The sequence below is a fragment of the Balaenoptera musculus genome, chromosome X (genome assembly GCF_009873245.2).
Source record: "Balaenoptera musculus isolate JJ_BM4_2016_0621 chromosome X, mBalMus1.pri.v3, whole genome shotgun sequence".
Classification (NCBI taxonomy): Eukaryota; Metazoa; Chordata; class Mammalia; order Artiodactyla; family Balaenopteridae; genus Balaenoptera; species Balaenoptera musculus.
This window is the reverse complement of record NC_045806.1, coordinates 36,966,237-37,038,325: the sequence shown is the minus strand read 5'-3', so window position 1 is coordinate 37,038,325 and position 72,089 is coordinate 36,966,237.

The following is a 72,089-nucleotide window of genomic DNA, read 5'->3' as shown; positions in this document are numbered from 1 at the left end:
AGTTCACAAAGTGTCAGTACAAATGTTATTTGAGATGTAACATGATTGGCGAGATGAGAAACACCACACACAAAATCCTTCTCAATTTTTCTTGTCCAGTTTTGATCATCTCATGTCTGTACTAGAAGATTATTCCTTGCCATATTCCTATTTCTTTTTTATTTCTTTCAAAGCTGCAGTACACGTTTCCAGAGCAATTGCTGGGTTCTGGGGTATATGCACTTTCAATTTTGCTAAATAGCCTCAAATTTATCCAACTTCTAGTCTTCCTTACTCCACAGCCTTAACTTCAAAGAAACATAGTATTCTGGAACTTTAATCAACAAAGATTTAGCTTTTGCTTACCTGCTCTAGGGCAGCCCTCTAATCCATTAAGTTCACATGGCCATATGTTTCTGTAAATTTTGCAAACATAAGGTAGTTTACCTATATTTGATCAAGACCATGGTCCAATCCAACTTTACAAAGCTCTGGACAAGTTAAGGGATTTGTCCATGGTCCCAGAGCTAATTGATGACAAAATCAAAACTGAGTCCCAGGCCTGCAGACTTCCCATATTCCTTCTTCACTCATTCTCCCTTGTAGCTAAATCCCATCTTACTATAATTTTATTTACAACTTCATCTTATTTTACATTTGAGAAGACTCAAATCATTAGAACAATACCCTCCTGATAATAACTTAATTGTCTCTTACCTTTCTCTTTTGGAATTATGAAAGATTTTGAAAGATTTAAGAAATACTAAAAGTCCAGAAAATAATATAATGAATACTCATGTACTCATGAGCCAGCCTAATTAAAGTGTATCAAATAAAGTTTACACCCTATATGTCACCTCTCCCCATTAAGTTTCCTTCCCTCTGCTACCAATCTCCAGAGTTTGATTAGCATTCTTATGAGATCTTACTTTAGTTGGTATCGCTAAACAATACATAGTATTGATTTTCACGTTTTAAAACGTCATATAGGGCTTCCCTGGTGGCGCAGTGGTTGAGAGTCTGCCTGCCAATGCAGGGGACGCGGGTTCGCGCCCTGGTCTGGGAGGATCCCACATGCCGCGGAGCAACTGGGCCCGTGAGCCACAACTACTGAGCCTGCGCGTCTGGAGCCTGTGCCCCGCAACAAGAGAGGCCGTGACAGTGAAAGGCCTGCGCACCGCGATGAAGAGTGGCCCCGCTTGCCGCAACTGGAGAAAGCCCTTGCACAGAAACAAAGACCCAACACAGCCAAAAATAAATAAATAAATAAATAAAATGCTGCCTTAACTCCAAAAAAAAAAAAAAAACTTTAAAAAAAAAAAAAACAAAAAACGTCATATAAATGGTATCATACTATATCTACTCTTCTGAAATGTACTTTTTTTCTTAACATATTTTAAAGATTCATCCAGGTTGACATAGATACCACTGATTTATTTATTTCAACTGCTGCAGGCATTACACTGCATGAATATACTACACATTATTCATTCTCTTGCTGATGACCCAAAGCTGCAATGTATATGTCTCCAGGGGGAATTTCTGGATTCTAGGTATATGCACTTTCAACTTTACTAGACAGGGCCAGTTTGCTCTCCAAAGTGGTTATACCAATTTATACTACCAAGGGTGGGTAGTATAAATCTCAGGTACTATAAATCAGGTAGTATACATCTCAGGCTCTTCAATTTTTATAAATCTAATGTTTGTAAAATGGAATCTCATTCCTCCTTGAAATTTCATTTCTCAAATTGGTAGTAAGTTGGAGCATCTTTTCATAGGTTTATTGGCCATTTGGGTTTCCTCCTCTCTGAATTGCCTGTTCATACCTTTGCCCATTTTTATTGTTTTTTTAAACTGTTTTTTGTTTTTATTCCATTTGTATATATTATCAGTTACATTCATTGCAAATATATTCTCTTAACATGACTTGTGTTTTCATTATTTATGGTAGCTTTGATGTGTACAAGTTTTAAATTTCAATGTAGTGGAATTTATCAATTATTTTCCGTTATGCCTATGCTTTTGGGGTCTTGTTTAAAAAATCATTTCCTACACAGTTCAGAATAATAGTCTACATATTTTCTTCCAAAATTAAAAATACCTTTTTCACATTTGGGTATTTTATCCACAGGGAGGTTTGGTTTGGATATAGTGTGATTTAGGAATGCAATTTTTTTTCTAGATGAATACCCAACTGCCTTAGCAACATTTATTGAACTGTCTCTCCTTTACCTGCTATAGTGTGTTGAATTGTGCCCCCCCACACACACACAAAATATGTCCAAGTTCTAACCCCTAGTACCTGTGAATGTGACCTTATTTGCAAAAGAATCTTTGCAGATGTAATTAAATGAAGGATCTGGAGATGAGATCATCCTGGACTAAGCTGGCAGGCCCTATATCTAATGAAAAGTGCCCTTATAAGAAGAGGAGAAGATACAGACACACAAGGAAAAGGCCATGTGAAGATGGAGGCAGAGACTGAAGTTATGCTACCACAAGCCAAGCACCTGGAGGCACCAGAAGCTGGAAGAGACAAGGAAGGATTCTCCCCTAGAACCTACAGAGGAAGCACAGCTCTGCCGACACCTTGATTTCAAACCCCTGGACTCCGGATCTGTGATACTGATATTCTGTTGTTTTAAGCCATTAAGTTTGTGGTAACTTTTACAGGAGCCCTAGGAAAATAATACAATGCCACTTCTGTCATGTGTCAAGTCCTCTATACATGGAAGCTGTTTCTGTACTTTCGAGTTAGTTTCACGGGTCTATGTGTATACTTCCAAGATAATACCATGTTACCTGATTACTTTAACTTTTAATAAATCATGCTATCTGATAAAGCAGGTCCTCCCAACTATTTCTTCCTAACATTGTGTTGACTATTCTTAGCCTCTTTTTTTTCTTCTATACAAATCTGACAACTAAGCTGTAAATTTTCATGAAAATCATCTATTCTATTTGAATGATACCGAATTTATCAAATAGCCTGGAAAGAATTAATATCTTTAAAATACCAAGTAGTATTATTTATAGCTCTTCATTTATTTTAGTCATCTTAATTGTTTTTCATTAAAGGTTTTATAATTTTCTCCAAAAATTTACACATTTTTGTTAGATTTTTCCCTAGATGTTTTGTATTTATCACTGCTATTTTATAGTTTGTTTATTTTTCGTGTGTAAAAATTCAATTTTTGTATAATTATCTTACTTCAAGCAACATCATCAAATTCTTTTAATTTTTCATAATTTGTAGATTCTCTTGGGTTATTTATATAGAAAAAAGTTATAGTATGCAATTTCTTTCTTTTATTTTTCTTTCCAATCCATATAAATTAATATCATGTTGAATAGAAGTAGTGATGGCTGTTTGTCTTTTCCTTGATTTCAAAGGGAATGCTTATGATTCTACACCACTAAGTTTGATGTTCAGTGTAAGCATTTTTTCTTTATCTGCTGAGATGGTCAAATCATCTTTCCTCTTTAGTCCACTAAGATGGTAAATTATTAGGTTGAGCCAGATGAAGTTGCTGATATATGACTGTTTTGTAATGATGTACAGGGCAATTTCATATGGCTTACATAATACATTAATAGATTTGCTAATGTTAAACTCTCCTTTCATTCTATCACTTCACGAGGCTAACTTAGCCAAGTTGGGTTTGTTTAACTTGGTTAGATTAATCTCATGAAAAAATTGTGGCACATGTTCCTTCTTTTCCTATATCCTAGATTCGTTTGTACAAGATAGGGATTATAAGGTTTTTGAGTATTTTGTATAAATTACTCTGTAAAATAATCTTTGGTATTTTTGTGTGTGGAGGAAAGGGGTAGATTTTACCTACTGATTCAATTCCTTTAGTTTTATAATCTTAATCAGGTTTTTAAATGTTGTCTTGAATTAGTCTTGGGAAGTTATATTCTCTTAGAAAATTCTCATGTTGTCTACGTTTTCAAAATCATTGGTGTAAAATTTTTCATAATATTCTTTTATGTTTCAGTCTCTGCTCTATTCCTGGATCTGCCCTTTTCTCATTCCTACAGTTATCTTGTGCCTGCTTTTTTCTCGACCAGCGTTGCCTGAGAGTTCTCTATTTCACCTGTCTTTTCAAAGAACCAGTTATTGGTTGATAATGCTTAGTCTTATAGCTTTGTTTTCTATTTTAAAAAGTTTTAGTCTCACCCCTTTTATTCCCTTACTTGTATTTGCTTTGGGCTTACACTGTTGTTCTTTTTAAAAACTTCTTGAGTTGGATACATGACCCATTAATCATCAATCTTTCTTTTCTAACTTGAGAATTTAAGGTTATAAATTTTCTCTTTAGTACTGCTAAAGACTGCATCTCACAATATTTGCTACTTTATCTTTCAGCTCACATTTTTTTAATTTTAATTTTGATTTTTTTCTTTGACTCATGAATTACTCACTAAGTTTTCTAATTTCCAATTATTTGATGTTTTATTAGTTATTTAATTCTACCTTATATATTGTACCTTAATTATATAGTAGCCCTCCTTGTCTGAGGCCCCATGATAAGCACATTACCTCTTTGATAACATTTATCATGTTGTATTACAACTGTGCAGGTGTCTATCTGTCTCCTAAGTAGATGGAAAGTTCCTTGAGGACCGGGCTTGTGTCTTTTATCACTCTAACTCCAGGCCTATCACATGCCAGTGCAAATAGCAGGTGCTGAATAAATTCATGCTGACTGATAAAATGAGTGCTTGAGTAAGTTGTCCCCTAAATAACGTCAACCCAATAACCCAATTTTAGGTTCTCTAACTTCTATTTTCTACCAAAGAGAAAACTATACTTCCCATTAAATTGTTTTATAGTAACCTAGAAAAAATATCTATCTAAAAAGTTATAGAAATATAGCATATTAAATAAGTTAAGCTACAGTTATTAAGCAAGAATTCAATGGCTGGGGAGAAGATAATAGTGTTTCTTACAGTTCCCCACTTACATTTTTGTCAAGTATTACCTGTACAGTCAAGTAAAATATAGTCTGAGGTATCATGCTTCTGAAAATGATAAAGCTGCTTGTGCAAGAAGTCTCAGATTATTAGATGACACTGTTGAGAGGAATGATCCAATAGTGTTGCAACATGAAAAGAGAAGCTATCAGGTCCTTAGGATATTAAAAATATATTTTTTTTCAATTAGTAGGTTGCTTTCCTATACATATATATTCATTTATTAATATATTTATAATATGTTTTATATATCCTCTATAAATATATATGTATACAAAAAGATACCCTAGTGTCTAAATAAGAATGTTCTAAATAGATAATAATTAAAGAAGCATGGAATTATCTATTTAATTTTTATAATCATAAGATTTTATACAATGAATCATCTGTCTTAGGTATTTAGCAGAAATAGGTACAAAGAAAAGCATTATTTTATTCATCAGATAAAGAAAAACAGCATGATCTTTCAAACAGAGAGATCAAATACTTTTTCACCTATAAATGTCAATCTAACATATACACGACATTTCAAAAATTTTTTATCACATGCAATCATTTCCTTCTGTATTAAAAAATTCTTCCAGGCAACAGTTTCCTCTTTTACTAAGTGTCAAAGCCTTGTGAAGTTATTATGACACAAAACTATTCCTTTCTACCGCTGCAAACAATAAACAACTGTGAGAACTGAATAAGTAATATGAGTCCCTCTAATGATCTACCTCAGTTCTAAGGCAAGAAAGATAGGATGCCAGAGACATTTGATCCTGCTTCTATTTAAATTTTTTTTTCAGTAAAATGTTCGTTTTGAAATGGGCTTAAATAAAACACTAATTATTAAAATGTTGGTGAGTGTTTGTTGGGGAGGGTGAAGTTTCATTAAGTGTGTGTGTGCGTGCGTGTGTGTGTGTGTGTGTCTGTGTTCTAACTCCCTTACTACCATTACCACCAGAAATTCCCAGACAAATATTTCATTTTGGCATTTCATCATATTCACTAGGACTATTTTCTATTATGAACCACATCTGAGCACAAAATATGCAACCTATCAACAAATACTTTGATTAATAAATGTAATGTAATTAGAATTTCCATGATGTGAATTCATAATGTATTTAGTTCACTGGGCTACTCACTACCCATCCTTGTTCCTACCCCATAGGGTCATAATCAATAATGCCAGGAAACAGAAAAAATGTGTACAGCAGTTGTTAATACTTTTATGAGTGGTGTAACAACGTGATTAACCTGGATAAATATTTTCAACAAGCATTTATTGAATACTTGTGGTGTTCCCACCGTGGTGAGAAAGTAGAGTCTCTTCCCTTAAAACATTTATGGTGCAGGTGCAGAAAAGCTCTGTGGTTGGATGTCCCATGATTTTTTGTATGTCATTCCCTTTGCCAGGAACACTTTGTCTGGAACATTCCTATTCATCCTTTAAAACAGGGATCAGATAGTAAGTATTTTAGGCTTCGTGGGCCATGCAATCTTTGTCACAACTACTCAACTCTGCCCTTGTATCTTGAAAGCTATCATAGACAATATTAAACAAATGGATGTGGCTGCATCCCAATAAAACTTTATTTACACAAACATGCAGCAAGTTATATATGGTCTGAGGACCACAGTTTACTGATCCATGGTTTAAAACCCTCTGCGTATATAGAGAAACAATAGAATTTAAAGGCTAAAACATGGGCTCTGGAGCCAGATAGCCTAGTTTCTAATTCTGCTTCTGCCACTTATAAGCTGTGTGACCCTGAGCAAGTCATATAACACTCTGTGCCTGTTACCTAATCTGTAAAATAGAGATTATAATACTTATGCATGTGTATGGAGCTTTTGTGAGTTATAAATGAGTTAGTAGACTCTAATAAGGTTAGAAAAGTGCCTGATACATAATAAGTGCTATGTGAGGATTAGCTGTTATGACTAGCTGGCACCCTTTCTATAATTTCTTGTTCCAGGAGATTTAATATATTGCTTCTTTAGGGCAGGTATGCAGGAATTAAACAAGGGCTACAGACAGAATCAACTTTAATAAAAGTGCTAAAGGACTTTGAAGTGAGAACACCAAGTTTAATTTAAACAAGGAAAAGGGTAGTCCACTAAGAGAAAGAAGGGTATAGGAACACAACAAGAAGTAACCAGATGTTTTCAGTGTGGGATGTTACAAAAAGGGGATAAAGAAGAAAAGTGTAAAAAGGAGAAAGAATGTTTAAAAAATGACTGGAGTAAGGGAAGGGAAAGAAGTAAATAACTTTAGTGTAGAATGGAGGAGAAAAGAGGGTTGAAATTATAGCCCATCTCTTGAATTCCAGGTTTTAATGGCAGGCTGCCAGCTGTTCTGGTTGCATGAAGATGCACTTGGTTTCATGGAATGAATGTTGGGTATAAAGGTCAAGACTGACAGTCAGGTCCTGGAAACCAAGATTTAATCTCTAGCAAGACAGAGATAGCTTCAGGTTCTAAGAGGAGTGCCTGGATGAGCAGAGAACTCAAAATTAGCTGGGATCAAGTCAAAATGACTAGCGTCTGCCCTGAGACTCTTATTTGCAATGGGTAAGAAGGAATAATGCTTTTTAGTATGATGCTAGGTAGTGCCTCTCATATGGTTTCTGTATCAGTTAGGCTAGGTGAGGTAATGTTTCATTAATAAATTACCCTCAAATCTCAGTGACTTAAAACAACAAAGATCTATTTCTGACTCATGCTACATGGCCATTGTAGGTGTTCAGGGGGCTCTGTTTCATGTGGCTCTCACTCTGAGACCTAGACTGACAGATGAGATACAACCTAGAATGTTAGGGAAGTCTAGAAGGTCTCACATTGGCAACTTAATGTTCCCGCCTGGAAGTGATACTCATGACTTTCAACTCAGTTTATAGGCCAGAATTAATCACTGACCCAACCACAAGTGGGCCAAAAAGACAATCCTACTAAGTGCTGAGAAATTGGAGAGCCAGAAGTATTTGAGGAACAGCAACTAATGACTCCCACAGGTTTCAACCTAATATAGAGAGCTTTCTTCAGAGAAGAGACTTTGAAAGCATTGAAAGAGTCAGCTTTGGGATTCTACTGAATGAATTGTAAACACTACCAGGAAGAAAAGCTCTCTTCCACTCAAGCAGCCATGGCAAGTTGAGCAAACACTGGAAGTATAATAGTAACTGCTATGGATGTTACCACAGGTGGACATGGCAGCTGCACTAGTGACAGACTGAGAATGAGCTAACTTACAGTTAGCAAATACCCCAGCCACCTAGAACCCACAAGGAAAAAGTAGGAATGGGGTAGAGTGGAGAAGGGGAGCTTGAGCGCGCAGTGTTTCTCTTTGTGGGAATTTGAAGCCACAGGCTGCCAAGATTACATCCATGTCCTTGAAGCTACAGAGGTCTGGGGCAATGAAGGGTTTGTTAGTGCTGCCTCCTAGTGGACACAGGGCTATTATGATTTGTTTAAAAGGCTTGCGTTTTGCCTAGAATCTGGCAGGAGACTGTAGAGAAAATATGAAGCATGTATTCTCTTCTTAAAAGTGAAGTGGGGAGAGATTTCCAGTGCTAGCCAAGATGGAGTGAGCCTATTGATTATAACTGAAAACTCTGGACATAATACAAAAATCAACTACCTGAGGACTCTGAAAAGTAAACAAAAGCAAGCAGACTGGGGAGAAGAATCAAAGACGTGACCCACATGGGGGGGGTGACTTTCCCAAGTCAGCTTCCCTCTTTTCTCTCATGGCTTTGACCCAAATATGGGCAGTGGTTGGGAGCTATGGCAATGGCTACATGGCAATAAAAACAAAATCTCCAAGAGAAACACTGTCTGTCTAGCTGTAGGACCAAGAAAAGTGATCTCTGCAAGTCCATGGTGGCGGGGGGGGGGGGGGGGCGGCAGTACACAGGGCCTAAGAATTCCAGAGAAGAGGGAACTGGAGAAGATGATTTCTGAATTCTGTATATCAACTCACACAAGACCTGGGCTCACACCTGAGCTATGGATGGCTGGGAAAGACCCAAATCAGCATAGCAAAGACTTTGAGAACTGAAGTAAAATATAAAATCACTCCCAAGCTCCAGAATAATCCCTGAGTGGTATATGCATGGGGACAGAACAAAAACAGGATAGCAAAAGCTTTGAGAACTGAAATACAATATAAACCACTTACTAATTTCCAGACTGACTCGAGTGGCACATGCATGGGACAGACCCAAAGATGCAGAGTGAAGTCTTTGAAAACAGACACTGGAACTACTGCTGACAGAAGATGAGACAGAACTTATGGTCTAAACTTAACTGGGGTGATTTTCTGCTAAAATTACGCACACAAACACACACACACAGTAACATTTTCCAGGTGACTTTAAAAGGATTCCGTTTCACAGCAAAATATTCAAAATGCCCAGGATATTTCCCCAAATTACTCAACATACAAAGAACTAGGAAAATGTCACCCATTTCTAAGGGAAAAAAAATCACAAATGTCACCTCAAGATGACTCAGATGTTGAAATTATCAAAGACTTTAAAGGGGCTATTATAACTATGCTCCCTTAGGAAAGGTAAAACATACTTGCTGTGAATGAAAGGATAGAAGTTCACAGCAGAGATATGGAAACTTTAGAGGACAAAAATACAATGTCTTTAAAAGTTCACTGTTGGGGCTCAATAATAGAATAGAGACAACAAAGAAAAAGACAGAGAACTTGAAGATGAGTCAACAGAAATTATCCAATCTGAAGAACAGAAAGAAAAAGATTTTTAAAAGTGAAGAGACTCAGGAACTATGGGACAATATCAAAAGATCTAACATTTGTGTCAATGAGTCTCAGAAGAAGATAATAAATAGACTGGTGCAGAAAAAGTTGCAGAAATAATTACCCAAAATGTCAAAAATCACATGAAATATATAAATTTACAGAATCAAGAAGTTCATCAAACCCTAAACAGGATAAAAAATACAAAGAACACCACATCAGAGAGACAATAATCAAACTTCTGAAAACCAAAAACAAAGACAAAAACCTTGAAAGCTGCCAGAAAAAAAAATGATACATGGCATATAGGACAACAATGATTTTAATTACTACAGATTTCTCATCAGAAACCACTAAGGCCATAAGACAGTGGAACATTTTAAAGTGCCGAAAGAAAAGTAGGTAAACCCAGAATTCTATATAAAACAAAGATACCCTTCAAAATGAAGGCAAATAAAAACATGCTCAAATGAAGGAAAACTAAGAGAAGTAGTTGCCAGAAGACCTGCTCTAAAAGAAATGTTAAAGGAAGTTTTTTAGACAGAAGCAAAATGATACATGAGGGAAACCTGGAACTTCAGAAATGAGGAAGAGCAACAGAAATCATAAATATCAGGGTTATTATACTATTTTTCTCTTCTTAAGTTCTTTAAAGTATGTATTACTGTGAAACAAAAATTATAACAATGTCTGGTACAGTTTTCAATGTGTGTACATGTAATATATATGACAACTATAACATAAAGAGGGAAGGGTAAAGGGACATATATGGTTGTACGGCTTCTGCATTTTACTTGAAGTAGTATATATATACACATATATATGTGTGTGTGTATATATATCCCTAGAACAACCATAAAAATTAATACAAAGAGATATAGCAAAAAAATACATAAAATAAAATGGAATACCAAAGGAAACTCAAATAATCCAAAAGTAGGCAGGTAGGAAAAGGGAAATAGGAACAAAAAACAGAAAGAACAAACAGAATACCAGATATACCATGCAAACTCTAATCAAAAGAAAGTTGGAGTATTATACTAATGTCAAAAAGAAGACTTCAGAACAAGGAAAATTACCAAGGACAAAGAGGGACATTACCTAATTACAAAAGAGTCAGTTTACCAAGAAGACATAACAATCCTAAAAATGTATGCACTACCAATAAAGCTTCAAATACATGTAGCAAAAACAGATCAGAAACGAGAAATAAACAAATTCACAATTGTAATCAGATTTTGGCACTCATCTCGCAGTAACTGATAGAATAATTAGAAAATTAGCAAGGATATTGCTATGGACTGAATTGTGTACTCCCCAAATCCATATGTTGAAGCCCTAACCTCCATTGTGACTATATTTGGAGAAAGGGATTTTAGGAGGTAATTAAGGTTAAATGAGTTCATAAGGATGGGGTCCAAATCCGATCAGATTGGAGGCCTTATAAGAAAAGGAAGAGAGAGATCTCTCTGTGCACCAAGGAAAGGCCATGTGAACACACAGTGAGAAGGGAACCACCTACAAGCCAGGAAGAGAGCCTTTCCTCAGCAGGGACCAAATTGGCCAGCACCTTGATCTTCGACTTCCCAGCCTCCAGAACTGTGAGAAATAAGTCTCTGTTGTTTAAGCCACCTAGCCCATGGTATTTTGTTACAGGAGCTCGAGCTGGCTAATACAGATGTAGAAGACCTGAACAGCACTATCATTCAACATGACCTAACTGATATTTTTAGAACACTTCATCCAACAATAGTAAAATACACACTCTTTTCAAGTGCACATGGAACACTCAAGATACACCATGTCCTGGATCCAAAAACAAAGCTTAACAAAATAAAATCAAGTGAAATTGTACAAAGCATATTATCCGACCAAAATGGAATTGAACTAGAACTTAATAACCTAATAAATGACACACTGCTAAATAACCTATGGATAGAAAACATTTTGAACTGAAAGAAAATAAAAATAAGACATAACAAAATGTGTGGCATGCAGGAAGCAGTCTTTAGAAGGAAATTTAGAGCATTAAATGCTTCTATTAGAAAAGAAGACAGGTCTCAAATCAATGATCCAAGATTCAAGCTTAAGGGCTTCCCTGGTGGCACAGTGGTTAAGAATCCACCTGCCAATGCAGGGGACACGGGTTAGAGCCCTGGTCTGGGAAGATCCCACATGCCGAGGAGCAACTAAGCCCATGCGCCACAACTACTGAGCCTGCACTCTAGAGCCCGCGAGCCACAACTGCTGAAGCCTGCATGCCTAGAGCCCATGCTCCACAACAAGAGAAGCCACTGCAACAAGAAGCCCGCGCACCGCAATGAAGAGTAGCCCCCACTCGCCGCAACCAGAGAAAGCCCGTGAGCAGCAACGAAGACCCAACGCAGCCAATTAATTAATTAATTAATTTTTTAAAAAAAGATTCAAGCTTAAGAAACAAGAAAAAGAAATCAATCCAAAGCAAACAGAAGGAAGGAAATAATAAATTTAAGATCAGAAATCAATGAATTTGAAAATAGAAAAATGATACAGAACAATCAATGTAGCCTTTGCAAGAAATGTAAAAGAAATTCTTTAGAAAGAAAATTACATATGTCAGAAACTCAGATCTACAAAAAGAAATGAAGAGTATTAAAAAATGAATAAATGAAGGGAAAAAGCAGTTGTCCATACATGTGTGGGTCCAGTTCTTGAATCTCTATTCTGTTCTATTGATCTGTCCATCTATCTTGATGCCAACACCACAGACTGGATAACTGTAGCATTATGATGTCTTAAAATTAGGTAGTGTTAATACTCCAAATTTGATCTTCTTTTTCAAAGTTGTTTGGCTATTCTAAGTCCTTTACATTTCTATTCGAATTTTAGAATCAGCTTATCAACGTCTACCCCACCAGAAAACCCTGCTAAGATTTTAATTTGGATTGCGTTGAACCTATAAATAAATTTGGAAAGAAGTGATATCTTGCCACTATTGAGCCTTCCAACCCATGAACATGGTATGTCTCTCCATGTATTTAGTTCTTGAATTTCTCACAGCAATGTTTTGAAGTTTTCAGTATACAAGTTGTGGTTGGCCGAGTTCAAAGATAGCCCCGAGATTAGCACCTCCTGTATATGTGCCCTGTATAGTTTCCTCCCTTTAAGTGTGGAATTTCACTCCTGTAATTAGATTATTAATCAGTTGATTCTGAGTTAATCAAAAGGGGAATTATTTGGGATGGGCCTGACTTAATTAGGGGAGTTTGTAAAAGAGGATGAAGCACCAGAGAGATAGTCTCCTACAGGCCTCAAAGAAGATAAAAGGTTCCATGAGTTCTACCTCTGCAAGGAACTGAATTCTGCCTGTAAACTGAATGAGCTTGTAACAGCATCAGATGAGACCACAGTTCCAGCTGACGTCTTGATTGCAAGCTTTGTGGAACCTAAGTAGAGTATTCAGCTAAGCTGTGTCCAGACTCCACAAAAACTGTGAGATAATAAATGAACTAGTGCTTTTCCAGGCTAAAAAAAAAAATCAATGAAACCAAATCTGATTCTTTAAAAAGTGAGGTGGGGATCAAGCTTACACACTAGTTTTCTTGTGGGGAGAGAAGTGGGGAGGAAGATGTAGAAAGAGCATTTCTTGACTCTGGGTTCTGCCACTAACTTTGGCAAGTCTTCTGACATCCTTGGATCAAAATTTCTTAATTTCTCAAATATTTGCTTTGCCTACCTTTTAAGATGAGATAACATCAATGTCAATGGTTTGAATACAGTAATACTTTACAAATCCAAGGCATTATTAATGTCTATTATTAATTTGCTTACACATAACAAAGAGAAGTGTGAGGAATAAGGTTATCAAAATTAACCTCTGTTTGGAGGGTGGCACAGATTTATCTCTTTAATTGCATAAATTATCACATTGAATTCAAAACTAACTCCCAAGTATGCTTTGGTGATTTTTACTCATCCATATAATAAAATTCTGAAACAAAGTCATACAGTACTATTTACCATAAAATCATGCTCCGAATTGGACACTATTGAAATCAATTCGGCAGCCACCCTGAAATAAGAAGTAAAGAGTAGAGACCCTTGTGACTATGAAGGTAAAGGTTTCAGTGAGGCCCTCGCTTCCTGGCCTCCAGAGTTTAAAATATCTTTATCTCCACAGTTCAAAGGAAAGAGAGTTTCACTTTTCTTCCTTTTCAGGAGTGGCTGGTGATATCTGAAACTGTAAACACAAACACAAAGAGTATCTCCTGGGACTGGGGGTCATGGAGTGCTAGGCTTTGTCAAGAGAGAAGCACTTCAGAAGAAACCAGGAGATTGGTAGATTCTGTTTGAGATGACAGTGAGGCAGTTGAGGAAGAGACTGCTGACGGGGACAAAGGTCCCAGGAAGGTCAGGGATAAAAGAGTAGATTTGTATGCCATCTGCACAGAAAATTTTTGCTTAGTAAAAGATGACAAATGAGCAGTGTTTGCACTAACACCCATCAAGACTTACAAAGAAATAAAGCACACAGTCTGCAGCAAATATAACTTATCTAAAGCCTGGGCTACTATCAACAGTGCACTCTGATAGGAGAGATGACTCATGCGTACGTATTACAATTGGAAATGTCACCTTTTCTAACAAGCCCAACATTCAGGATTGTATAATTCATCACTAAATATTGAGTTAAAATTCAATTTTTCTACGGAAGTTCCCAGTTCTGCTTGGTAATTATAATAGAGTCAAAAATGAAATAAACTGTATTTTAAAAATCATAATAGAGTCTTAGCATCCTTAAAGATTACTCATGAACTTTGAAGCAGATTGGTAAACTTTAAAGAAATTAAGACACTGCTTTTTCTCTCTGTGTTCTACTCTTCATATTTGTTTGAGAGAATTAAGCCTGTTTGTCATGAGTTGGTGATGCCTGTAGTCATCACATCACTTAGCTTCAACTAATAACTTGTGGCCAATCTTTTTTTTACCTTTTGAAGTTTACTTTTTAGAAAGCTTATTATGAACCTTTACAAACACAGAGGAGATAGAATGACATATAAGTTACCTTGGTATAATTGATTCAGATATTTTGCTATTTTGCCTTTCTTTTTTCCTAAAGTATTTTAAGGTAAATGCAGACATAAATGACATTCAACTCTAAATATTTCAGTGAGCCACTGTAAAAAATAAGAACAATTTTCCCACATAACCACAAAACCTTTGTCATAACAGCAATATCCATGCTTTGGCTAAAGTCTTTTAAGGTAAATTGGAGACATTATATTATTTCATCCCCAAATATTTCAGCGTGCATCTCTAAATGATAAGACATTTTGCCACACAACAACAGTACCATTCTCCCTCTTCACAAAACTAATGAAGACCCTATGTTATCTAATAACCAGTCATGGCCAATCTTTTTTCATCCACTGCCTCACTCACTGTCCTCCCCATCCCATGCTACTCCTTTATTTTGATGCCAATCCAAGATTTTTTATCATGCCATCTGCAAATATCTCAGTGTTTACTTCAAAAAAAAAAGCAATGAGAATACCAATATCATGGGTAAAAATTAACAATAATTTCTTAATATTATCAAATAGTCAACAAATTTCCCTGATTGCCTCATATTTGTATTTTTGCAGTGTGTTGATTGAATCTGAATCCAAATAAGATCTATACTTAGTAATTGGTTTACTTATTTTAAGTCTCTTATTTCCCCCATCTCTTTTTTTTCTTGTAATTTTTGTTGAATAAATTAGGTTGTAAGTCCATAATATTTTCCACAGTCTAGATTTTGCTAATTATATCTCATGAAGTTGTTTAACTGTCCCTCGTATTTCCTGTAATTGTTCCTTTGTCCCCTGTATTTCCTGTAAATCAGTAATTAAAGCTAAACTTTTGATTATATTCAGTTTCAATTTTTTGGCAATACTTCTTAATAGGTGGTGTTGTGGGCATCCATTAGAAAGCCAAAAAAGGCTGATATTTTCTTTTTTGGGTGTTGTTAGTAGTCACTGATGATCATTGTCAGGAGCCAGTATTTCATTAGACGTTGCAAAATAGTAGTGTTATAATTCTATCATTCCTTCTTCAATTACTAGCTAATACGCTTCTCTAAGGAAGAACTTCCCCTTATCAATTATTTTATTATCATGATGTGCCTTTCATGTAGAAAAGGCAAGAAAAAGCAAGATTTTCCCCCATTATATTCTAATTTTCAAAATACCTGTTTGGTCTTTAATACATCCAAAAGAGAGCCAAAGGTGGCCAATGAGCTTTACTTTTTTTAAATCAGAAAGAGCACATGGGTTAAATACATATAATTGTTTTCATCCATTGCAACTGTTATTCTTATTGAAATTATTCTTCTTTAAGTAGTCTTGTGTCCTTTTGAGAAGCCCACAGTAGTCTTTGAAGGCGTCCTTGATTCTTGGTATAATAGGATGTTCTAGGCTTATCTTGTACATTTTCTGCTGTGGTATCAGCTATTTTCCCAAGGAGCCCTGGTTCCTTTTAATGGAAAATAGTATTTAAAGACCACAACTTGGACACCAGGGATACTCATTGCTACTGGTCTTTGTTTTTAGATCTTTTCAGTGTTCAAAGCTTGCTAGATAGATTTTTTAAAGATGAAGAACAACACGAGTTTTTACTGATATTTCCATTTCAAATTCAGGAATACAAGGTTTTTACTTAATCTCATCTGTATTATTATACCTTTACCTCCTTTTTTATGCCAAAAATCCTGATTCCAAACACCACCAACATAAATACTCATTTGTTTTATCCCACACTAACATACAACAATGTCAAAATTACAACACCAACATTACCAAGATATTTTTACAGTTCTTTCTGTCCTTCGCATATATCCCTCTAGGAATGTAAAATCAAATTACTGTGTTTAATTGAAATCGTATGGAACAGTTCCTCTGTGCATGGTTATGCCAAAACCTTGTTATGTAGTTCGTTTCAGCTGTTTCACATTGCTTTTTTTTTTATTTTTAAGGATTGCTTTTTAAATTCAGTTTTGTATTATAATTATGTAGAATAATTACATGTTTTCAAATTCAAATCTACAAAGCAAGGTATATTCAGAGAAACCTCACTTCTATCCCTTTCCTTTCATCTTGTTTTCTTGTTTCCTGCCCCCCTTCCCCATTGGTAACCTCTTCCTTAAAATTTTTAGGTTTAGGCTTATCCTTCTTTTTTAATATAATAAACATATTATATATGAATATATAAATTCATAATCCTCTTTCTTAAATAACACATACACGTTTCTCTACCTTGCTTTCTTCACATAAAAAAATATGCTAGGAACCACTCCTAGCAGTATAAGAGATATTATTCATTCTTTTTTATTGCTACATAGCACTCCTTCGTGTAGATGTATGACAATTTTTCAATCTCCCATTGATGGAATTTGAATTGTTTCCAATCTTTTGCTGCAGTGTGTTGTAATGAATGATCTTGTATATATGTCTTCCTATAGTTTTTGCCCTTTTATCTTTGGAATAGATTCATAGAAGTGGGATTAGTAACTGAGAAGATAAATGCAGATGCAATTTTGTTAGAAATGACCAAATTCTCCTTCATAGCTACTATTTTGCATCCCCTCCAGCAATGTATGAGGGCAGGAGCATGTGCTTTATGTGGTAAAAATTCGTGCTAATTTTAGAGAGAAGAGGAAAGGAAGACAAGTAACCTCAAATTGGGCTTATAGTTGGAAAATAATCCCCCTTGTTCTTTCCTGCAATCCAGTTAGTTTAATTCTTGCTGTTGGCAGTCTCTGGGCATTACCCACAATGCCAATAAATTGCTCCTTTTGGTTCTGTACACAGAGAGCAGTGGAAACTAATTATTTCAAGGGGCTGGAATTGGCCCACCTTAGACCTTCCCAGTGGGACAGGATGTGATACTAGCTGCACAAGCTGCACACAACTTTGATGGCCAGACTCTGACGGGGCAGAAGCCTAGCAGGCATGCTCTTAGGACGATCATACTAGATAATGGGAGCTGCAGATACACACAGGCAATAAAATAGTCTGCTTTGAATGTGCTCGTCTTTATGTCACTCCACGGCTGGGAAACCTACTCGGGATCTTTCCCATCTGTGTTGTCAAATTCAGGCTTGTCTGCCCTGTGTCCAGGCCCTCCAAACAAATCAGCCTCCGGTCTGTTCTCCCCTGCGTGGCTCCTCTGCTTTTGCCAAGCTAACCTGCTTGCCATTCCTTACATTTGTAAAGACGTTTTTCTGCCTCTGCGCATGTGAGTACAGCATTTCCTATTCTAGAGCTGAGCCCTCACGTTTGGCCAGTCCACTCCATTCTCCTCCCCCCAAAACCAGCCAGTGCCAGACTCCACCAGAACCCATTCTCTCCTCAGCAACTGTTTCATGAACTGCTAGTCGCTTGAGGACTGATGTTTCCCTACATCCACAAGAAGCTCTAAAACAATCAGCATCTTATTCTGCATGTGGCATGGGATTAATACATGTTGGAAGCCTGACTACCTAGAGTTTAAGTGTATGGCCAAACACACATCAGTCTTGGAGTTAAATCTAAAACTGCAGAATTGGATTCGTCATTCTCTGTGGAAAGAGTAGCAAATGAAAGATCCTCATTCACACACATAGGAGAGCATTTCTCCACACACTATGAAGCCAGAATGAAAATACTGGGCTATGGAAAGCTCCCTAAACAAATCACCACTAGGAAAAATAATAAATCTCACCATGAACACAACAAATGCACTGAATTGAGCACAATCTAGTTCATATATTTAAAAAAGGAAAATTCAAAACTGTATAACCAATATAGTGAATAATCTTCAAGGAAAATTTATTTACATACATAAGGTTTGCATTTACACATACTTATAAAACTATATAGATATAGGGGCTTCCCTGGTGGCGCAGTGGTTGGGAGTCTGCCTGCTAATGCAGGGGACGCGAGTTCGAGCCCTGGTCTGGGAAGATCCCACATGCCACGGAGCAGCTGGGCCCGTGAGCCACAACTGCTGAGCCTGCGCGTCTGGAGCCTGTGCCCCGCAGCGGGAGGGGCCGCGATAGTGAAAGGCCCGCGCACCGCGATGAAGAGCGGTCCCCGCACCGCGATGAGGAGTGGCCCCCGCTTGCCGCAACTAGAGAAAGCCCTCGCACGAACCGAAGACCCAACACAGCCAAAAATGAATAAATAAATAAATAAAGTAGCTATAAAACAATCGAATTCATGCTAAAAAAAACTATATAGATATAGACGCTAGCAGTATTTCTGAATGGAATGCTTACAGGTTTTGAATTTTTTCCTTATTTACCCTTTTTCTGTATACAGTACAACTTTATAGTAAGCATGCATTACTTTCATGATAAGAAAAAAACCTAAAACATAAAATATTTACCTGAAAAACAGTACAGCCTTTGTTTGTCAAATACACTTCAGATACATAGATATAATGTGGAAATTTGAACTTGATCAGAATCTAACACATCCAAAGGAGGAAAGGGGGCTTTGGAAGTGAAAGATTCTAAAAACAACTCAAAAGCAATCACTGTTTTAATCTTGAGCCAATAGTTGAATAGGCATTATTTATAGTCATAATTTTTGAAGATCAAAGCAGCCTTCCCTTCCCCGTTGTCAAAACAAAGAGAAGAGATGAACTTGCTGAATCCACATTTTAAATGCACACAGAGAATGAGCACATGGTGTCTTACCTCATCTGTAAGGGTATGTTGTTGACTAGAAGACAAAGGCAGAGGAGTGTCAGAAACAGAGGCACAATATCAGTCTTTAATCTCCTGCCTCAATGCTAAGGAGGCGTATTGCCATGTACATCCATCCAAAAGCAATTGAATGATTCCAGTGTGTTTCTACAAGAAAGAAAAGGACTTTGGGGATAAATACATTTCAGAAATGGGCCTTTTTGAGGGCTAGCTCTGAAGCTGATAAGGAGGGAATGGTGGGAGGCAGTGGAAATTACAGGGGTTTCAGTACTGTAGTCAGGTGCTTTTTAATGAGTTGCCCTGGGCAAACATACCTAATCAGCCTCCACTATCCATTCTGCTACTGTCCACATCTTTGCAAATTGTTTCTCATTTTTATGCCTTAATAAGCTAGAAGCTCTGGAAACCTTTTTCCATTTTTAATTTTTCGAAACCTACCTAGCTATATGTCATTTCTAAAGACAACCCCTTCTTGTTTGGGTGGCTGGCTCCTTTAGCAAGAACAGAAACAGCTCAGGGGCCATCCCAGTCTTTCCCTTCTCCTCCTTCCACTGTATTCCATTTCCTGTTCATCTAAATGGATACCTAGAAAACTTGATGGGTGACTGCAAAGTAGTCATATTTCCTCCTTCTCATGAAAAGATAAAATGCTATCTAAACCTGAACCTTATTTCCTCCCACCTCTGTGCCAATACATTTGGGCTGCATCTATTCCTAAAGACAATGACTAACATAGGGGTAACCTGGAACTTTTTAAGTTTCTAAGAAACTGCTTCCTCTCCATCTCTCATTCTCAATCTATCACTGTATTAGACAGCTATTGCTACAATAATTCTGTGTAACAAACAAGCCCCAAATATAATAAAACCACATGCATTTATTTCTTGCTCAGTCTGTGAGCTGGCTATGCTCTGCTGGGAATAGCTGGGATTTGCTCCAAACTGTGGGTTGGGTTTGGGTATACTCCACAAGTCTCCTCATTCTAGGACCAGCACCTACTCCAAGCATGCTCTTCTCATGCAGATGACAGACATAAGAGACCAAGCCAAACATACAAGCACATTTAAAGTTTGTGTACATGTCTGTATTAGTTTGATAGGGCTGCCATAACAAAATGCCACAAACTAGGTGACTTAAAACAACAGAAATTTATTCTCTCACAGTTCTGGACGCTAGAAGTCCAAAATCAAGGTGTTGGCAAGGCTATACTCCCTCTGACGGCTCTAGGGAAGAATCCTTCCTCGCCTCTTCCTGGCTTCTGGTGGCTCCTGGCAATCTGGATGTTCCTTGGCTTACAGCTGCATCACTCTAATCTCTGCCTCCATCATCACATGGCCTTCTTCCTTGTGTGCATTTCTGTAACCAAACCTCCCTTTCCTTTCTCTTATAAAGGTATCAGTCATTGGATTTAGGGCCCACCCTAATCCAGTACAACCTTACCTTAACTTGATTACATCTCCAAAGACCCTACTTCCAATAAGGTCACATTCACAGGTTCCAGGTGGACATGAATTTAGGAGAGACACTATCTGACCCACTATAATGCCACATCTGCTACCAATCCTTTGGTCAAAGCAAATCACATGGCCAAGTCCAAAAAGCAATGAGGTGGAGAAGTACACTCTGCATATTCAAATGAGGAGTACCACAAGTCATATGGCAAAGTGAGTGAATGTATCATTCTATTACAGGGTGGGAGCAAAGAGTTGGAAACAATAATCCAACCTACCAGAGTTATTAGTACATGATGCTTCTTCAAATATTTTACATGACCATGGCTTATTTTCCAGTTCACATCTGGATTATTCGTGTGTGTTGAAGAGGGTGGTAATCTATCAGAGGAGAAAATAACATTGTTCTATCAATTTATTTTGGTACACAAAGTGTAAGTCAGGCACTTTGTTAAGCTCTCTGCAAAGAATGACAAGTGTTTCACTCTGGCATGACAATGATAGAAAATCCAAGCGTCCCTCTGATGTACCTCCTCTACTCAGCCAATTCCATATCTTAAGATCTGCTTCTTGATGTACCCCACTCCTGGTAACAAACTCAGTAACAGTTAGGGTTCTTTAAGCTGCATAAAATTGAAAATTCAACTCAAGCTATCTTTAACAATAATGAAGTATATTGGCTACCAAAACTGAATTCTAGCAGTAGAAGAGGCTTCAGGGTTAGTTGATCAAGGATATCATCAAAAACACATGTTACTTCCATCTTTCCATTCTGACACCTATCAGCTTCATCCCAAGGCTGATTGCCCTCATGGCTCTAGGATGCCCCCTATAGGAACTAGGGCTAAATGGCTACTCACTCATATCCAGTGAGAGGCCGACTTCCTGTAACTATGCTTCATAACAAGAAAGTTGCATTTCCAAACACTCTCAGAAAAGTTTTTTGTTTCTCACTGGATCAAATTGATTTGGGTCAGACTATCCGTAAACCAGGGCAGAAATAACCAGATTAGACTAATCAGAACTCCAAGGGCAGGGGTCAACCAGCTTCCCCTGAGGCCTATGGACCATGTCTGGGAGTAAATGACACCTGGATAAAATAAAGATTTAGTTAGGAATCAAAAAGGAGGGGGTGGCTGCTAAGATGACAACCAACACTTCCCGCTGCAATTGGTTCAGATTCTGGGAGGTGGGTACCTTAGGTGGAAGATACAATCACTCTGTTCACCAGAGAGGAATATTCCCACTAGAACATAATACATTGGCATTCCATTTATACATCTGTCTCTTGTGATTTGTTTACTTTAGTCAACTCCCATGTATTAGAACCATGCCTGACAAAGGTAAGGGCCAAACCCAATCATTGGACCAGATTACAATCACTCAGGTTAGGCTTCTACTCATCATTATGCCCTCTTCAGTCCACAACACCATGAATTAACTTAATCTGAATAAGAAGGAAAAGAAAATGCAAAAATCATGATTGTGTAATATGCATTAACAAACTGCAGCTACAAATATGCAACCACAGAATGAGAGAGTGATTCAAAAGCCAACACTGATAGCTATTTCTCATGTGTTTTGCTTATTCTATCAGTAACTTCTTCATATTTAACTTAAATTTCTTATCCTCCACTTTAAGCTTATTTCCTCTTGCTATTTCTTCAAGTGTTGTCAAACAGAATACATATTGTCATCTGTATCACATATGTACAAAAGCTCCCACTGAAGAGAAAAGGATTCAGTTCCCCATCAATAAATGAGCTCTCAAAATCCCTTCCAAGCCTGAAAGCCTATGAAAGTGTTACCTTGATTATTAGCACAAGTAAACCTGAAATATCCTAGAGTATAAATGTCAAACATTGAGCCTGTAGGCCAGCTTCAGCCTGCATAAGGTCATCATTCAATGACACAACCTCATTATAAACGGCTTTACTTCAGTTGGCATATTTTTCTTGTGAAATATTAGTTCAGCCCACCAGGATTTTTATCAGGGGAAATTTGTCCATGAGTAAATGTGACTTGACACTATTGTCCTGAGGAAATAAAATGGCATTTTTGAAAATGTAAGATTAATGCACTAAATGATTATTATTTACCCCAAACTAAGCCCTTGGAAGTTCCAGAAAAACTGATTCATCAACTGTCAGAAGCTGCAAAATACTGAAGGCAGCATCCACATTGCAGCTCAGTGCTGTGTGTGTGTGTGTGTGTGTGTGTGTGTGTGTGTGTGTGTGTGTGTGTGTGTGTGTGTGTGTGTGTGTGTGTGTGTGTGTGTGTGTGTGTCTTAAACAGCAGAGTCCTCCAAACAAACCAAACCTGCACATTGAGCAACATGGTATTCTGGTCCTGAATTTCTCAATCTGCTTTTCATACACTGTTACTCATAGTTTTTCCTGAGACTCTTCTAAGTTAAGGCAGGCTTTTTAAAGAACCAATTCAAATTGAAGATTGCTTTTTGCATGATGTCATCAAAAGGTGATGTCACTTTCTTTTCTCTCCCTTGTCTCAAGAAAAGTGGACACTAATGTTGGACTTAATGTCACCCGTAACACACAAACAGACAATCTCTACAGACAATGTCAGCCAACCTGAAGTTTCCAATTAAACTGTCAATGGAACCCTGAATAAACTTTGAGGGATAGGCTTTCTAACTCCCATGGGAAATTATGCATATTTTCAATTCTCTTCTAGACAATATTACAGTGATTGTTTCTTAACATTCATACTAAAATATAGCCTTTTACTTTATTTAAAGGGAGCCAATCAAAATTTCTAGGTAAAAATTCAAAGGAGGTTTTTGCTTATGATAAAACTCAAACCTTATCCCTGAACTCTTTAGTTATAAGCAGTGTCTCTTTTTATCAACATATTTGGCTATGTCAAGATCAGGCGAACTTTTCCTGGAGAGAATTCTCCGTACCCATAAACTACAGTGAGCCCTAGAACTATGGGAGAGAAGCTTCCTCCTTTTCTCACCAAAGCCTGTATTAGTCACCTACTGCTGAAATAAAGCTATGTAAGCAATCACCCCAAACTCAGTGGCTTAAAACAATAAGCATATATTTCTGACTCACAGGTCTGTGGATTGTCTGTGGTTGTGCTGGACTTTGCTGAGATTGGCTGGCCTTGGCTCCAGGTTATGAGTTAGATCAGGTTATTTCATGTGTCTCCTACTTATGGGATCAGTGTTTACACAGGCCATATTTTTCTTGTGGCAATAACAGAAGCCCAAGAGGGACCAACAGAAACATGCAATACCTCTTAAGGCCTTGGCTCAGAACTGGCACCATTGAAACTTCTGCTCACATTTCCTTGGCCAAAGCAAGTCACATGGCAAAGATGAACATGAACGGGATGGTGAAATGTACTCTCATAGTGGACCATGAAAAGTGTGGGGAGGGAAGGAAGAATTGTAAGCAAATACAATCTACCAAGATAAAGGGCTCTACCCCAGAGGGCCCAACATAAGCTTTCCGGTCACTTGTATGCAACCTTTTATGAATGTAACCAAAATGTCCATCAACAGATGAATAGATAAACAAAATGCAGTATATATGTACAATGGAATATTATTCAGCCTTAAAGAGGGAGTTCTGATACATGTTACAACATGGATGAACCTTGACAACATTCTGCTAAGTTAAAGAAGCCAGACACAAAAGGACAAATATTACATGAATCTATTTGTATGAGTTTCCTAGAATAGGCAAATTCATAGAGACAGGAAGTAAAATGGTGGTTGCCAGGGGAGAGGGGAGAATGGAGAGTTATTGTTCAATGGGTACAGAGTTTCTGTTTAGGATGATGAAAAAGCTCTTGAGATAGGTAGTGGTGATGTTTGCACAACAATGTGAATGTAGTCAATACCAATAAATTGTACACATAAAAATGGTTAAAATGGTAATTTTATGTTATGTATATTTCACCACAAAAAAAAAAGAAGAATGTGAATAAGAGGAATTAACATATCTGTGGCAGCAAACAATAAGCTCACACCTGGACTGGTCCATTTTATCCTCACAACCATCTTGGTGTAGGATTCATTCTCCACTCAGGAAGAGATCACATGCTGAAGAGGCCACTTGAAGGAATAGCCAAACCACAGAAAGAAGCCCAGGGACTTCCCTGGTGGTGCAGTGGTTAAGAATCCGCCTGCCAGTGCAGGGGACATGGGTTCGAGTCCTGGTCCGGGAAGATCCCACATGCCGTGGAGCAACTAAACCCATGCGCCACAACTACTGAGCCTGCGCTCTAGAGCCCGCGAGCCACAACTACTAAAGCCCGTGCGCCTAGAGCCCATGCTCCACAACAAGAGAAGCCACCGCAATGAGAAGCCTGCGCACCGCAACAAAGAGGAGCCCTCGCTCACTGCAACTAGAGAAAGCCCGCGCGCAGCAACGAAGACCCAACGTAGCCAAAAATTTAAAAAATAAATACATAAATTTATTTTAAAAAAAAAAGAAAGAAAGAAGCCCACATCTGTCTCTTCACACCAGAGTGAAAAAGGTCAGAGTTGGCAACGACTTTGAATTAAGTTGCTCTTTAGTAGCACTCAGCCTATAATTACACGCCTAAGACATTCAGTGCCACCTTCGCCAATAAGGTTACATTCCCTCAAGTGGTGTATGCTAACAGACACCAGGTTGCCCTACACAACTCTAAGATGTTATTATTTTAAATCTGGTTTTAAATGTACTATGTTACTAGAGTCTTAAAGAGGAATTTTACCTGAGGTATAATAAGTTGAACAAAAAACGTTGTACTTTATTAATTCTAAGGATTATTTTTCAAGTCACTAAGAATTGGCATTTTCTTTAAAAAAGGAAGACTTCTGTTGAATTTTTCCCTCTTACTTCAGTACTGAGGTTATTAGCAAGCATTCTGTATTACCTTTTAGATCTCAACCTCACTGTGTTGCCAAAAAGCATCTTCGATACAGGAATAATGTCAGTGCTTGATGTTCTTGGGGCTGGTTCTGTAGATACTGCTCTACTTAAAGGGCTGCTGTTTAATTCTGAGACAGAATTATAATTCAGGCCAGAAAGTGTAACTCCACATGTAATGATAATTTTCTACAGCCCTCTGCCACAGCTAGCACAAAGGAAATGGAAGAAATTCTTATGGAAAGGGGAAGTAAGAAAGGAGAGGAAGAGTACCTGGATTTCCATGTGAGCTTGTGCCTCATTCAGCCATCACTTGAGAGGTTTCTGCTACGAGACAGCAGGGCAATCTTTCTATTCTCTGTCCATTTCATAACAAACACTGATGAAACTTTAAGCTAATTCCTAAATACACTGTACTGCAGGTCTGCAAATTGAATGAGTGCTTCATCATTCAGTTATACAAAGCAATATGTGAACAGATACCTGAATAACACAATAGCCAGTAGAAATCGTAAATGTATTTTGACACTATCTTATGCATGCCTAGAATAGATTTTACTTAGTATACGATATAAAAGAGTGCCTTTCTTCATTAGAGAGAGAGGTGCTGGCACTGATATCTTGATGCACTGTTAAATGCTCTCTGCTTTCCTTACCTTCCATCTCCATCCTTCTCTATTCAGATTGGAGCATGAACCCTTAAGAGATCCTGGGGTTTCCTCTCCATAATGACAATCAACAAATTCCAGATATTTCTCTTTTTTTATAAATTTATTTATTTATTTATTTATTTTTGGCTGTGTGTTGGGTCTTCGTTTCTGTGCGAGGGCTTTCTCTAGTTGCGGCCAGCGGGGGCCACTCTTCATCGCGGTGCGCTAGCCTCTCACTATCGCGGCCTCTCCTGTTGCGGAGCACAGGCTCCAGACACGCAGGCTCAGTAGTTGTGGCTCACGGGGCTAGCTGCTCCGCGGCATGTGGGATCCTCCCGAACCGGGGCACGAACCCGCGTCCCCTGCATTGGCAGGTGGACTCCCAACCACTGTGCCACCAGGGAAGCCCCCTCAGATATTTCTATAGCTGTAAGCAACACTATAGTTCAAATGTAAATGCCACAGGGCAAGATAGAAGTTGTATAGAGGACAGGATAGTAATAACAATAGCATTTATTGACTGCTTACTATGTCAGGTACTGTTCTAAGTGCTTTAAAGCTATTAAGTCACTGAATCTTCACAATACCCTTATGGGGTAGATACTACTCTTATCCCGATTGTACAAACAAAGACACCAAGGTACAGAGAGGTTAGGTAGCTTGCCTAAGGCCACAGAGCTCCTAAGCCACACAGCTGGAATGCAAACCCAGGCAGTCTGGAGCCCTGTTCTAACCTTCGCACCACAATTCCTGTCTAAGGAGCAACGTATTCTGTAACCCTCCCAACATGTCTGTGTAGCCATGAAGCACAGTTTCGTCCAATGGAAGGAATCATTACACAGTCAGCATTCTTAAAGCAATAATTCCTGTTACCCATTACATCACATCAGCACTTTAGAATGAATACACACACACACACACACACACACACACACACACACACACACACATATATACATACACATAAAACTCTTCATCACCCATGAAATGTAGGGGAAATCCATGACAACATCAGTAACTCGGTTTGTGGTCAACTTCCTTAAGAACATGGCCATCCCTTCTGGATATTAACTGAAATGGGAAGAAAACACTGAAAAGGGAGCTATGGTTTCTTTTCTTAATGTTTCCATGAAACCTTTAAAATTCTCTTTTAATTAACAGTCTCAGATGAAACATGAATATGAAAAATATTTGATTTCTTCCATAGTCAATAATTCATTTGATTCACTGAAAATAGAGAAAGCTGGAATGCTTGAATAAAGGATAAATAATTTCATAAAATAACTTTTAACCATTAAGCAGAGCCTATACTTAAACATATAAATGTCTACTAGATTATATTTCTATAAGACTTCAAAATCCCCAGTAATTTTGAATTTATATTACTCAACTTCAAATTGTAATCTATGTGAAACTGTTTCAGTGTTATCATTATGTTTTAAGTAAAGTTTATATTTTCATTTTTACATTTAAGGACAGGAAAATATATGTGTATATTTTAATAAAATTTAACTGGAAAGATCCTTTATAATCATAATATTAATATTTATTCATATAACAGTAACTGAAATTTAGTGAGCATTAATGTGTCAGTCATTGGACTAAACTCTTTTTGTACATTATTTGCCTATACTTTGCATAACAGTCTTTTGAAGGAGGCATTATTATCTCCATTTTATAGATGGAGAAACAAAGTGTTTGAAAAGTTGTCATTTTCTCAAAGGTCTTTGCAATCACATCATGGAAAGAGCCAGGATTCAAGTCCATGTCTGGTGTCTCCAAAGACCCAGATATTAAATACTACGTTATACTACCTCAGAAGCCATAAAAGAAAGATGTGATTGATTTATCTAAAAATTAAATATTTCTGCATACTACCAAAAATCATTAACAAAATAAAAACAGAAACCACAAACTGAAAATAAAAATACCTGAAACATATATGTGAAAGAATCAATGTCCTTAACATATAAAAGGATTCACACAAATCAATAAAAAAATAAGCAAAAGAAAAAAAAAGTTCATATGGCAAATATATTCATGGAAAGCTTTTACACCTAAAACAAAAAGTATAAATTATACTGATTTATCACTTTTATCTCATAAGATTACCAAAGATTCCAAGGATTGATATACCAAGTATTGTTAAGGATATAAAGAAATAAGCATGCTCAAATACTGCTAGAATAATGTGTGGAACTATAAACATAACAGAAACACACAATTTACCAAGATCTAGTTTACAGTTTTAGCATGTCATTTAAAAACTATGTTTCATGTGAAAAAAGCAAATTATGTCATACACACACACACAGTATGATTCTCAATTTCGAGAGAGAGAAAAAAAGTTATTTTTTAGCATAGAAAAGTTCTGAAAGGCTCTAAATCAAAATGTTAATGAAAGTTGCTTATTTTGGGGTTAATGGGATTATACATGATTTTATTTTTATTTTACTGTATCTTTCAATATTATGTAAATTTTTTAAATATTATGAACTAATTTTAAAATTACACACACACACACACACACACACACACACACAGAGTAACCAATCAATATAGCTACTGAGGCAAACATTCTTAATGGTAGCCACTCTTGGAGCTGTCAGTTCAAACCCATTCCACTCTCTTTCTTGCCCTGATGTTTTTGGGTGGCAATGTGCCCAGTCCCAGGGATGAAAAATGATAGGTCTATGCCAACCATGGAAATCTCATTCCCCTTTGCTAGTAATTAGTCTAAGGATAGTCACGTGACCCAGTTCTGGAGAATGAGACATAGAGGAAGTTTGTTGATAGCTTCAGGTTAAGATTTCTCCCTAATAAAGAGAATGGCAAATACAGAAAGCACTTTAGTTACTCATACCTCCCCTACTTGCTTTCATGCTTGGAATGCTGTTTATGAGGATGAGATATTTAGAGCTGTGGCAGCCATCTGGAGACCAGGAGAGATGTCACTGACACATTGAAGAGGCAGAATGGAAAAGACAGGACTCAGCTCAGGTGCTTGGTGATGTATGTGAGCCACTGAAACAATTCTGGAAGTGCTAACTTCCGAGTTTTGTATTATGGAGATTAGTTAAATGTCTTTATTGTTTAATACTCTGTTGGTGGGGCATTTTATTGCTTGCAACCAAATATATCGTGTTTCAATAGTTCATATAAAATGAAGATATATAAACATGTAGGTTTTAACTACATAAATACATAAAGATACATACATAGATCCCATTACTTCCTGTTTTCTGAAGAGTCTTAGTCTTATGTCATCCCTCTCATATATAAAACCTCTTCCTCTCAACTGGATACTTCTCATCAGCTTTAAGTTCTCTGCATCATCCCAAACCTCCTTTAGCTGCATTTCGCACTTCATACTCTGTCCACTTCAAAGCCAAGCTCTTTAAAAATGCTTCTTCTATCCGCCTGCCAACGCAGGGGACATGGGTTCGAGCCGTGGTCCGGGAAGACCCCACATGCCACAGAGCAACTAAGCCCGTGTGCCACAACTACTGAACCTGCGCTCTAGAGTCCATGATCCACAACTACTGAGCCCGTGTGCCACAACTACTGAAGCCCACGCACCTAGAGCCCGTGTTCCGCAAAGAAGAGTAGCCCCCGCTCGCCGCAACTAGAGAAAGCCCGCACGCGGCAACGAAGACCCAACACAGCCAAAAATAAATAAATAAATAAATAAATTTTAAATGCTTCTTCTACCCAACATCTCCATTTTCTCAACTCCTACCCCTCAACCCACTCCAATCCATCTACATTCATCACTTCACCAAAACAGTATTTGTTAATTTACTTATGAACTATGACCTTAATGTTATCAAATCCAATTTAACTTCTTCAGTTTTCTTCACCACTCCCTCTTTATTGAAATACTCTGTTCCCTTGGTCTCTAGTCTTCTTTCTATATTTGGGTTTTTTGTTTTTGTTTTGTGGGGTTTTTTTACCCCTCTAGTCTTTCTCAGCTTCCTTTGCCATCTCATAAACTCATCCTCCCCTACTAGCGCACTAAATGCTGGTATTCCTCAAGGCTTATTCCTAGACCCTTTACTCCTCCCACTTTATATTCTCTTTTATTAATGTCTTTGGCATCGATTGTTATTTATGTGCAGATAACCCATAATATCTCACACCCATAAATCCAATTATTATTGGATAATTATTTTTAATTATCTCAAAGGCATCTCAAGCTCAGCATCTGTACTTGTGGTCTTCTGCTCAAATCTGGACTTTTTCCCGTATTCCCTGTCTCAATGATTGGTACCAACATTGATCCAGCTATATAATCCTGAAATCTAAGAGTAATCCTTGATACCTGCATTTGTCACCACCCCCAAACATAATTCATCATTAAGTTCTATTTTTACCTCCTAAATATTTCTAAAATTTAGTCACATCTTTTTATCTCTACCACTACCGTTCTAACTAAACTATTATCTACTCTCAGCTGAACTATGTAATAAATTCCCAACTGATCTCCCTTCCATTCATTCTTGAATCTCCTCAATTTGTCTCCACACTGTAGCTAGTATAACCTTCCTTTAAACTCAATTCTGATTATATCACTACCTTGCTTAAAACTCCTTAGTGACTTGTTCTTAGGATGAAGAATAAAAGCCTTAACTTGATCTGCAAGGCCCTGAATGGTATGGTTCTTATCCTCTACAGCCTTGATTCCCATCATGCTTACCACCACACTTCCACATTTCTTAAGACTCTCATACCCCAAGCTCACTCTACTACAAAACTTTTATGCATGTTCTTCTACCTAAAATGTTCTTACCTGTCCTCTATGTGCAGGTAACCCCTACTCATCCTTCATATTTTAGTTTAATACTCATTTCCCTGACTTCCCTCTCCAAACTTAAGTTCTCCTAACGTAATCTCTTATAGTTTAGAACCCTTATGACAATTATAGTAATACACTGAAGCAGACTGTAGTAAGACTATTGGTTATCTTGCTAACTGCCATTTCACTTCATCATTCATGTCTACATGATGAATATCTTTGTTCAGATATTGGGCACCTGTGTTTCAGGAACCATTCCCTAGCCCCAGGGTGTAAATATTTTCTAGCACAGATCAATCATGTCAATTCTAGTCTCTCTACCAGTGACTGGATTAGGAATGGGCATGTGAAGCAACGCTTGCTAATGAGAAGTAAAAGGACATGGAGATGGGGTGGGGATTACTGGGAAAGAACAAGATAGGACTCATCTCTTCCTGTCTTTGGATGATATTATAAGAGAATATGATGCTTAAGAATGTTTCAGCCATTTTGTGACCATGAGAAGAAAATATAAGTAACACTTTTGGTTGTGTGTTATGTGGTAGGTTGAATTACTGATCCCAATTCTTCATTCCTCTATAATAGACATCCACACCCTTACCAAGTCCTCACGGTGAGAGGAGTGATCTTCCCTGCCCCTTGATTTTGGGCTTGTTCGTGTGACTTGTTTTGGCCAGTGGAATGTTAGCAGACATGATGAAAGCAAAGGCTCACCATGTGCTTTCATGGTTTGGCTGGCTCTCTTTTTCTCTCCAGTGATCCACCATGAGAAAAGCATCCCCCAGGTAGCTGCTTTCCCTTTAAGCCTGATATCAGAATCAATACATAAAAAGTAGACCTAAGCTTAATCCACACCCTAAAGCAGAGTGACCTCTGCCAGTTCATGGACCCACAATCTAAAGCACAGCTGCCCCAGCTGACCTGCAGAATTGTGATCATAAGTGCTTATTGTTGTGTGCCATTGAGTTTTGGGGTGATCTATTACGGAGCATTACTCTGGCAATAGCTGGCTGATGCATCAGCAAAAGCATCCTAACTGCTGCAGACATTAAATAATCATATAATTGAATATAATTCTTCCTCACTAGATTACAAGGTCCAGAGGGCAGCAGTTGTGTCTGTTTTTGCTCTCCATTATATCCCAGCACCTAGCCCAGTAGATTGCAAAATAAATATTTATTGAATGAATATTATTAATGAGAAAGAAAGGCTGAAATAATGTACTCCAAAAATGTTAAAATCAGATGATAGGATAATAAGTAATGTTTATATCTTCATTCTTTTCTATATTATGGTAATACTTTACTGTAATAATGCTTTTGTTTAATAATCATGAATTGCTTTTATAATCAGGAATAAAAGCAAAAAAAAAGCTATTTCCACTAAGAAGAAAATATATAATTACTTGGAAAGAAATACTAACATGGGTCAAAAAAGGAGTCATTTGCATGAGTTAAATCTACATATAGTTCCAAATTCAGGCGGCGGTAAATTTACACAACGGAGATGAATATTTAGGTGTCAGGAGAGTAAATAAGGTCTTGGTTGGCACCAAGATTTAAGAACCTGGCTGAGACACGCTGCGCTTTGCTTTGCTTTACTTCCTGGGATCAGAGAGAAATGTCTGAGGTAAGCCAATAAAAGGCACAGAAATTTAGGGAGACTGGACCAAATGGAAATGGCTGGTAAGCTACTTGTTATTGATGGAATCTCTCCCTCACACTCATTTTATAAACTTATAGTGAAAGTTTCCTGAGGATATCTCTCCAGCCACATCTCCTTACCTTCCATCTCCCTCTATTTCCAATCTCCTTTCTCTCTGCCTTCACCCCACCCTCTAAGGTAGGAACCTTGCTCTCTTCTCAGGATCCTTCAGACCCCTCCTGGTTTCACTTGGTTCCTTTGATGACTGGATCTCATGTTTCAAGGATGCAGCAATCAAAAGCAAGGAACTAGAGGGCAGACAGCCACACGGATCATTCTTTAAAATATAGCACTGGATGAAACCTAAAAACTAAGAAAAAATTCAACGTATTGTAGAAGATAGCTTATATAAATTTAAAATGTATACATTCACATGTATCTATTAGGTTAAGTTACATATATAAGGACATGTATTAAACATTTGAAAGGGCACCTAATGGGAGAGAAGATTGGGTGTGGGAATATAGAATAAATGGTAGAAAAAAGGAAGGAAGAACAAAATGAGAGGGCACATTTGTAAAAACAGAAAACAGATTTCACTCCAAATGTTTTAAATGAAGGGGTGTTAATGATGGGACTACCTACAGCGGTGTGAGAAGAGTGAAAGTTTAAAAAAAAAGGACAGCGAAGGTGTATTGGTTTTCTATTGCTGCTATAACAAATTGCCATAAATTTAGTGGCTTAAAACAACATAAATTTATTATCTTACATTTCTGTAGGTTACTGGCATAGATCTGGCTAAAATCAATGTGTCAGCAAGGCAGCAATCCTTCTGGAGTCATCAAAGGAGAATTTGTTTCCTTGCCCTTTCCAGCTTCTAGAGGTTGTCCACATTCCCCGGCTCATGGCTCCCTTTCTCCATCTTCAAAACCAGCAGCATCTAATCTCTTAGACCCTACTTCCATTGTCACATCTCTTTCTGACCACAGTTGCTTTTAAGGACCCAGGTCATTAGACAGGATCTTTCACTCTATGAACTGCTAATTTAACTATGAGCTGGATTCTGTTATGAATCTCTCTCTAAGAAGTATTGCTTCTAAGACCATTACTCCCTATCCTCTGATCTTGTTATTTTTAGAGGACACTTGGCCCCCTTTGATATCCACTTCATTTTATATCCAGGCTATAAATTCCTCCTTAGGCACAGTTCCTGTCTGGTTTTGAAGCTCTGAAAAATCTCATCATAGCTAGCTAGAAAGTAAAATTTGATAGACGCTGCCAAAAAAAAATAAAAAAAGGAAAAACTCTTCCTGTTGTATACACCATAGGTCTAAGACCATTCTCAGAGCCACTTTTGCTTCACTCAAAGGCTCTGAGGGTTTGGAACGATTCCCACATGCAGAACAGTGACTCTGAGCGGCATCCAGCCTGCAACAGCTGGTTCTGAGATTTTTATACATCCAAAGGCTAGGAAACTCAAAATCAAGACCAGGTTAAGGCTGGGATGGGGCGGGGGTGGGAGGAGGAAGAAATAGGGCATCCACTCTGCATGCTGAAATCTGAAAGAAAACAGAACAAAGAGCCAGAAGATCTTAGTTCCAGCTCAGCCTGAGACAAACTTGAGCAAGTCTTGTAATTAGTAAGTGGCTTATTGGTTTATATCAGGGTGTCTACCATTCAGCCCATAGAGAAGATTGCATTTATTTTGATTGAGCCTTTACAATGCACCAGGAACTGTAAAAAGCCTATTTAATCCTTCTCAATAAACATGAAGTCATTTCTATTGTTATCTCCACTTTAAAGATGAGGGAGAATTTGAGAGTTTAAGTGATTGAGGTCCAAATTAACACAGCTAAGTGATGGAGGCAGAATCCTCAAACCCCGGAGCCTAAGAGTTTAACCATTATACGATAAAGGCAATCCAGTTGACCCTGGGAAAGATTCCTCCTGAGCTTTTAGTGGAAAAAAAATAACCAACAAAGAAAGAAAGAAAAATCCAATGCCTAATTAGTTTGCTCACATAAACAACAGACTAACGTTCCACACGTAAAGAATTTTTCAAGTTTGATCTAATATGGAAAAACTGAGTTCAACTGCCACAGAAATGGCACTGGTAATAAAGGAATTATTAGAATGTTATATTTATTTTTTTTGGAATGCCTTTATTGAAGTATAATTTAAATAGCATAAAATTCACTTATTTTTAATGTACAATTCAATAGTTTTTAGTAAATTTACAGAGTTGTGCAGCCATCACCACTATTTAATTCCAGAACATTTCATTATCCCAATTATACCAATTAGCAGGCACTCCCAATTCCCCAGCCCACCCAACCCCCACCCCTGGCAACCACTAATCTGCTTTCTGTCTGGACATTTCATATAAATAGAATCATACAATATGTGGTCTTTTACTTCTGTTGTCTTTCATTTAGCATAATGTTTTTCAAGCTCAGTCATGAGGGAGCATGTATTAGTACCTCATTCCTTTTTATTGCCCCATAGTATTCTACTGTATGGATAGACCATATTTTGTTTATCCATTCAGCAGTTGATGGACATTTGGGTGGTTTCCCTGATGGCTAATCATGTTGAGCAGTTTTTCATGTGTTCATTGGCTGTTTGTATAAGTATCTATTCATATCCATTGCTCATTTTAAAATTGGGTTATTATTTTTACTGTTGAGCTGCAAGAGCGCTTTATATATTCTAGATAAAATTCCTTTATTAGATACAGGATTTGAAAATATTCTCCCAGTCTATCACTTGTCTTTTCATTTTCTTAATGGTGTCTTTTGAAGCACAGCGTTTTTACTTTAAGGAAGTCTGATCTAAGATCATAAAGATTTACTCCTCTGCCTTCTTTTAAGACTTTTGTAGTTTTAGCTCTTATAGTTAGGTCTGCGATCAAGTTTGAGTTGATTTTTGTGTATGATGTGAGGTAAGGGTCTACATTCGTTCTTTTGCAAGTGGCTATCCAGTTGTCCTTATACCATTTCTTTGATCTAAATATCTGTCCTTATGCCAGTACCACAGTGTCTTGACTACTCTAGCTTTGCACTAAGTTTTGAAATCACGAAGTATAAATTCTCCAACTTTGTTCTTCCTTCTCAAGACTGTTTTGGCTATTCTGAGTCCCTTGCATTTCTATATAAATTTCAGGATCAGGTTGTCAATTTCGGCAAAAAACCCAGCAAGCTGGAATTTTGATAGGAATTGCATTGAATTTATGTCAATTTGGGGAGAATTGCCATCTTAATAATACTGAGTCCTCCAATCTATAAACATGCAATGTCTCTCCATTTATTAAGATCCTCTTTCATTTCTATAGGCAATGTTTTATAGTTTTCAGTGTAGAATTCGTGCTCTTTTGTTACATTTATTTCTAAGTATTTTCTTCTTTTTTATGCTATTGTGAATGAGATTGTTTTCTTAATTTAATCTTTTGGATTGTTTATTGCTAGTAAATAGAAATACAATTAATTTTTGTATATTGACGGTATATCCTATGACCTTGCTTAAGTTGTTTGTTAATTCTAACGGTAGCTTTTGTGCATATCTTAGCATTTTCTATATACCGAATTGTGCTGTCTGCTAATTAGGATAGTTTTACTTCTGCCTTTTCAATCTGGATGCCTTTTACCTCTTTTTCTTGCCTTATTGCGCTAAGCCTTCAAGTACATGTTGAATAGGAGGTGGCAATAGAAGAAGAAAAACTTGCCTTGTTCCCAGTCTTTAGGGGAAAGCATTTAGTCTTGCACCATTAAGTAGGATGTTAGTTGTAGGGTATTTGTACAGTCTCTTTATATGGCTGAGGAAGTGTCCTTCTATTTCCAACTTGTTGAGAATTTTTATCATGAATGGATGTTGGATTTTGTCAAATGCTTCTTCTGCATCTATTGAGAAAATCGTGGTTAGAATTATTTTCTTTTTCCTTTTGATTGAAAATAGAAGGTAGGTGCACGGCTTTCACTGCAACATTTGTAAGAAGAATTTATACTATTAAATTTGCAAATAAGAGGTTCACTGCATAAGAGATGGAGGAACTTATCAAAAATCATTAATTCATTCATATCAGTGTCCTTACTGAACAGCTATTTGACAGATAAGTGAATATATGCCACTCAGCAAATCTCTTTAACAAACATATGTAATCCAGGAATCCAAATTAATTCCACAGATTAATTTTTTTTCTTATCAAAAAGCTCTACAGGGGTGGGGGGAGGCTGCCTTGGCTGTTTAGTCAAGGAAGTACAAGTTTTCACACTGAAACTGATTGAGCAAATTGACATTAAAACTGCATTTATTTTGTATAGATTCCATTGAGTTCAGTGTAGTTTAGCAGACTTTAAAAATTATAGACCTATTAGGTAGAAATAAAATTGCAATTTCAGAAGAGATTCATTCACTTTTATGCATTAAATTATACTTTAAATTTCTACAGCTTTCTTTGAAAGGCAAGCCTCACAATGTATCTGAATTATTAAGCATCTGTCCTATAAGAGTGGCTCCGTTTCAAGAGGAACTGTTTAGGCTGAACATGAACTATGCTCCCTTAAAAAGATATGCAGTCCCTGGAATTTGAAGATGTGTATTATTTCCAGGATTAAACTGAAATTTCCAACCATGTGGCCATACCATTGCTCCATATGACTTTGAAAAATGCATTATATTTCATAAAAGTATAATAGCAAAGATGAGAATTACCAGTCATGCAATCATTCAACAAAAATTTACTGATCACCTACTATGAACCAAGCACTGTGATAGGCACCAAAAATACAATGGTAGGCAAAACAGAAACAACCCTTAAGAAGCTTACATATTAACAAGGGAGACAGATACTTAATAATTGCATAAATAATTATAATTACAATCATATATGGTAAATGCTATAGAGGAAACATTCAGGGTACTATCAGAGAGAATAATTAGGGGGATCCAACCTAGTCTGGAGAGGTGAGGGACATACTCCCTGAAGAACAGGCAGTTATGTTGAAATCTAAAGTATAGGGGTTTATCTGGAATACTCTTCCCCTTCCTTCCATCTGACTTACCACTTCCATTCCCCTCTTTGCTCCTTGCTAAGAAGTGTAAAGGTCATGAGATAGAAGGAGTGTGGTTCTTTCGGAGTTGAGAGAAGGCCACTATGGCTGAAACTATTAAGCCTGAGTTTTGAGAAACTCCAAAAGGTAAAGATAAGAAAGAAAAAGAGGAGCCAGGAAAAGTCACCAAGAAGGAGTGATCAAGACAATCTGGTGTCATAGAAAGCAAGGAGTAGAATATTTCAAGAAGGAAGAATGACCCAGCTCCTAGAGAAATGGAAATAAAAACACAAATAAACAAATGGGACCTAATGAAACTTAAAAGCTTTTGCATAGCAAAGGAAACCATAAACAAGACCAAAAGACAACCCTCAGAATGGGAGAAAATATTTGTAAATGAAGCAACTGACAAAGGATTAATCTCCAAGATTTACAAGCAGCTCATGCAGTTCAATAACAAAAAAACAAACAACCCAATCCAAAAATGGGCAGAAGACCTAAATAGACATTTCTCCAAAGAAGATATACAGATTGCCAACAGACACATGAAAAAATGCTCAACATCATTAATCATTAGAGAAATGCAAATCAAAACTACAATGAGATATCATCTCACACCAGTCAGAATGGCCATCATCAAAAAATCTAGAAACAATAAATGCTGGAGACAGTGTGGAGAAAAGGGAACCCTCCTGCACTGTTGGTGGGAATGTAAATTGATACAGCCACTATGGAGAACAGTATGGAGGTTCCTTAAAAAACTAAAAATAGAACTACCATACGACCCAGCAATCCCACTACTGGGCATATACCCTGAGAAAACCATAATTCAAAAAGAGTCATGTACCAAAATGTTCATTGCAGCTCTATTTACAATAGCCAGGACATGGAAGCAACCTAAGTGTCCATCATCGGATGAATGGATAAAGAAGATGTGGCACATATATACAACAGAATATTACTCAGCCATAAAAAGAAATGAAATGGAGGTATTTGTAGTGAGGTGGATGGAGTTAGAGTCTGTCATGCAGAGTGAAGTAAGTCAGAAAGAGAAAAACAAATACAGTATGCTAACACATATATATGGAATCTAAGGAAAAAAAAACAAAGGTCATGAAGAACCTAGGGGCAAGACGGGAATAAAGACACAGACCTACTAGAGAATGGACTTGAGGATATGGGGAGGGGGAGGGGTAAGATGTGACAGGGTGAGAGAGTGGCATGGACATATATACACTACCAAATGTAAAATAGATAGCTAGTGGGAAGCAGCCGCATAGCACAGGGAGATCAGCTCGGTGCTTTGTGACCACCTAGAGGGGTGGGATAGGGAGGGTGGGAGGGAGGGAGACGCAAGAGGGAAGAGATATGGGAACATATGTATATGTATAACTGATTCACTTTGTTATAAAGCAGAAACTAACACACCATTGTAAAGCAATTATACTCCAATAAAGATGTTTAAAAAAAAAAAGAAGGAAGAATGATAGGCTGTACTGAATGCTACTGAGAGGTCAATTAAGATAGGACTGAAAAGTAGTCATTGTGTTTAGCAATATGGAGGACATTATGACCTTAACAAAAGCAGTTTTGGTAGACAGTAATCAGGCAAAAGACCAGAGGGGAGTGGACGGAAGAGTGAATTAGTCACTATAAGGTAGGCATTGCTGTTGTAAAAATAAACTCCAAAATTTCACTGGTTTAACATACAAAACTTTATTTCTCACTTATTAAGTGTTTCTGCTACAGTCACTCAGTAATCTAGGGTGACATCCTAAAGTTGGACCATCTATATAATATGCACCTGCCCCAGTAGTTGTGGCAGGGGAAGAAAGCATGAAATTCATTTACTCATTTATAAAGTTTTTGGTCCATTGGCCAGACTACTCACATGGTCCCAACTAAAAAGGAGCCAGAAAATGAAGTTTTCCATGTGACAAGGAGGAGAATCAGCTACTGGAGACCTCTAGTAATATCTAGATAGATAGATAGATAGATAGATAGATAGATAGATAGATAGATAGATAGATAGATAGATAGATAGATACAAAATAGGAAATAAGGAAACAGAGACAGCGAGTATAGAGTGCCATTTTAGGAAGCTTAGTTTAAAAAAAAAGAGAGAGAGGATGAAAGTTAGACAGGGATATGATGCCCAGGGAGGTAGGATGTGTAGGGGGGTATATGTGCCTTTATGTGTATGTCTTTTGTGTGTCTGTGTGCTTTGATAGCATTGTCTAAATCAATTTTAATGTTTAGGAAGAATCCAGCAGAGAAAGTGATACACTAAAGACGCAAGAAAGATTAAAAAATAATAAAATGAAGTTTCCCCCAGAAAGCAGGAATAATGAAATCCAGAAGACAGTAGACGGTTTGACCTTTGATATAACCAGGAGCACTTTGCCCATTGTAAAAGGAAGGAAAATGAGCAATGATTTAACATGCAAGTAGAATTTGAAATTTCATGGCCTGGAGGTTAAGGGAGTTCCCTTCCAAAGGTGTTTATTTTCTGTATGACGTGTGAAGCAAAGTTATCCACTAAGAATGAAAGGAGAGTGGGAATGGAAGAGTTCATCAGAAGCTTGAAAAAGATAGAAAAGGTGTGAAATGTGATTTCCAAGGGTGAAAGATGAGCAAGTAAGCTTGCTGGGCAGTGTTGAAGGCCTAGTTGGGATTGGTGATAAGTTTATCATGATAATTTATTCTGTTGTGGAATTCCTCCAGCAATGGTGAATTTTACAACTGACCGTCATGGAGGTGACAAATAATTGAGTTGACCTAGGAAATACTTTTGCCAGGTGATAGTGGCTGAAAGAAAGGGGAAAATGGTAGTTAAGAATATTTACAAGGGAATGATTTTAATGGTGAGAACCATCTAATCTATACCAGATAAAGAGGGAAGTGAGGTTGGGAGGAGGATGGTATATAGGGGAGAAAGTGGAGAGGTCAGTGGATTGAGGGACTTTAAGAACTGTTACAGTAGGTGTATTTGAGCAATAAGCTGGAAAGGTAGGAAGCTGTGAATAGACTGAGATGTTCAAAGAGTAAGTGTGGAGATGGTGTGGTTTTCAGTAATGATGGTGTCCAGGTGACTGTGGAATTGGGTGGCTGGAGGACAGTGGGTGAGATAGTCGTTGAATATGAAGAGCTCAAAGAACTGAGCAGCCAGGGTATTAGATGAGTCCTCCACAGGACATTTAATTTACCCCCAGAATAATGGGGATGAAAATTGTGACACAGGAGCTAAAATCTTTAATAAATGAGGAGGAGAGTACACTGGAGGTTAACAGATGATCCCAAGGAAAAAAGGGAGAGTATGATACACCCTCAAAAGAAATGGGGTGAGAGCAATGGTCTAGAAGTGACAAATGAATCTGAAAGTACTTTAATTAAGCTCTTCTGAAGGAAGGTAGATCCTATTCAATCTGTAAAATGTCAAGTTTCACATCAACTTTATCAAAAATTGATTAATGACCAGCACTTGACCTAGAAATGTGTGACTTTGTAGGAATAAAGTTGATTAAACTACTTTTGGTCTACTTTGGCATTTATATCAAAATCCACATTTTTATATAGCTAACAATCTATGCTTCACTGTTGTTATTTAATTTATTCAATTTAAAAAATTCATGCAGCTGTACCCATTTAGATTGTGATCACATGGGCACTGAATTCCTTGCGTGAACTCACTACTCTTATTCATTGTCTCTCTCACTCAAAAAAAGTATCAGAATACAAGGAATGCTCTTAATCTTTTTAAAATTTATAAGTAAATACTTCTCAAAACATTTACACCTGAAGTATGTACTAGTAACACATTACTTGCTTCTAAACTTACAGTTAGGGACTTCCCTGGTGGTACAGTGGATAAGATTCCAAGCTCCCAATTCAGGGGGCCCGGGTTCGATCCCTGGTCAGGGAACTAGATCCCACATGCATGCCGCAACTAAGAGTTCCCATGCCGCAACTAAGAGTTCCCATTCCACAACTAAGGAGCCCATGTGCCACAACTAAGGAGCCCACGTGCCACAACTAACGAGCTGGTGAGCTGCAACTAAGGAGCCCGTAAGCCACAACAAAGACCAGGCGCAACCAAATAAATAAATATTAAAAAATAAAGGGGATTCCCTGGTGGCTCAGTGGTTAAGCATCCGCCTGCCAATGCAGGGGACACGGTTTCGAGCCCTGGTCCGGGAAGATCCCACATGCCGCAGAGCAAGTAAGCCCGTGCGCCACAACTACTGAGCCTGCTCTCTAGAGCCCATGAGCCACAACTACTGAGCCCGTGTGCCACAACTACTGAGGCCCGCGCACCCAGAGCCCGTGCTCCCCAACAAGAGAAGCCACCGCGATGAGAAGCCCACGCACCGCAACAAAGAGTAGCCCCCGCTTGCCTCAACTAGAGAAAGCCTGCGCGCAGCAACGAAGACCCAACGCAGCCAAAAATAAATTTAAAATAAATAAGTAAATAAATTTATTTAAATAAATAAATAAATAAAATAAACACGTAGGGGCTTCCCTGGTGGCGCAGTGGTTAAGAATCTGTTTGCTAATGCAGGGGACATGGGTTCAATCCCTGGTCCGGGAAGATCCCACATGCCATGGAGCAACTATGCCTGCGTGCCACAACTACCGAGCCTGCGCTCTAGAGCCCATGAGCCACAACTACTGAGCCCGCCTGCCACAACTACTGAAGCCCACGCACCTAGAGCCCGTGCTCCGCAACAAGAGAAGCCACCACAATGAGAAGCCCACACACCGCAACAAAGAGCAGCCCCTGCTCGCCGTAACTAGAGAAAGCCCACGCGCAGCAACGAAGACCCAATGCAGCCAAAAATAAAATAAATTAAATAAATAATAAATTAATAAGTAAATAAATAAATGAACTTACAGTTAAATATAGGACCCCAATATGTGAAGACTCTTGGAGCTACTTATCTAGACCCCTCAGGCTATTCCTGTGAAACTCCCTTTGTTGTTCCTATTATCCCATATGAAGATGGAGTTGGATGAGGTTAGAAAGTACTACATAGGCAAACTTTTACAAGGGTCTCTCTGTTCTCTAGAGCTGGCCTATGCATGCCTATAGCTAATTATTTATGATTATTATTTCCTTTACCTACAATAAGACAGAGACTTCATCTCAAACTTTGTCCTTAGACATGGTTCCTTTCGAGAAACTCAGAAGTGTAACTGACTTTGGTATGGCTTTCAATTGTGTCCTTTGAAACACTGTCATTTAATTTTATTTTCATGAAAAAAATGATGAATTGGATTTAAAATGGGAAATCCTAGGGTAGTAACGGCTTCCTGCCTCCCCATCCCCTGTTGATTGCCTCAACCTCACTCCCACCTCAATAAGCTCTCCCTTAAACTTTCTTCTAGTTAAATCCCTCTGAGAGTACCACTTATTCCCTGCTGGGACCTTGACTCTGCCCTTACTAAAGAATTCAAGTTGTGTTGAGTGTTCTCCAAACTCTACTGACCCAGACAGCTGGGAGCTTACAAACCAGTAACGACAGATCAAAATGTGCTCCACAAAGCACTAGTTCTGGGGAGCACCCTGGCCAGGTCTGTGGTGCTGAATTCCACTTAAACCTCATAAAAAACTAAGCACGTGTGCCCAAAGACTGGTCTTCCTTATGCAGTTGCAATGTCACTGCACATGGGTGATGCCTGCTCTTTACCATATACACAGCAGACAAAGGAGAAAGATGGTGCTGGTGGTGTAAAAATTGTAGCCAGATGACAGATGATGGTGATGTGGTTTGCTAAAGACAGATTTTACAACCATACATACAAGGTGATGTTTTAGGGTGATATATTTGGGAGCATGAAGAGCTTAGTCCTGTGACCTGGCCGAATCTCTCTCCAAATATTTCATTACCACCAACCAGAGCAAGTTTCCTGCTAGAAACTGGGGAAGCTCAAAATTTCTGCTCACCAAACATCCCTCCTCAGCCCGCTGTCTCCTGGTATGCTCTGCTGAGGATGTATCTTTTGTGCTTATCACAGGAACCATGACTTCTACAAGATTTATGTGTCAGAGGGTTCATTTCCACAGAGCCTTCGACCCAGTCCTTTGTGAGATGTTGCAAGCTCGTTGGGAAGCTGTTAAAGGTTATTAGGGAAAAACAGGCAGTATGGTCAAACATATCTGGAAAACACTGTGTTAAACAAAATGAAGCAGTTTTCTGCAGAAATACTCAGAAGGTTTGATATGCTATGTGCATTGCGAATCTGATATGCAGGGTTTCCCAGCCTGCGCGTAACAGGGAACCTTTTTGTCAAAAGAACACACGTGACACATCGGGCAACACTCTCCTATGGTTGGAAACATTGTGGGTGATGGGGCAGCGGGGGCGCTCTAGAAAAGAGCGGGATAGTAAGCAGGTATTCAAAGGAAGAGGTTCAGTCCCCATCAGTCTCCCAGCTCTTGCTGAACTAGAAACAGGAGTCACTGTGAAGCTGACTGAATTGTACAGCTTATTGAATTTACTCTGAACACTTCATTTGAAATTTGGTCCCTGATTGTCAGAGGTTTTTTAATTTGGTACAAAAGGTTACAGAGGAACGCTGCTGCCCAAATCTGCCAGCCCATGGAAGGCTTTTTAATTAACTTTAAAAGGTCTGTGTGAGTCCTTCGCATGGCAGGATATATAAAACGCCCACACCCAATAACTGGAGTGAGAGAAGCAACTGGAGTTACTCCAAAGCCATTTCACTAACATTTTTAGGAAGAGCAAATTTCTTGTTTTGAAATTCAAGTTTGCAAGATTCAAAAATAAAATTAAGTCTTACCAACAACATGAGCTACAGGGTCAGTGAGGCCTTTATTCCAATTGGGTTGCCCTTTCAGAATCAAATCCACACTCACCCTTTTGTTCTTAAAAGGAAGTGCTCTCCATGTATGGGTGACACAGGCAAGAGAAGATTGTCATAGGAGAGATTATAAATGATGACACTGGAACAGATTGACCTTAATATTTAAATAAATCCACTCAGTGAAGAGAAAACAGCAGGAAGTCATCCTGAGCAAAGCCTGGTAACTCTCTGGCAATGCAATATGGACACAGCAGGGTGATAACAGGCTGAAAAATTTGCACAATGACCCCAGACAGGTCCTGCTTTCTCCCCTTTGCCATAGGTGGGAAGGCTCCAGTAGTCGTATCAAGGATATTTTTCCTACATCATCCCTCCATCTCCAGAATGCAAGTGTAGGCATTGAACAAACTGCATTGTTGAGGGTGGAGGTAGAGCGCTACTAGGTGCAAAAGAGTTCACTATGGAATGCCATCTAATCCTAAATTTCCAACCGCTAGGCTGTGGACTTCATGTGGGAAGAGTGAGGAGTTCAGTGAAAACTATGAATTCATCTGTGGACTGGTTAAATAAACTATACACCTCAAACATATATGGGCTATCGAATTTGTTGATTGGTTCTAACAGTTTTTTTGGTGGAGTCCTTAGGGTTTTCTATATATAAAATCATGTCTTCTGCAAGTAGTGACAGTTTTACTTCTTCCTTTCCAATTTAGATGCCTTTTATTTCTTTTTCTGGCCTAATTACTCTGGCCAGGACTTCTAACACTATGTTGAATAAAAATGGCAAGTGTGGGCATCCTCGTCTTGTTCCTGAACTTAAGGGAAAAGCTTTCAACTTTTAGCCATTGAGTATAGTGTTAGCTGTGGGTATGACATATATGGCCTTTATTATGTGGAGGTACATTCTATCTATACTCACTTTCTTGAGAGTTTTTAATCATAAATCAATGTTGAATATTGTCAAATGCTTTTTCTGCATCTATTGAAATAATCATATGATTTTTATCCTTCATTTTGTTAATGTGGTATCATTGCTTTGCAGATGTCAAGCCATTCTTGCATTCCTTGGAAGAAATCCCACTTGATCAGAGTGTATGATCCTTTTAATGTATTGTTGAATTTGGATTGCTAATATTTTGTCAAGGATTTTTGCATCTATGTTCATCAGGGATATTGGCCTGTAATTTTCTTTTTTGTGTGGTATCCTTGTTTGGTTTTAGTATCAGGATAATGATAACCTTATAAAATGAATTTTGGAGCATTCCCTCTTCTTCAATTTTTTGGAAAAGTTTGAGAAGGATAGGTATTAAATCTTCTTTGAATGTTTGGTAGAATTCACCAGTGAAGCCATCTGGTCCTGGACATTTTTGGGGAGATTTTTGATTACTGATTCAATCTCCTTACTAGCAATTGGTCTGTTCAGATTTTCTAATTTCTTCATGATTTAGTCTTGGAAGATTGTATGTTTCGAGGAATTTATCCATTTACTCTAGGTTGTCCAATTTCTTGGCATATAATTGTTCAGAGTAATCTCCTATGATCCTTTGTATTTCTTTGGTGTCAGTTGTAATTCCTCCTCCTTCACTTCTGATTTTATTTATTTGAGCCCTCTCTCTTTTTTTCTTCGTGAGTCTACCTAAAGGTTTGTCTATTTTGTTTATCTTTTTAAAGAACTGTCTTTTAGTTTCATTGATGTTTTCTATTGTCTTTTTGGTCTCCATTTTATTTATTTCCACTCCGATCTTTATTATTTCCTTCCTTCTACTAACTTTGGGGTTTGTTTTTTTTTTCTTTTCTTTTCTTTTTCTAATTCCTTTAGGTATAAAGTTTTATTCCACACAGGTTTTCTTAAACATTCCTCAAAAGGGGAATTCTCCATGGCCAACGATAGGGTACATCAGTGTTGAGTTTTCATCGTATATTGTACTGAACCAACACCCAGAATTCAGTAGCTATAAACCCCACTGTAATTAAATTTCATGGGTTTCCTGCAGACCTGTTGACAGAATATATCACAATCCAAGGGGCTGTCTGGAGATGTATGGAGAGAATAACCCCGCCCATTATGGTGAAACCCAAGACTGCCTTCTAAACACTTCCCAGCACTGATTAGAAAAGTACACTGAATGCTTAATACAGTGAATAAATCATCATCTCTGGCAAACTGCGTGTGACAGAGTGTGCTGAGGATTGCTACTTCCAAGCAGAGGTGGTTTTTGTTTAACCTGAATCAAGACATTTAGTGTTGACATGAAAAGTCCAAAGCTGCACATCAGCAGGCTCCTTTCATAATCACTTGAAGCTCTCCTGTAGTTATTATCAGCCCAGCTCTCTAGCCCCAATTGCTATTTGCCTTGATGTAAGGAACCGCCTGATTTATTAGCTAGGGTGAAATTGTCCACCCTGAGATCCTTACTAATTTTCTTACACAACCAAAAGGAAAGGGTTGCCATTAAGACACCACATTACAATTATTCCAAGGGGCTATTTGTGATAGGAAAGTGTTCAAGCCTGAAGTTAGACAAAAGTGAGTTAAAGCCACACACCATTAAAGACACAAAGGCAAGGAAATGTTGAGGCAAGGCTGGCAGACCAGCCTCATCCACTGTCTAGAATTCCTTCTACTGGGCTCAGAGCTTGCACCATTGAACATGACTTCAGATGGCTCCACAACATTTTCTAAAACCAAGGAGAAGAAATGAGTCCCATCTTCCACTCAGGTTCCCTGCCTCCTTAAAACTGCAGCCCAGCTGTATTTATATTTATGTATTATAAATAAGTTTCACAAATATATACCACACAAATAGGCATATAAATGTAGTTATAGGTAAACTTATAAATAAATATTATATATTATATTATATATAAAATAGACCTCATAATAGCTACCACTATCACTTTAAACACAGATGCAAATGCCTCCACTTTCAAAACTAGCTGGGTTTTGCTGGTCGATTACAGACAGTTGCAAATAAAGCTCTCCAGTCACCCAGCATTTTCTCTGTACATAGGTTTACAACAGATGTTGAATGCTAGAGGCACAATCCCACTTCAGGGCATCTGTTTGATCCTGCTGATCTTCTGCCTGGAACTTTCATTCCCCTAATTATCTGCACTGTTCACTCCCTCATCCCCTTGAAAACTTGATTCCAATGTTACCAAGATGAAGGCTCCCTGAGCACACTATTTAAAATAGCAATCCCCTCCACCATCCCCGGCACTCTCTCTCCATCTCTCCTGCTTTATTTTTCTCCAGAGCATTTACCACCTTCTAGTATACTATGTAATTTATTTTGTATTTAATGATGACTTCCTCACTGCCCCCCTCCCCCATCACACAAACACACACACACACACACACACACACACACACACACACCATCAGAGTTCATGCTCCATGAGAACAAGAATTTTTGTCTGTTTCACTCACTGCTACATGCTACATCCCTAGCATCTGTAGGAGTGCTTGGCACATTGCAGATTATCAGTGTTTTGTGGGTGGGAAGGACAGAAGTAAGCAATAGCAGACTATAGAGACATAAAAGACTAAAAGTTATCTTCTAGATCAGGGGTCCCCAACCCCCCGCACCATTCTCAGCCTGTTAGGAACCAGGCCGCACAGTGGGAGGTGAGTGGCCTGCGAGCAAGTGAAGCTTCATCTGCCACTCCCCACCGCTCGCATTACCGCCTGAACCATACCCCTCCCACCCCCCAACCCCCCCCCACCCCCATCCGCGGAAAAACTGTCTTCCACGAAACCGGTCCCTGGTGCCAAAAAGGTTAGGGACCTCTGTTCTAGATGGTTTTAAAATCTTTAAAATTTGTCTTCATGTTATACCTACGCAACAGAGACTAACAAAGGGAATGCTTGTTGAATAACTTTTCACTTTATGCCCCTTCATTTCTAAACCTGCCTACCTGGAGCAAAATTTGTGAATTAAATCCATGGTTTGGTTGCTGAAATCATAGGTACAAGCTAATGATCTGGAATTAGACAGGTAGTTCTTCGAGTTTAGCTCCCATCAGAATCCCTGGAAGAGCTTGTGAAAGCACAGACAGCTGGGCCCAACTCCCAGAGTTTCCGATCCAGTAGGTCTGTGGTGAGACCCAATAATTTCCATTTCTAACAAGTCCCCAGGTGATGCTGATACTGCTGGTCTGGGGACCATGCTTTGAGAGCCACTGGCCTGAACATTTCAAAGTGGACACAGATCAACCACTGATGTTTTCTCATTGGTTTTCTCCTGTGTATTTTTTTTTTTTCAGAAACCAATCTTACTTTCTCTCAATTTCTGAAGGTAAACACATCTTACAATTTGGATGTCCTAGGACTTCATATCAGTACCTAATTTTTACAGGTTTAGCTTGACACAGAGACAAGTGGGACCAATAAAATGACTGACTGCTCAACCAGCTCAGCAGGCAAGTAAACAAAAGACCTTTTAATTGGTCTCCTTTCGACTTTTCTACATCCCTTCTTCCCACTACTAGTTCTGTGCCACATACAGAGACTCGGCGAGAAAGGATAGAGTTCACCCTGGAAATTCCCCCTGCAATATAGGAGCTTCTCGAACTCCTGTTAAATAAAAGTGCTGGCGCTCTTTCCCCTGAGTAGCAGACTCCTTGAGTACCCCACACCACAGACCCTCAACCACCTCTGATTTTGGCTAAATGGGGTGGATGATGTCCCTGCAAGCTGCCAAGCATCCCACCTCACACATCTGCTGGGCCTCTTTGATTTTCTGTAGCGAGGTACTCTCAGAAACCCTGAAAAATGGCTCAGTCTGCACAGGACAACCAGATTAGTGTCCTTAGGGACAATCCTTTAACTGGGAGCAACAGTGTATGGATAAATGCCCCCAGCTTCCCATTATTTGGTGAGACAAATCTGAGCCACATTCTCTCAATACATGTTCCTCAGACATCCCCAGCGAGATCAATCCCCAGGTGCCCACAGCCATCACCAGCTCAATGATACACCTCTTATTGACTTTTATTTCTTTCCTGTTTCACCCTTCTGCTCCCTCACTTTTGATACCTAGGGTCACCTCCCTAATAAACCACCTGCACCCAAGTCCCCCTCAGGCTCTGCTTTCAGGGAACCCAATCAAAGATACCATCTTAGAGTGAGTTCCCTAGAGGTCGACTCTGATGAAGAGTTGTGTGCAGAAGTTTCAGGGAGGAGTGACCTCAGGAGATACACCTATAGGGGAATGATAAAGGGGAAACTGACTCAAAAGGTATCTGCAACCGAAACCTCAGCAGGTCCTAATGCGACTTGTGGAGCTGAGATGGCCCCTTAGAGTTGTCCTCAACTGAGGCTCTGCCAGTCTTTGACCCCAGGCCACCCTTGGGAGGTGGCCTCATCTTGGGTGAGGAAGTTCCCTGAAGCCCCCTGAGGGTTTCCAGGGAGGGGCTCATCTGTGAGCCATCAGTAGTCGATATTCCCAGCAGCCAGAGTAAGAGTATATTGGCCCTTAAGAGAGGACTGGGTCGAGCACTAGGGATCCCCTAAATCACTGCCTTGTCACCACTTCTTGGCAATTTTCAACAGCCTTGCAAGTTCAATCATCTCTGTCTCCTGTAGCCAGCCTTGACTTGGAGAGGAAACTTCCCTGTAGACTCAGTATTTAGAGAAAAATAAGTTACATCTGGCATACTGAGTAAATATATTAAAGAACCCTAAAATCGCAAATGTAAAAATTGGCTACAAGGTGCTAAACTTAAGTGTTCATATATAATTAAATTCCATCAACGATGTGATGTTATATTCAAAACATCCTTTCTCAAAAGAGTTTTTCTTCTAAGCTGTGGTGTTTGGGGCTGTGGAATTTTTTTTTTTTTCACACATTGAGTGAAGACAAAAGGGTCTGTCAAGGCACCTGTTATAAAAAGGCAATTAAAACATCCTGGATCCAGTATGACTAATGGGTAGGAACCCTAGTGCTCCTGAAAACACTGCACTAATTACAGTTTCCTTTAGTGGCAGGCCCAAACAAAAGCAGGCTACCTCATTTTTCAAATTTAAATAAAGAGCACTAGGTACTTAAGAACTCTCTTCAGGAGCAGGCAAGTGTGGCCGCCTGCATCTCACATGCTGTCAAGAAAACCTCCCCAGTCACTGTCCTCTCTAGGAGTGAAGAGTGGCCCTACTTCCCTCGAACATCTGCTCTTCCTGGGGTTGGGGTATGTGTCCACCATCTACTTCCTTGTTTCTGAAATGGCCTCCTTTTTTAATTGAACTTTTTATTGAAATAACTGTAGATTCCCATGCTGTTTTAGGAAATAATACAGAGAGCGCCTGTGTACCCTTTACTCACTTTCCCTCAATGGTGACATGTTACAAAACTCTGGTATAGTATCAGGGTGGTGACATTAATACAATCCATCCATCTTATTCAGATTCCCCCAATTTTACTTGTGCTCATTTGCATGTGTATGTGTTTAGTTTTAATACAATTTCATTCCATATGTAGGTTCCTGTGACCGCCACCACAGTCAGGATACAAACCAGTTCCATCACCACAAGGATAACTCCATTGCCCTTTCATAACCAAACCCACCTCCTTCTAGAATCCCCATCTTCTCTCTCTCCACAACCAAGTCCTTAACCCCTGACACCTGGCAACCACTAATCTGTTCTTTCTAAAATTGTGTAATTTCGAAAATGTTACATACATGGAATCACACAGTATGCAACCTTTGGGGATTGGCTTTTTTCATTCAACATAATTCTCTGGAGATTCATCCAAGTTGTTGTGTGTCTCAGTAATTCATTCCTTTTTAATGCTGCAAAGTGCTCCATAGTATGGACATACCACAGTTTACTTAACCACTTACCAGTTGAAAAACACCTGGGTTGTTTCCAGTTTGGGGCTTTTATAAACAAAGCTGCTATGAACATTTGTATACAGAGTTTTATATGAACATAAGTTTTCATTTCTCTGGGATAAATACCCAAGGTTACAACTACTGGGTCATATGGTAGTTGCATATTTAGTTTTTTTAAGAGACTGTCAAACTGTTTTCCAGAGTCATACAACCATTTTATATTCCCACCAGCAATGTGTGAGTGATCCAGTTTCTCCACATCCTCATCAGCATTTGGTATCATGATTTTAATGTGCATTTCCCTGATGGCTAATGATATGAACATCTTTTCATGTGCCTATTCGCCATCTGTATATCCTCTTCTTTAGAAATGTCTCTTTTTTTGCACAGATTTTCCATGTTTTCATTTGTGTGTTGCTTGACGGGGCAGGAGGGGTTTCCTAGGGCAGGCAGGCAGGTGTCTGTGGGTGGGGGAGGGGAGTCTTAGGCCCACAGGGACAAAGAGTCTTCCTGGCCTGCTGGGCCTCTTGTGCTGAGATCTCCCTTGCTGGTATTGCCCACCTAGATCTCTCTCAGTTCCTCTCAGGAGGGAAGGGGAATCTCAGGCTGTGCAGGGAAGGAGAGCACTTCCCCCAACCAAGCACTGTTGGCAATGCTCCCCATCGATCCCCCTTACCGGTGGTGCTGGGATTGCCTGGTGTTGTCAGAAGGACTTTCATCTGATCTGGGGGAGGAAAGAGACAACTTGGGCTGTCTTCTATTGCTAAGTTGGGGGTCCGGAAAAAACCAGGTCTGGTTACCTTCTTCTGTTGGTGGGGGTGGTCATAAGACACCCTGCAGCTGTGTGGTTCTTCTAATTCTGGGGTCCCAAACCAGTTTGCCTTTCTCTTACCACCTTTCAGACTTCTCCTTTGGTTGCCTTTTACATTATTTCCAGGGTTTGTAATTGTATTTAGCTGGGGGGAACAGGGAAAAGTATGTCTATACCATCTTGTCTGGACCAGAAGTCTGAAATGTCCTTTTGAGGATGTATTTCAGCTCAGTTACAGCTTAGTTTCACCTTCTGCCATATATAAAGAGAAAAGAGAGGTGATTTTCACCCAAGATTGCTATTTTGTGATCTTAGATGTTGTTCCCAGACCATTACTCATAGAAGTTTGGAAGAAGGCAAATTCTCTCATAGACTCCAAAAATTTTACAGAGTCAAAGGAATCTTAGAGATCATGTAGGCCAATGGTTTTTAAGCATTCCTATTCATGGAACACTTTCTTCTTCAAATGAACTCCAATAGGGAAGGTCAATATTTAGGCATCAGTGAAGCTGTCTGGGGACAGTCCTTCACTATTCATTCCTCTCTCCCCCCACCAACAGATTCAGAATCTAGAGGATTTAAGGAGCACAGTTTCAAAAGACTTATCTAGTCCAACCCCTTCCTTTTGCAAATGAAGACTCTGAGGACCAGAGAGGGTATATAAATTAGTGTCAGAGCTGCTATTAAAGTCCATGTCTCCCAAGCCAGCAAGTCTAATCCTAGATATTTACCAAGAGGTAAAAATATATGTCCACCCAAAGACATGCACATCAATGTTCATAGTGGCTTTATTCAAAATAGCCAAAAGCCAGAGACAACCCATAGGTACATCAACAAGTGAACGAATGAATAAATTGAGGTATATCCATGAAATGGAATACCACTCAGCAATAAAAAGGAATGTACTCTCAATGCACACTACAACATGGATGAATCTCAAAAGCATTATTTGTATGAGAATTCCCTGGCAGTCCAGTGGTTAGGACTCCACACTTCCATTGTAGGGGGCACAGGTTCAATCCCTAGTCGGGAAACTAAGATCCCACAAGCCGCACAGCATGGCCAAAAATAAATAAATAAAAAGCATTATTTGTAGCTAAATAAGCCAGACACAAAAACAATCTACCGGGCTTCCCTGGTGGCGCAGTGGTTGGGAGTCTGCCTGCCAATGCAGGGGACACGGGTTCGGGCCCTGGTCTGGGAAGATCCCGCATGCCGCAGAGCGGCTGGGCCCGTGAGCCACGATTGCTGAGCCTGCGCGTCTGGAGCCTGTGCCCCGCAGCGGGAGAGGCCACGATGGTGAAAGGCCCCGTGCACCGCGATGAGGCGTGGCCCCCGCTTGCCGCAGCTAGAGAGGGCCCTCGCACAGAAACGAAGACCCAACACAGCCATAAATAAATAAAATAAATAAAATAGTGTGTTAAAAAAAAAAACAATCTACCTTGTATTATTCCATTTATATAAGGATCTTACACTGACCTTGACAATTACATGTTTCTTCCTTGGGACTTCACCATAACACTCGCTTCCTAAAATATTTCATTTATAGAATTATTTTATTTTCATAGAAGGTGACCTCAGGATCCCAACTTACAGTGTGCACTTCTAAGCTCTACTCCTAGTTTCCATGTCTTTAAAATGGAGCAGCTGTCTAGATAGCTTCTAAGGCCCTATCCTGAACTAAAATTATAAGATTATAGTGCATGCGAGGGGATAGTAGGAGTTGCTAAATGTCCAGGAACTTGACTGGAAATATAATACAGGGATAGGACTGGGGGCACTGGTGCCCACCTGAAGGATACCACAGTGGACTCTGTGAGGGTTAAGCTCTGAAGACTCATGGGTCCTTCCACCATGAGTGGAAGGATAAAAGCAGCCCAACCATAAGTTTCCATCTCTACTTACCATCATCAAGGCAAGGTGCTCTATGTCCCTGCTCTGTCCCCAAGGGATTGGATCAGGGCCCAGATATGAGCTGAGGGCAACCATATATGAGCTGAGCAAGGAATTCAGGGCACCCTCAGTAGGACATCCTCCTGGGCAAACAACCCCTCAAATCCTCTCTCTGTCCACCTAATTTCTCTTCTGGAACTTGAACAAGAATGAGGCAGGTTCCTATACTCATGGCTGCAGCCCCAAGCCATTTAGGACTATTTTCCAGGTTACCAATGGAGCCCTCAGCTCATATCTCAGCCCAGAGAACTCAGTCCTCATAAGGTTAGGTTGCTAAGGGGGCAAATCCTTCTGCCACAAATTCCTCTGTACCCTCAGTCTTAGATTACCTTTGGTAATGGGTATTTATTGTATCCTTTCCCTGGGAGCCTTAGAAATCTGGCCAGCTGGCACAGAAAAACAGGAGAAGAGTGGAAGGATGAACTGAAGGCTGGCCAATCCATACAACTCTCTAGAAACCTTCTGCTGACTTTAAAAGACAAGTAAGGCTTCCATCTTATTGGGTTGGCCAAAAAGTTCATTCGGGTTTTTCCGTAAGATGTTACGGAAAAACCCAAAATTTTTGGCCAACCCAATATTTCTATCCTTCATTCCTCTTCGAAAGATGCATCAAAATCAAGGCTTTTTACTCTACCCACAAGGATGAGGACTAATTTGCTTGGTCAAATTGCAAGACTCTCAATGGATCATATTTTCTAACTGGTGGCATCATTGTGTATTAAAAGGTCTCCTATATCTTACACCACTCATGGAATGGGGCAGATCAAGACCAACTCTGCTGGGAGGGTGGCAGAGAAGGGGGAGCAGGCCACCAAGTTCTCTCTCCTGCCTACAGCAGAGAACTAGGAGTAAGCAGGCTCTTCCTTGAGTCTCATTTTCTGCAACTTCTCTGCCCTCACTCTAGGCCAAGCACACTACCTCTCACTGAACTGTAGAGTGCACCCGTAAGTGGGTTTTGGGGAAGGCAGGAAGGGCTCAGAAGAGGAAGCACAGAGACCAGAATGATTTTTTAAATAAATTGTATCATGTCTGGCCCATGCTGACCTATAAAGGTCAACATTGCTGGCTTCCTAATCTACTCAGATTATTAATACTTTGGGATTTTATCGTGTTCAGCCTCTCCTTCAGTCACAAGCCACAGAAATCAACCCTAGCTAACTTTAACCAAAACGACTTTGCAGAATTGAAGGAAAGGCTGAACAAGCAGGCCTTGGGAATGGCAGGAGATTCAGTGGCTCTGGGAAGCTCAGTCAGAAACTTACAGAAAATCTTTCTACATAAGGACATGCTGGGAAGTCACATCATCACTTCTGCCACATTCTGTTGGTCAAAGTATGCTGGGAAGTCACATCATCACTTCTGCCACATTCTGTTGGTCAAAGTAAGTCACAAAGCCAGCCAAAATTCAAGGGAGGGAAAATCAACTCTAATTCTTGGTAGGAGGAGGGGCAAAGTCACATTGCAAAAGAGCACGTGACCGGGGAGGAATTGTTACAGCCATTTTTGGTAAAAACCTATCATTGAAGGTTACAACCTAGAATGAAAGGCGAAGAGTCTTCACCATTCAGCATAGCATCTTCTAGAAGCACTCTAGTTTAGAGTGTTATAAAGGGTTATTGGTAAGCAGGAAAATCACAGAAGAATTATAACTGCTCAAGAAACATAGGAAAAAATGCTCAACGCCAACAGTAATGAAAGCTAAAAGTAGGAGGGCACTTTTCATCTGCCAAAATGGCAAGCACTTTAAAAATTATAAAACCTGAATGTAAAGGATATATAGCATAAATATCTACGATTTCAACTATGTGAAAGGAACCTCAAGGGCTAGATTTAACCAGTAGTAATTTGAAAGTATACTTAGGCCCAAATTTGAATACCACATGCTAGGAATGTAGAATTGAATCACTAGAACTAGAAATGGAGCCCCAGAGAGCCCCTAAAAAAATAAATCTCAATTCACCTTTGCTATTTTCTGCTACTTCTGCATGTCAGTCTACTTATATGCTAAAAGGAAATGGGCAAAATATCAAGAATACTTGAATAGTCGGTGATTTATACTGTCTTCAAATTTTTTCGTATTTTTCCCATCCTTTGTTTCCAAATATTTCACTTTTATACTCAGCTAAAACGAGTAAAGATTAGGCCTAGGACTGAACACAATATTTCAATTAGGGCTTCTTTCATTTTTCTTGAATAAGACAAGCACATGCCCCATCAAGGTCTTTGCACTTGTGGTTTCCTCTGCCTGGATTGCTCTTCCCCTAGAGATCCACTTCTCTTGTTCTTTACTGCCATCAAATCTTTGCCCAAAAGTCACTTTTTCAATGAAGGCATCCCTTGCCACCCTATTTAAAATTGCAAATAATCCCTTGCACTTAAGCACTACCTTTCCTCCTTCCCTGTTTATTTTTTCCCAAAGCTTTCATTTCTTTCTGACAGCTCATATAATTTATTTCTTTGTGTACTGTCTCCTCCCACCACCCCCCCATAGAATTTAAGCTGTAAGGGGGCAAAAAGTTTGTATCCCCAGAACCTAGAACAGGGCCTGGCACATAGTAGGTTTTCAGTAAATCTTGTTGCAGAAATACATGAGCTTTAAAAAATGGGATTCACTGTAGTTTCTTTGCATTCTCTGAAGACCCTTATTTGCTCACCCCAGAACATGTTTATTGTAGTTTTAGACTGACCATTTTAAAGTCACCTGATTGGGCATTTGATGCTTCATGAGAGTGGAGGAACAAAACAAAACAACCTCTGGGAAACACGTTCCCACTAATGTGGAATTGGTAATTGTTATGCAATTACCAATGTGGTCTCTACGGCCACATGAGACCTGCATCCTACATTTCTCTTCATTCAGCCTCCAACCACATCAGCTTTCTTAACACTCACAATATACAGCTACCTCTTACTAAATTTGTTGTCAGTGAAACTCCCAGAACTTTCTTTTTTTTTTGTAAATTTATTTACTTATTTTTGGCTGCGTTGGGTCTTCGTTGCCGTGCGCAGGCTTTCTCTAGTTGTGGTGAGCGGGGGCTACTCTTCGTTGCGGTGCGCGGGCTTCTCACTGCGGTGGCTTCTCTTGTTGCGGAGCACAGGTTCTAGGCACACAGGCTTTAGTAGTTGTGGCACATGGGCTCAGTAGCTGTGGCTCCCGGGCTCTAGAGCGCAGGCTCAGTAGCTGTGGCGCGCAGGCTTACCTGCTCCACGGCATGTGGGATCTTCCCGGACCAGGGCTCAAACCCGTGTCCCCTGCATTGGCAGGAAGATTCTTAACCACTGCACCACCAGGGAAGTCCCTACTTTTTATTAAATTTTAAGTTCAAGTCCCCACATTTATCTTGCAAGTGTTGGCCAACCTTCCGGACTGTCAAAATCTTTGTTGAATTTTGATTCTAACATCTCTTACATCAGCTATACCACCCAGTTTTGTGTCGTAATTTGATGAATGTCTTAAACATCTTTATTAAGTTTTGGTGGGGCAGAGTCTAATGAACAAGTGGAAAATGTTGAATAAATGGTGACTTGTACCAGATAATTTGTTAATGTATGCTTTCCCTCGCGTAATCCTCTCAATGACATTAAGTGGATGTTATCTGCAATTTACAAGTGCAACAACTGAAGTTCAGATAAGCATGCAACTTGCTCAAGACCTCACCTGTAGTAAGAGATAGAAGCAGAATTTCTACTTGGGTCACCAAAACCCATACACTGTTGCAATATAAAGGCTGTACCGCATCTTTATGGCCACCAAGAACCCTTAAATTCCAGAAGTAGGTTGCTGGCTACAATCCTAATTGAAGTAACAAGCCCTGCACTTAAAGCAGTACTTTTGGGCCAATGGTTAACTTTCACCGTGCATCAGAATCACTTGGGAAACTTTAAAAAAAAAAAAACCTGGATGCCCAGGTTCCACCTCCTAGAATTTCTGACTTAACTGGTCTATAGTAAGGCATACTATTTTATAAAACTTCCCCAAGTGATTCTAATGCACAGCTAAGGTTGAGAGATCCATTGCGTATAGACAGAGAAGTAGAAGAAAGGCAAAACTGCTAACATCCAATTATTTATAAATTAGAGAAACACTACATTTACAGAACCTCCCAGATGCTCTAAAAAACCCAGGCATATATTACATATGCATATACAAACAAAACAAAAACCCCCTCTTTTTTTTCTCGTCTTGACTCCACCCAGGTTTCCACCATCACCCCCCTGGAGTGGTCTATACTCCTCTCATTTCCTCCCCCCCCCACATATACACACAGTGGGACCTTCTTGTTATTCTCTGGGGATAAGTCCTGGGCCAACTCCTTTGATGCCCTTTAAGTCCTTCCTTGGGGAAAACCCTAATGCCATTTGGTTTTCTTTAGAGATTGAATAAAACATGCTTTTGTGTCTAAATTATGTAAGATAACCAAACATTTACATCAATGGGTGTTAAATGAACAGATCTATTTCTTCACTATTTTTGTACTTCTGCTTTTCTGCACAAATCTGTTTTATTCCTCATATGCTTAAATCTACTTATTTCTAAAATACCATTTGAATTTGAACATACTTATATTATCACTCTTACTTTTCTTTGTTTTATTCCTTACCTTTTTTTCTCTAGGCCACACTGCCTCTCACTCCATTTTACACTGTGACCCCCAGAGTCAAAAATCTAAAAGAGCAGTGTAGAGAAACTTAAACTTTTGCAAACATTGAACTGACCCAGCTGTGAAATAATAACACAAAGAACACTTACCAATTTCACATTAGTGGGAACGTGTTTCCCAGAGGTTGTTTTGTTTTGTTCCTCCACTCTCATGAAGCATCAAATGCCCAATCAGGTGACTTTAAAATGGTCAGTCTAAAACTACAATAAACATGTTCTGGGGTGAGCAAATAAGGGTCTTCAGAGAATGCAAAGAAACTACAGTGAACATCAATCAAAATCCTCTAAATAGTAGCATATTTTTAATACATCTTCCCTTTTGAGGATGTCAAACTCTAATACTCTGTAATGTTGAGACTTCAGCCATGCATTTTCTATGTCATGGGGATTGTAGAATGTAGATTGTGTCTCACTTCACTCACCTGATCAGTACAAAGAAATCAGCCCAAGTACTGTCTGATGGAAAGAAGATAGGTAGTACTTCAATGTCTTTTTCTTAGACTTTCCTGCCTCTCCATTGGGGGTAAGGCACAGGCCTTGACAGATTTTCTGTTCAAAAATGTGTTTTCTTGGGGACTCCCCTCTTTTTCACATCTTTCTCCTCACCACAACCCCTCTAGCAGACAAATACACATCATCCCCCTATTCTCAAGCTGGTCCCTTGCCAAAGTCTGCCTTGCCCAGCTTAACAAACCTTTCACTCAATCCCCTCTTTCAAGTAGCTGTCATTGATACCCACTAAGGGCAGAGTATTGGGCTAGGTACAGAACACAGGTAATAAAAAATAGCCCCCTGGCCCTTTACATAACTGTTGTAAGGATTCGAGATAATATGTTATCTCCATAACATACTTATGAGGAAATGGAGGTATAGAGGGGTTACCTCACTTGCCCAAGGTCATATACAGCTAATAAGTGGTAGAGTAGGGGCGGGAGCTCAGGTCAGCTGGCTCCCCCGCATAAACTCTTTCCCCTGTGACTATAGAGGGGCAAACACACATAGACAGTTTTCCTGGAAATTTAAGTAGGGTTCTGAGCTCAAAGGTTAACATTCCGATTTCATTGAGAAGCTTAACAAATCTTTGGGAAGTAGGTCTTCATAGGCTTTTGGGTATCAAAGTGTTGTATTTAAGTTATATTTTATGGAGCCGAATCTAGCTGTGCCCTGCAGAATTAACTAGAGAGGGCAAAATGAGTCTTAACAGAGACCAGTTTGCAGGCAGAAGTAAAGGCATAGCCTTTGGGGTTCATTAGATCTAGGTTTGAATCCTAGGTCACCAAATACAGGCTGTGTGATCTTGGGCGTGTCACTTAACCTATCTGAGCCTCCGTTTCCTCATCCTCATCCTCATCCTATAAAAGGGAGAATGTGGCGCCTGCCTCACTGAGATGTTGAGAGCATTACAGGAGAAAATGTACATAAGACTTAACACAATGCCTAGCACGTAGTAAGGGCTTCCCTATTGCCAGAGGTGATGGTCTGTTGAAAGAAAATAGTAAGAGGGAGAACGGTATGGAAGGAACTGGACCAACTGTGAAGGAGAAACTGAGCATATTCAATAAATGATTGATGTGAAGGTTGAGGGAGAGGAATGGAGCAGAGAGGACTTGGCTTTGGGTCTCGATGAGCCCCACCTCAATGGAACACCCTAGTAAGCAGTACCATAATGCTGATCAGAACAGAACTGCCACGTGTATAGCACTTTTGACTTTACAAGAGCCCTTTCAAATCCCTTCTTTTGTCTTACTGTAATGTTGTGACCCATACTGATTTAATGAGATAGTCCATTTGGGGAAGATCCTGATAAATATTTGCCTGTTAATAAGATGAGTAAAGTGATCTTTAGTATTCTCTCCATTAGTCACTGCTTTTGTATAAACATTGTGGTAAAGAGTCACAGTTGGTCTTCTGGGCACCTTCAAGCCCCCAACCCATCCTTAATGATTGGCAGCCCAATATGAGTCCACACACAACCCTAGTGATACTCCCACAACTATGCAAATACATTATAGGGCTGTTCATTGCTGTATGGTTTGTACTTGAAGAAAAGGAGGAAGTAACCTAGGTAACCATCAGGAAGGGACAGATTAAATAAATTATGGTATATTCACACCTGGAATACGATTAAATAAATTATGGTATATTCACACCTGGAATACTATGTCACTGTTAAAAAGAACAAAATGTGTAAAGATGAGCTGGTATAGAATAATCTTTATGATCCATTATTAAGAGAAAAAACAAGGTATGGAATAATATGATCCTATTAGTATTTTTTTCAAAGAAGATATAGAGATAAATACACTTATATGTGCATCAAAAATTTTTAGAAGCATTCCAAAAATGGCTAACAGGATTATTTCTGAAGGGTGGGGTGGGGGTTAGAGAAAAAACTAGTCTACACAGCAGTTTTTATTTTATAAAGTTGTATTCTGCTTGACATATTTACTGTGTGAATGTATTAGTTTTATGCTAAAAAAAGAAAAGTAGTTTAAAAAAACTCTATGGTTCTGTGAAGTCCTGCAGGCTGAAAACACTCCATCAAATCCAACAGCTTAAATTAAAAAGACAGATGTACCTCTTGCCCAAGTCGATCACTGTGTTTGTATTCCCTATACTATTAGGTGATTGTTTTCCTCCAGAGGAGCTTTATTTGATTTTAAATTAGAGATAAGTGAGTTATATTCATAGGGCTATTGTATTGATACCCAGTGTTCGAGTTGAATGCCTATTGGCAAAGGCAGCCTCATTGACAGGTATCCCAAACAGATCTCTTTTAAGATGTCTGAATAATAGTACCTACAACATAACAACAACAATATTAAGAGTAATATCTAATTTAGAGTAATAACTCTCAAAAGCTAATCTTTGGGGGTGTCCAACGTGTGTCCTGCAGCGTCCTAGATGTCTTGCATGCATTATCTCATTTAGTCCCCACGACATCCTTGCAAGGCTGGTATTATTAAAGCCATTTCGAGATGAAGCCAACTATTACCTGCCTAGCCAGAGAAGTCCTTCAAATAGTTTATTCAAATGTTTTAACTTGCAAGTTACTAAAAAGCACATTTAGAAAGCATGCTTCATTCTCATCATAGTGTTGAGGACTTGGCACTTCCCTAAGGCCCCAAGCCCTCTGACATACCAATTTCTCCGGGAGCTTCTCCCTCTAAAAATCCACCTCTAGGGGCCCTGGAAATCAAACAGGGCATTTGGGTAGATTACTGAACCCCTCTTAGCCTCAGTTTCTTCATCTCTAAAACATGTATAGAAAACTCTGCTGAGTTAATTCAGAAATCGTTAAAAGGATTAAATTAGGTAATTATGTGAAAACTCCAAGTACTAGGTGGTGGAACAGAGGAGATATCTGGCTTTTCATCACAGGTCATAAGATTTATAGTCAACAATAATAAACTCTGCAATGCATTCACTGCAGAGGATCAAAGATTTTTAGTGCTAGAAAAATCCTGGAAACCTTATATCCCTGATTTTAAAGATGAGACCCCTTGGGTGAAAAGAGCCAAAGTAACATATTCATTATCACACAGCAGAGTTAGCCCTCAACCCTCAGTCCTCCAAGTCCAAATCGCAGACACTTTCCACTTCCCTGGCTCTCTCCTTTGCATCCTCATCATTGCCCTCTAAATCCTTTCCATGCTACATGCTGTCTTAGCAAGCAGATCCCCTGAAAGTCAGAGCCATTTCTTTGGCCCTCAGTTTCTTCATCAATTAGATGAGTAGTGAGCAACGAAGACCTTCCTGGCCCTATTTTTGTATGTCCCATAGCTAGTTGTTAGGAGAGTTGGGACTAAAGCTGGGTCTCCAGCCCCCAGAGCTCTTTCCACCATCCCCCAATAGTCATTGTTCACAGAGCAGAGCCAGCTAGACTCATAAGCTAAATGGGCAAGGAACAATTTGCATGACGATTGAAGTTGCCCCCTGAGGAAGTATCTCACACCAACAGCACCAAAAAGTCTGAAATCCCACAAATAAGGATTCATCTTTTTGGGTTAAAGTTTGGGTCTCAAAATTCTCTGCAAGCTGCTTGTATATTTTGGAGATTAAATCTTTGTCAGTTGCTTCTTTTGCAAATATTTTCTCCCATTGTGAGGGTTGTCTTTTCATCTTGTTTATGGTTTCCTTTGCTGTCCCAAAGCTTTTAAGTTTCATTAGGTCCCATTGGTTTATTTTTGTTTTTGTTTTCATTTCTCAAGGAGGTGGGTCAAAAAGGATCTTGCTGTAATTTATGTCATAGAGTGTTCTGCCTATGTTCACCTCTAAGAGTTTTATAGTATCTGGCCTTACATTTAGGTCTTTAATCTACTTTGAGTTTATTTTTGTGTATGGTGTTAGGAAGTGTCCTAGTTTCATTCTTTTACATGCAGCTGTCCAGTTTTCCCAGCACCACTTATTGAAGAGGCTGTCTTTTCTCCATTGTATATTCTTGCATCCTTTATCAAAGATAAGGTAACCATATGTGCGTGAGTTTATCTCTGGGCTTTCTATCCTGTTCCATTGATCTGTATTTCTGTTTTTGTGCCAGTACCATACTGTCTTGATTACTGTAGCTTTGTAGTATAGTCTGAAGTCAGGGAGCCTGATTCCTCCAGCTCCGTTTTTCTTTCTCAAGATTGCTTTGGCTATTCGGGGTCTTTTGTGTTTCCATACAAATTGTGAAATTTTTTGTTCAGTTCTGTGAAAAATGCCATTGGTAGCTTGACAGGGATTGCACTGAATCTGTAGATTGCTTTGGGTAGTACAGTCATTTTCACAATGCTGATTCTTCCAATCCAAGAAGATGGTATATCTAAGCAGCTCATGCAGCTCATTATCAAAAAAACAAACAACCCAATCCAAAAATGGGCAGAAGACCTAAGTACACATTTCTCCAAAGAAGATATACAGGTTGCCAACAAACACATGAAGGGATGCTCAACATCACTAATCATTAGAGAAATGCAAATCAAAACCACAGTGAGGTATCACCTCACACTGGTCAGAATGGCCATCATCAAAAAATCTAGAATCAATAAATGCTGGACAGGGTGTGGAGAAAAGGGTACCCTCCTGCACTGTTGGTGGGAATGTAAATTGATATAGCCACTATGGAGAACAGTATGGAGGTTCCTTAAAAATCTAAAAATAGAATTACCATATGACCCAGAAATCCCACTGCTGGGCATATACCCTGAGAAAACCATAATTCAAAAAGAGACAGGTACCACAATGTTCATTGCGGCACTATTTACAATAGCCAGGACATGGAAGCAATGTAAATGTCCATCGACAGATGAATGGATAAAGAAGATGTGGCAGATATATACAATGGACTATTACTCAGCCATAAAAATGAACGAAATTGAGTTATTTGTAATGAGATGGATGGACATAGAGTCTGTCATACAGAGTGAAGTAAGTCAGAAAGAGAAAAACAAACACTGTATGCTAACGCATATATATGGAATCTAAAAAAAAAAACGGTACTGATGAACCTAGTGGCAGGGCAGGAAAAAAGACGCAGACGTAGAGAATGGACTTGAGGACACAGGGGTGAAGGGGAAGCTGGGATGAAATGAGAAAGTAGCATTGACATATATACACTACCAAATGTAAAATGGATGTCTAGTGGGAAGCAGTTGCATAGCACAGGGAGATCAGCTTGGTGCTTTGTGTTCACCTAGAGAAGTGGGATAGGGAGGGTGGGAGGGAGGCACAAGAGGGAGGGTATATGGGGATATATGTATACATATAGCTGATTCACTTTGTTATAAAGCAGAAACTAACACAACATTGTAAAGCAATTATAGCCCAATAAAGATGTTTAAAAAAAAAATTTTCTGTGAATGTCCCTAAAAGGGATAGCATCCTGGCCAGGACAGGCCATTAAATTTGAGCTCAGAAAACTGGGAAATAGATACTGTCTTGGGAATTGGACCTGAGCTCAGATCCAGTCTCTGCCATTCTCCAGATATGCGAATTTGGGAACGATTTTGAACCACTCCAAACCTCAGTTTTCAGACTGAGTTTCATCACATTCATTTCAACAGGGTGAGGTTAGGAAGGTTGAACGGGTCTGGTGTTTACTGTGTCTGGCTAATTAGCACTCAGTAAATGATGTTGTCATTACTATTATTATTGATACAGTCTTTCAATTTGTTTTCTAAAAGCACAATAGAGTGCATGAAAGACCCTGAGGGATTAGGTTTGGTGGGGGTGAAGAGGATTAAGAACATCAGAATATATCAAAACACCAGGCCCAGAGCCAGGCCCAAGAATCTGTTAAAGGATAATTTTGCAAAGAAGATATAAATATGACTCTCTTACAGATACAAAATGAACACATGTCAAAGATTTTATTTAACTCATTAATTAATGAGGGAACCTGTAAGACATTACAAACTGTTCCAAGGAGAATTCAAAGCACCACACATATATAGGCAGATAAGGAACGCCGAAATGAAATTACAAATATATGCAAAATGAGTCAAAAATCAATTGCATTCCACTAGACACAACTAATTTGCATTTCTATGGAAAAAGTAATTTGCATTACTATCAGTTTTCAACAACTTACAGAGTTGTAAAGAAGCTTGAATACAATGAATTGTGGAGATGACCACGAAAGGTACACTAGACAAGACACGGTGATTTTTTTTTTTTCAAAGACTTTCACAATTTTTCCTGATAAGTTCTACAAAGTGGTCTGGGCCGACAGCTGCTCCCTGAGGTCAGGGCCCTGGGAAAGAAGGACAGAAGAGAGGGGACTTGGAGAGGACCTGGAGAGAGACAATGAAAGAGAATAGGTTTTCCCTCCCTCTGAAACATAAAGACAACCTGTAATCTAAGACCATCCCTGCTAGAGGTCTGTTTGCTTTGCCCTTAATAAAAGACAAGCAGTGTGTGACAGAGACTGTTAATTATCTCTTGATATCCATTCTCCTCTTCTTTCTTAGTAACGAAATCCTCTATTTTTAGCTGGGCACAGGGCCATCCAGAATAAAGACAACATTTCCCAGCCTCAATGATGTGACCACATTACTAAGTCTTCCCGCCAATGGGATGTAAGCTGAACAGTCCTGAGTAACTTCCAGGATTGGTCCTTACAGGGAAAGGACAAGCCCTTCTTTGACCCTTCCATTCCTCTGCCAGCTGAAAGGTGGATGTGATGACTGGAGCTTGAGCAGCCAACTTGGTGAAGACCACCTGTTGAGCATAGCTGAGTTTCAAGCTGCCAGGAGACCATGACTGTGATAACCTTGTAAAACCACCTCCTACTAAAGAGAGAAATGGACCTTGAACTTTGATGTTTTTACTCTGATCTTTTTACCGTCTGTTATTTTGGGTGCTCTGTCATAGGCAGCTGAAGGAAAGCCTGACTAATGGGGGGAGGAGCCCTGAGGAAAGTTTGGGGTTTTTGTTTTCCTGAAGAATTTCAATTTCATTTTGCAGTGGTTCCTCTGAAAAATACATTTCTATTTATAGCTAAACTTCAACTCAATCTCACCCTCCATTACTACCTTCTGCTACTCACATGTACACAGTTTCCTAGGAACAGAGTAGTCTTTGCCTGTGACCATAAGGGGCATTTGGAGACTTCACCTAAAATGTACAGTGGCGGGGAATCAGAACCAAGATAGCGGAGTAGAAGGACCTGCTCTCACCCCCTCTTGTGAGAACACCAGAATCACAACTAGTGGCTGGACAATCATCGACAGAAAGGCACTGGAACTCACCAAAAAAGATACCCCACATCCAAAGACAAAGGAGAAGCCACAATGAGACGGTAGGAGGGGCGCAATCACAGGAAAATCAAATCCCATAACTGCTGGGTGGGTGACTCACAGACTGGAGAACACTTATACCACAGAAGTCCACCCACTGGAGTGAAGGTTCTGAGCCCTATGTCATGCTTCCCAACCTGGGGGTCCAGCAACGGGAGGAGGAATTCCTAGAGAACCAGACTTTGAAGCCTAGTGGGATTTGATTGCAGGACTTCAACAGGACTGGGGGAAACAGAGACTCCACTCTTGGAGGGCACACACAAAGTAGTGTGCGCATGAGGACCCAGAGGAAGGAACAGTGACCCCATAGGAGACTGAACCAGACCTACCTGCTAGTGTTGGAGGGTCTCCTGCAGAGGTGGGGGGCAGCTGTGGCTCACCAAGGGACAAGGACACTGGCAGCAGAAGTTCTAGGAAGTACTCCTTGGCGTGAGCCCTCCCTGAGTCCGCCATTAGCCCCACCAAAGAGCCCGGGTAGGCTCCAGTGTTGGGTCTCCTCACGCCAAACAACCAACAGGGAGGGAACCCAGCCCCACCCATCAGCAGTCAAATGGATTAAAGTTTTACTGAGCTCTGCCCACCAGAGCAACACTCAGCTCTACCCACCACCGGTCCCTCCCATCAGGAGACTTGCACAAGCCTCTTAGATAGCCTCATCCACCAGAGGGCAGACAGCAGAAGCAAGAAGAACTACAATCCTGCAGCCTGTGGAACAAAAACCACATTCACAGAAAGATAGACAAGATGAAAAGGCAGAGGGCTATGTACCAGATGAAGGAACAAGATAAAACCCCAGAAAAACAACTGAATGAAGTGGAGATAGGAAACCTTCTAGAAAAGGAATTCAGAATAATGATAGTGAAGATGATCCAGGACCTCAGAAAAAGAATGGAGGCAAAGATCCAGAAGATGCAAGAAATGTTTAAGAAAGATCTAGAAGAATTAAAGAACAAACAAACAGAGATGAACAATACAATAACTGAAGTGAAAAATACACAAGAAGGAATCAATAGGACAATAACTGAGGCAGAACGGATAAGTGACCTGGAAGACAGAATGGTGGAAATCATTGCTGTGGAACAGAATAAAGAAAAAAGAATGAAAAGAAATGAAGACAGCCTAAGAGACCTCTGGGATGACATTAAATGCAACAACATTTGCATTATAGGGGTCCCAGAAGGAGAAGAGAGAGAGAGAGGACCTGAGAAAATATTTGAAGAGATTCTAGTCAAAAACTTCCCTAACATGGGAAAGGAAATAGCCACCCAAGTCCAGGAAATCCAGACAGTCCCATACAGGATAAACCCAAGGAGAAACATGCCGAGACACATAGTAATCAAACTGGCAAAAATTAAAGACAAAGAAAAATTATTGAAAGCAGCAAGGGAAAAACGACAAATAACATACAAGGGAACTCCCATAAGGTTAACAGCTGATTTCTCAGCAGAAACTCTACAAGCCAGAAGGGAGTGGCATGATATACTTAAAGTGATGAAAGGAAAGAACCTACAACCAAGATTACTCTACCCGGCAAGGATCTCATTCAGATTCGATGGAGAAATCAAAAGCTTTACAGACAAGCAAAAGCTAAGAGAATTCAGCATCACAAAACCAGCTTTACAACAAATGCTAAAGGAACTTCTCTAAGTGGGAAACACAAGAGATGAAAAGGAACTACAAAAACAAACCCAAAAGAATTAAGAAAATGGTCATAGGAACATACATATCGATAATTACCTTAAACGTAAATGGACTAAATGCTCCAACCAAAAGACACAGGCTTGCTGAACAGATACAAAAACAAGACCCATATATATGCCATCTACAAGAGACCCACTTCAGACCTAGGGACACATACAGACTGAAAGTGAGGGGATGGAAAAAGATATTCCATGCAAATGGAAATCAAAAGAAAGCTGGAGTAGCAATACTCATATCAGATAAAATAGACTTTAAAATAAAGACTGTTACAAGAGACAAGGAAGGGGGCTTCCCTGGTGGCGCAGTGGTTGAGAATCTGCCTGCCAATGCAGGGGACACGGGTTCGAGCCCTGGTCTGGGAAGATCCCACACACCGCGGAGCAGCTGGGCCCGTGAGCCACAATTACAGAGCCTGCGCATCTGGAGCCTGTGCTCCGCAAAAAGAGAGGCCGTGATAGTGAGAGGCCCACGCACCATGATGAGGAGTGGCCCCGGCTTGCCACAACTAGAGAAAGCCCTCGCACAGAAACGAAGACCCAACACAGCCATAAATAAATAAATAAATAAATAAATAAATAAATACTTTTTTTAAAAAAGGAGTAATAAGATATCTTTGTAATGATAAAAAAAGAAAAAAAAGAAACAAGGAAGGACACTACATAATGATCAAGGGATCAATCCACGAAGAAGATATAACAATTATAAATATATATGCACCCAACATAGGAGCACCTCAATACATAAGGCAATTGTTAACAGCTATAAAACAGGAAATCGACAGTAACACAATAATAGTGGGGGACTTTAACACCTCACTTACACCAATCGACAGATCATCCAAAATGAAAATAAATAAGGAAACAGAAGCTTTAAATGACACAATAGACCAGATAGATTTCATTGATATTTATAGACATTCCATCCAAAAACAGCAGATTACACTTTCTTCTCAAGTGTGCACGGAACATTCTCCAGGATAGATCACATCTTAGGTCACAAATCAAGCCTCAGGAAATTTAAGAAAATTGAAATCATATCAAGCATCTTTTCTGACCACAACACTATGAGATTAGAAAGGAATTACAGGGAAAAAATGTAGAAAACACAAACACATGGAGGCTAAACAATACGTTACCAAATAACCAAGAGATCACTCAAGAAATCAAAGAGGAAATCAAAAAATACCTAGAGACAAATGACAATGAAAACACGATGATGCAAAACCTATGGGACGCAGCAAAAGCAGTTCTAAGAGGGAAGTTTATAGCTATACAAGCCTACCTCAAGAAACAAGAAAAATCTCAAATAAACAATCTAACCTTACACCTAAAGGAACTAGAGAAAGAAGAACAAACAAAACCCAAAGTGAGCAGAAGGAAAGAAATCATAAAGATCAGAGCAGGAATAAATGAAATAGAAACAAAGAAAACAATAGCAAAGGTCAATAAAACTAAAAGCTGGTTCTTTGAGAAGATAAACAAAATGGATAAACCATTAGCCAGTCATCAAGAAAAAGGGGGAGAGGACTCAAATCAATAAAATTAGAAATGAAAAAGGAGAAGTTACAACAGACACTGCAGAAATACAAAGCATCCTAAGAGACTACTACAAGCAACTCTATGCCAATAAAATGGACTACCTGGAAGAAATGGACAAATTCTTAGAAAGGTGTAACCTTCCAAGACTGAACCAGGAAGAAATAGAAAATATAAACAGACCAATCGCAAGTAATGAAATTGAAACTGTAATTTAAAATTTTCCAGCAAACAAAAGTGCAGGACCAGATGGCTTCACAGGTGAATCCTATCAAACATTTAGAGAAGAGCTAACACCCATCCTTCTCAAACTCTTCCAAAAATTTGTGGAGGAAGGAACACTCCCAAACTCATTCTATGAGGCCACCATCACCCTGATACCAAAACCAGACAAAGATACTACAAAAAAAGAAAATTACAGACCAATATCACTGATGAATATAGATGCAAAAATCCTCAACAAAATACTAGCAAACAGAATCCAACAACACATTAAAAGGATCATACACTATGATCAGGTGGGATTTATCCCAGGGATGCAAGGATTCTTCAATATACGCAAATCAATAAATGTGATACACCATATTAACAAACTGAAGAATAAAAACCATATGATCATCTCAATAGATGCAGAAAAAGCTTTTAACAAAATTCAACACCCATTTATGATAAAAACTCTCCAGAAAGTGGGCATAGAGGGAATCTACCTCAACATGATAAAGGCCATATATGACAAACCCACAGCAAACATCATTCTCAATGGTGAAAAACTGAAAGCATTTCCTCTAAGATCAGGAACAAGACAAGGATGCCCACTCTCACCACTATTAGTCAACATAGTTTTGGAAGTCCTAGCCACGGCAATCAGAGAAGAAAAAGAAGTAAAAGGAATCCAAATTGGAAAAGAAGAAGTAAAACTGTCACTGTTTGCAGATGACATGATACTATACATAGAAAATCCTAAAGATGCCACCAGAAAACTACTAGAGCTAGTCAATGAATTTAGTAAAGTTGCAGGATACAAAATTAATGCACAGAAATCTCTTGCATTCCTATACACTGATGATGAAAAATCTGAAAGAGAAATTAAGGAAACACTTCCATTTACCATTGCAACAAAAAGAATAAAATACCTAGGAATAAACCTACCTAGGGAGACAAAAGACCTGTATGCAGAAAACTATAAGACACTGATGAAAGAAATTAAAGATGATACCAACAGATGGAGAGATATATACCATGTTCTTGGATTGGAAGAATCAATATTGTGAAAATGACTATACTACCCAAAGCAATCTACAGATTCAGTGCAATTCCTATCAAATTACCAATGGCATTTTTTACAGAACCAGAACAAAAAATCTTAAAACTTGTATGGAAACACAAAAGACCCCGAATAGCCAAAGCAGTCTTGAGGGAAAAAAACGGAGCTGGAGGAATCAGACTCCCTGACTTCAGACTATACTACAAAGCTACAGTAATCAAGACAATATGGTACTGGCACAAGAACAGAAACATAGATCAATGGAACAAGATAGAAAGCCCAAAGATAAACCCACGCACCTATGGTCAACTAATCTATGACAAAGGAGGCAAGGATATACAATGGAGAAAAGACAGTCTCTTCAATAAGTGGTGCTGGGAAAACTGGACAGCTTCATGTAGAAGAATGAAATTAGAACACTCTCTAACACCATACACAAAAATAAACTCAAAATGCATTCAAGACCTAAATGTAAGACTGGACACTATCAAACTCTTAGAGAAAACATAGGAAGAACACTCTTTGACATAAATCACAGCAAGATCTTTTTTGATCCAACTCCTAGAGTAATGGCAGTAAAAACAAAAATAAACAAATGGGACCTAATGAAACTGCAAAGCTTTTGCACAGCAAAGGAAACCATAAACAAGATGAAAAGACAACCCTCAGAATGGGAGAAAATATTTGCAAACGAATCAACAAAGGATTAATCTCCAAAATATATAAACAGCTCATGCAGCTCAATATTAAGAAAACAAACAACCCAATCCAAAAATGGGCAGAAGACCTAAATAGACATATCTCCAAAGAAGATATACAGATGGCTAAGAAGCACA